The following is a 72,089-nucleotide window of genomic DNA, read 5'->3' on the forward strand; positions in this document are numbered from 1 at the left end:
TAATATCCAGAACTTATACATGTCTGAAACTTCTGTTATTTAGTTATTTGGGTACTGAAGATTGCTAGAATGAAGCTACCAAGCAAGGATGAATCTACCAAGTGAAGATAAGATAAAGCATAGAAGGGCTCCTGGGTGGCTCAGTTGGTTGAGCAACTGCCTTCAGCTCAGGTCATGATCCCGGACTTCTAGGATCGAGTCCCACATGGGGCTCCCAGCTCCTTGGGGAGTGTGCTTCTCCCTCTGACCTTCTCCTCTCTCATGCTCTCTCTCACTCATTCTACCTCAAATAAATAAATAAAATATTTTAAAAAATATATTTAAAAAAAAAAGATAAAGCATAGAAGAGTAAGATGGGACAGACTTCACAATCTTTCTTTCCACTTTGAGTCATTTTCAATATATCAGAAAATGAAATTAAAAGATAAATCTATGTGCTTCATTTCAACTCTAAGCCACCTACTTCTTAACAAGAAAAAAAAAAAAAAAAAAAACAGCATCTTTTTTCCTTAAACCCAACCACCATTACTTTTAAAATCTCAGTACATAAAAAAGAAAAGAATGGATGCCTTCACTGAGGATAGAAAATTAAAGTTACTCTATTTCCAAATCCATTAACTTCTCCAAGAGTCCGTTCTGTTTCTAACATTTATAATGGCTGTTGAATGTATATGCTGAGAAGACAAATGAAGATGAGGAGAGAGATATAATAAAGTAGAAGAGAAAAATTGGCATCTGCCTTCTAATCTGAAGCATGGGATTTTCCTAGAAAATAAATACACCATCAGTCATGTAAATTAATCTACACTATACCAGTCCCCAGTCAGAGAACATGCAACCCTAGATGAGGAGAACTGGAGTAATCACTGTATAACATCAGGCTTATGAGGGACAACATTTGGCAGAAGAGCTTACTTAACGATGTGTTCAGAATGTACAACCAATGTTGCAATAACAAATTCCAAAATGAAGTCTGGCTACCATAAGTGTACCAGTGTTTGAAATTCACTATACAGGAAAAAAAAAAAAAAAAAAAAGGATTCCAGGAGATGGCAGAGGATCCAAAAACTGAAGGATGGCAGCAAAGTGATAAAGGTGGACATGTCAAGGGACAGAATCAAGATTCTAATTTAAAAACATTTCTGGCCAGCCACTTTTCTTTAATTGTATTTGCTCACATATATTTTGCTCCTCCTATTTATTCAGAGCATTGGCATGTGGATGAAAGAACAAATAAAATGTTATCTAAAAGTACTTAAGATATATTATACAAATTTAATTCACACTCTGACAGAATAAATGAGGTGTTTGGGTGTCTTTTGTGTCTCCCCTAACCCTCACATCCTCTCCCAAACCCTTGCTTTTGGTTTCAGTCAGCATTTAAAGACAGGTCAACTATATGGTTCTCTTCCTTTTCTCATCCTCCTGCTCTTTACTCAAGAAGTGTCTGAAAGGGTATTAAAATTTATACTCCTTCCAGAATTATAAACACTGGAATAGATATATCAGCCATTGTTTGAGATAGTGGCTAGAGTGATATATTCTGCTAGGATTAAAGATTAGCATCCAACTCAATCAGCTAGTATCATTCTGGATCCCTCATGACATATTTTGAATATGACCAGTGACTAGTGAACTGTATCTACTTCGGACTAAAAAAGAACTATTAAACACAAAACATCTTAGTCCAGAACTTCCCTATACCCTATTCTGTCCCTAACCCAAGACCATAAAAATTGCCTCTAATATATTATTCCAATACTTGCATAGCTTTACCTCTTAAATTTAGATCCTTGATCCATTTTAAGGTAATTTATTTTGCATGTTTGTATGTTGTGATTGTTTTTGCATATTGATATATTGATATCCAACTTTTCTAGCACAAACTGCTGAAAAGACTCTCCTACAATGAATTACCAACTTTACCAAAGATCAGTTCTGTTCCATTGATCTCTATGTCTGCTTTATGTCAGTACCACTTGGTTTAACTAATGTAGCTTTAAAGTAAATTTTGAAATCAGGGAAGTTAAGTCCTTCAATTTGTTCTACTTTTTAAAATTGTTTTGGCTCTTCTAGGTTCATTTCCATTTAAATTTTCAGGTTAGGTTACCAATATCTTAATTATATTTCAAAGTTTAGAATAGTCTTGGGTTTCTGGAAAAATTACAAAGAGAAAACAGAGCATTCCCTTTTACCTCACGCTCAGTTTCTCTGATATTAACATCTAAAATTATTATGGCACATTTGTCACAATTATGAACCAGGATTGATATATTGTCAACTGAAGTCCATACTTTTCATTTGGATTTCTTCAGTTTTCCCTTCATGTATTTCTTCTATCCTGGGATGTCATACAGGTACTACATTATGTACATTTAGTTGTCTCCTGAATCTCTATTGCTGTGGCAGTTTCTTAGACTTCCCTTGTTGATGGCCTTGACAGTTTTGAGGAGTGCTGATCAGGAATTTTGTAAAATGCCCCTCAACTGCGATTTATCTGACTCGCTTCTCTGGGGATATGGTTTTGGGAAATAAGACCAGTAGGATGAAGTGTTATTTTCATCATGTCGTACTAAAGATACATACTATCAGCATGATATCACTATTGGTGCTAACTTTAATGACCTGGTTGAAGTACTGTTTGTTAGATTTCTTTATTTTAAACTTACATCCCCCCCCCAACCTTCTATATTCTGCTCTTTGGAAGGAAGTTACTAGGTGCAGACTACATTTAAGAAGTAGCAGGGGCACCTGGGTGACTCAGTTGTTCAGCATCTGCCTTCAGCTCGGGTCATGATCCCAGGGTCCTGGGGTCAAGTCCCACATCAGGTTCCCTGCTCAACCAGAAGCCTGCTTCTCCCTCTGCCTGCCACTCCCCCTGTGCACACTCTCTCTCTCTCTCAATCTCTGTCAAATAAATATATTTAAAAAAAGAAGCAGAAGAAGAAGTGATGTATAGGCATACCTCATTTTATTGCACTTCACTTCATTGAGCTTTGCAGATACTGCATTTTTTTACAAATTGGCTTTTGGCACCCCTGATTTGAGCAAGTCTACTGCCATCATTTTTCCTATAGCTTTTGCTCATTTCATGTTTATAGATCACATTTTGGTAATTCTCACCATATTTCAAACTTTTTCATTATTATTTATGGTTATTTGTGATCAGTGATTATGATTTACTGAAAGATCAGATGATAGCATTTTTAGGAATATTTTTATTTTTTTTGATAAAGTATTTTTAATGAAGACATGTACATTGTTTTTTTAGGCACAATGTTATTATACACTTAATAGAATGTAGTACAGTGTAAACATAAAGTCCAGTGCATAAGATATGCACTGGAACCAAAAGCCAAAACCAAAACCAAAAAATTTTTACTTGCTTTACGGCAGTGTTCTAGAACCAAGCCACAATATCTACAAGGTATGCCTGTATCTAGATAAGTTACTTGGAATTTTTCTACATAGGAGATTTATCTCCCCCCATATATATTAATATTAATTTAGTTGATCATTTGTTTATATTATTATGGATTCGTGAATAGTATCTCATATTTTGGAGTTATGATCCATTATTATTTTATTTTATTTTATTGTTCATATTATTCCAGCTTTGGCTTTTAGGAACTCTTCCAGTTCCTTCCTTGTCCTTTTGATACATGTCCATCATTGTGATTTTTGCTTTTGTTTTGAGCACTTCTTACTATTTAGCACTGTAATTTTGTATAAGAAAGTGTATAGGGGGCATCTGGCCGGCTCAGTTGGTAGAACATAAAACTTTTGATCTTGGGGTTTTGAGTTCAAGCCTCATTTTGGGTGGAAAGTCTACTTAAGTAAAAAATGGCTTTCATAAAGTAGTAAAAATGATTAATTAAAATAACGCATGTAGTGAGATCTTGTTTTTTTTTTTCCTAATCCAATATGACAATCTCTGACTTTTTCTTTACATTTCTTTTTCTTTACATTTACCCAGATAATCTGACTTTTGATTAGTGTTTAGTTCATTCATATTTAATGTAATTAGTAATAAAGTTCAGTTTTCATCTGCCATTTTGTTATTTGTTTAAGTCTCAACATTTTGGGTCCCTGTGATCCTTCTTTATCTCCTATTTCTGTTGTAAACTAGTTTTTATTATAACACTTAAATTACTCTACTGTTTTTTACCTATATTTTCAAGCTATTTATAGTGGTTGCCTTATTTTGTAAAATCTAACAACTTCAAATCCGATTCATTGATTCATTCTGCTTCATGTTCTCTCTCTATATATATTGTGGTGCTCCTCAACTTTTTCTATGATTACAAGTTACAATTTTTTTTTAACCTTAAAATTTTTTTTTCTTTTTCTTTCTTTCTTTTTCTTTTTTTTTTCTTTTTTTTTTCTTTTTTTTGGTGGTGATTTCTAGTAAAATTATCTGTTTTTGTTTATCCAACAGTTTATTTTGCATTTTTTTAGGGATTGTTTTGCTGGAAAAAGAATTCTGAGGGACAGTTTTTTTTTTCTTTTAGCACTTTGAACATATCATCCTATTGCCTTCTTGACCTTCCTCGTTTTTAATGGGGAATCATGGTAACATGTCCCCATGTATGATGAGTTGTTTTACACTTGTAGTTTAAGTGATATTTCCTTTGCCTTTGCCTTAGCACTTTAATTTTGATACATAGAAGTTGTGCTCAAACACCTCTATAAGGCTTCCAGCCTCTGCCAATGTAACAGTATATGGGTTGAGAGAGGCATTCAAGGTTGTAATCTGTTCTCCATCTCCCTTGCCTTTTCATTTTGCCAGGATTTCTAGAGTCTGCTTCAGATGAGAAAGCTTAGGAGTGATAGGTTATTTCACTCCTATTCTGATTCTTTTATGTGTAACTTCTCCCCCATAAACTTTTGGCCTTGGTCTGCTGATTGCCACAAACCAGAATACAAACTTGGGCTAACATAGTTACAGATTTGCTCTGTGATTTTAAGCCAAATCTGCCAGTTAAGATGAGCAAACCTACAGGTTTTCACTCTCCACCCATAACTGTGGTTGACACCTCTGGCAGAAGAGCCTATTATCTTTAAGGTAAAGTTAGAGTTCTTCCAGATCGATCTGGGTGTGTGTTGAGGAGAAATAGAAAACTTAGAAGTTCTAGGCAAGAAAATTATTGTCTTCCACCATTCTTACTTGGAGCTCCTGTAATTTTTTAAATAAACATTTCTAAATTTGTTATATGCCTCTAGTCAGTATCCAATGCCTTTAAATGGCTGGGATTTTTAATCATTTTACAAATTTTATCCTAAAAGCTAAATAATAAATACCTTTCATACACTTGCTTATATTTGTTTTCTACAGAAGGGAATCACCTAGCCTTCTGGAACCATTATTGGAAAGCCTATAATTATTAAATTATTGAAAGGGGTTCAGTGAAACTACTGATAAAAATGAAGTGCTATATCTATTCATAGGAGGAAGAAGAAGAAATTCAGGTATTTAAACCCTAAGTTGAAATTGAATATTGTTAGAAACCTGTTGAAGACATATGCTTATTCTCTAAAGACTCATGTTGAAGTATTTATCGTATGTTGAAGACATATGCTTATTCTCTAAAGGCTTATGATTAACACTTACAGATTAATAAAAGGTTGTGGCTTTTCTATAACCCTAATGATAGAATCTGAAGTGTTTTTTTTCCTAAGATTTTATTTATTCATTTGACAGACAGAGATCACAAGTAGGCAGAGAAGCCTGCAGAGAGGAATAGGGGGAAGCAGACTCCCTGCTGAGCAGAGAACCCTATTCAGGGCTTGATCAAAGGACCCTGGGATCATGACCTGAGATGAAGGCAGAGGCTTAATCCACGGAGCCACCCAGGTGCCCCAATAATATCTGAAGTTAAGTTTGTATTTGTTTTATTTTTATTCATTTATTCATTATTATTATTAGTTTTTACAAACATATAATGTATTATTAGCCCCAGGAGTAGAGGTCTGTGAATCACCAGGTTTACACACTTCACAGCACTCACCATAGCACATACCCTCCAAATAACCATAGCCCCACCACCCTCTCCCGACTCTCCTCCCCCCAGCAACCCTCATTTTGTTTTGTGAGATTAAGAGTCTCTTATGGTTTGTCTCCCTCCCAATCCCATCTTGTTTCATTTATTCTTTTCCTACCCACCAAACCCCCCACATTGCATCTCCACTTCCTCATATCAGGGAGATCATATGATAGTTGTCTTTCTCCGATTGACTGATTTCGCTAAACATAATACTCTCTAGTTCCATCCACGTCGTCGAAAATGGTAAGATTTCATTTCTTTTGATGGCTGCATAGTATTCCATTGTATATATATACCACATCTTCTTTATCCATTCATCTGTTGATGGACATCTAGGTTCTTTCCATAGTTTGGCTATTGTGGACATTGCTGCTATAAACATTCGGGTGCACGTGCCCCTTCAGATCACTACATTTGTATCTTTAGGGTAATCTAATATTTTTACCATTGTATGTTACAGACTTCTTGTCCCGGGCTGCTTTCAGGATTTTCTCTTTGTTGCTAAGACTTGTAAATTTTACAATTAGATGACGGGGTGTGGACCTATTCTTACTGATTTTGAGGGGGGTTCTCTGCACCTCCTGAATTTTGATACTTGTTCCCTTTGCCATATTAGGGAAATTCTCTACAATAATTCTCTCCAATATACCTTCTGCTCCCCTCTCTCTTTCTTCTTCTTCTGGAATCCCAATTATTCTATTTGTTTCGTCTTATGGTATCATTTATCTCTTGAATCTCCCCTCGTGGTCCAGTATTTGTTTGTCTCTCTTTTGCTCAGTTTTTTTATTCTGTCATTTGGTCTTCTATATCACTAATTCTCTCTTCTGCTTCATTTATCCTAGCAGTAAGAGCCTCCATTTTTTATTGCACCTCATTAATAACTTTTTTGATTTCAACTTAGTTAGGTTTTAGTTCTTTTATTTTTCCAGAAAGGGCTTTTATTTCTCCAGAGAGGGTTTCTCTAATATCTTCCATGCCTTTTTCGAGCCCTGCCAGAACTCTGAAAATCGTCATTCTGAACTCTAGATCTAGACATATTACCAATGTCCATATTGATTAGGTCCTAGCCTTCGGTACTGCCTCTTGTTCTTTTTTTTTTTTTTTTTTTTTTTGTGGAGAGTTTTTCTGCCTTGTCATTTTGTCCAGATAAGAATATATGAAGGAGCAAATAAAATACTAAAAGGCTGGCAAAGACGTTAGGAAAATGTGCTTTAACTAAATCAGAAGAGACCCCAAATCATGGGGGGGTGGGAGGAGAAAGGGGATAAAAAGAAGTTGAGAAAAAAAATTATAAAAAGAAAACAAATAAAGAAAAAATATAAAAAAGAAAAAAAATATATAGATATCTATCTATCTATATATATTAGACTGGTGACTAGAACAGGGTTACCCACTTAATTTTGGAGTATTTTGGTCTCTTAGAAGAAACTACATCCTAAAATTTTAAAGAATGAAAAATATATATGAGGGTAAACACAATGAAGGGATGGAATATGCCTATAAAGATGGAAAAAAAATTTTAATTTCTAAAAAAGGAGTTGATAAAGTAAGTTGGTTGGGAGAATAAAGAAAAAGAAAGTGGAGAGAATTTGCTTGGGTTGGAGACTAGAACAAGCCCAGAGCTAGATTTAGGGTATATTTTGATCTATTAGAAGAAGTTGTACCCCAAGTTTTTTAGATGAAAAAACCCTATGTGTATACAAAAAATAAAGTTAGATACAATGAAGGATAAACTATGACTATAATAATGAAGGTTCAAAAAAGATTATTATTTTTTTATGAAAGGTATCCTTAAGATAAACTAGTTTAAAAAAAAAAAAAACATTAAAACTGGCGGCTGGGTGGCTCAGTGGGTTAAAGCCTCTGCCTTTGGCTCAGGTCATGATCTCAGGGTCCTGGGATCGAGCCCCGCATCAGGCTCTCTGCTCAGCAGGGAACCTGCTTCCCTCCCTTTCTCTCTCTGCCTATTTGTGATATTTCTCTCTGTCAAATGAACAAATAAAAACTTAAAAAAAAAAACACATTAAAAGAGGAAAGGGTAAAAGTTAAAAAAAATTTAGCAGAAGAAAAAAATTTAAATTAAAATAATGAATTAACTGCAAGACTAAAGAATCATGGGGAGAAAACCAAGAATTACATGCTTTGCTTTCTCCTCCTCTGGAGTTCTGCTGTTCTCCTTGGTAAGTGAACTTGGTCTTGGCTGGATTTCTTGTTGATCTTCTGGGGGAGGGCCCTGTTATAGTGATTCTCAAGTGTCTTTGCCTGAGGCAGATTTGCACCTCCCTTAGCAGGGGCCAGGCTAAGTAATCCACTCGGGTTCACTTTCGGGAGCTTTTGTTCCCTGAATGCTTTCTGTACAGTTCCAGAGGACGGGAATGAAAATGGCAGCCTCCCAATCTCTGGCCCAGAGGAGCCGAGAGCTTGGCACCCCACTCCTCAGTGCACCCTCAGAGAAAAACGCTCAATCACTCCCATCTCCCTGGCCTCCGGCTGTGCTCCGAGCTCACCCACCCCATGACCAAGCATCTCTGTCTCTGGCATGGAGCTCTGCCTGGAGTCTCTGAACACCACAGATCCCTGAGCTCTTCCAGGGGGTATCTCCCCGAATCTTGTGGGGACCCCACTCACAAAGCAGTGACCTGTGCTACGGATTACAGTTCAAGGTAACCCCGAGATGGGAGCTCACTCCTCAGCTCTGTCTCTGTAGCCAGTTTCCCTACTCTAATATCTGTGAGATCTGTGACACTCAGACACCCCCAATCCTTCCGTGACCCCGCGGGACCTGGGGCCACACCGACCCCGTGTGGGCTTCACCCCGGTTTAGCCTCTGAGTGATGTCCCTCAGTGGAGCAGACTTTTAAAAGTCCTGATTTTGTGCTCCTTTGTTCCACCACTTGCTGGGAGCTGGCCCCTCCCCCTGCGATCTATCTTCCCATCACTTTGGATTCACTTCTCTGCGGGTCCTACCTTTCAGAAAGTGGTCAATTTTCTATTTCTAGAATTGTTGCTCTTCTTATCTTCGATCTCCTGTTGGATTTGTAGGTGTTCGCAGTTGTCTGATAAGCTGTCTAGCTGATCTCCTGCTACCTGATGTTGTCTCAGCCTGCTACTTCTCCATCTTGACTCCTCCCCCAAGTTTGTATTTGTTTTAATTTATTAGTTGCAGATAAAGTTATCAAGTTTGAATATAGTTTGTGTATTTGTATAAACTGCTTGGAATTCTCACAAATGAGTGTTCACCCCATGTGTTCTCCACAACCTCCTGGCTTTTAATATGTGCGGCAGTATTGAGTTGTGCTTACAAGGTACCTTTCTTCTCTGGGAGCACTGCCTGGTTTGCTGTAAAGTCCAGAGCCTGGCCATCCATGCTTGTTCCTGTTCTGCTTTAGTACTGTAAGGACCTATTTTATATTTTTATTTTAGCCAGAGGCTTCCATTGAGGTTAAACAATAACTTTGTAGTTTAACCCTTAAACTGTCCCTGCTCCCCTTCTCCCCTTCCCCCAGGGGACTTAAAAACAAGTCCCAGAAATCAACCTCAGGTAACAAAACTCAAATACAAGGGTGGGTCAGGCCAGCTGGAGACATCTGATCAGTGGGGGCACATACTGTCTCCTAGCTACCAAGGTGATGGGTTAGTTTTCATGGCTACTGTGGGGTGAATTGTAATTCAGTTAGCCACCTGTGTGTGGTCAGGCCCAACCACATGGCCTTTGCTCTATAAAAGTTAGTCTGGAAAGCAGGGAGGGGTAGTCCTCTGTAAGGGGCAGCCTCCACCGGTCTGTTTGATGGTCAGTCTGATTCTTGATGCTTGGCATGAAATAAAGCTTTGCTTGACCTTCGCTTTGTATCAGTCTTGCTCCTTTAATCACGGACCCATTATTGGGGTACCCATTTTTGGGGGAACCTAACAAGTACCTTCCTCACTTCACAGTTGAGGAGATGGTGTTGGTGTGGTGTAGGGAAATCACTAGAGATTTAGTCAATAACCTCCCTGCCAGGGCTGGCTCTGTTTTGCAGCTTGTGTGCTCCCCAGAGTCTGCTCACTGAAAGGACACTTAAGGACACTGTTTGGAAAACACAATTAAACCCAGCAATCTGGGCACAGTAAACTTAGGAATCATTTTATATAATAATGATAATATTAATTATCATCATATAATCATCATATATATCATCATATAATAAATTTAAATTGATCATAACATAATTAATATGAAAATGTTAATATGTTATGTGATTGATAAAGAATTTGACTTTCTTAAATGATCGACCTACCAGGTTCTCATTTTTGTGTCACCTGGCACAGCTAGATCTCTATGGATTGGTAGGTACAAGGGAGCAATGCCTGCAAATGTGGACTGAGTGCGCAGGATGTAGATCCACTTGCCACAACTGTCCCATGTCTGCTGGGGGAGATAGCACAGGACTGAGAAGATATACCTGCAAAGGCAGTGGTGGAAAGTTCAGGCTCCCATGCATGAGTGTGCCGCATTCACTGAGCAGGCCTAGATGAAGTTTTAGAATATAAGTGAGGTCCAGAGCCCATGTCCAAGAAAGTATTCTTAAGATGTCTCTGGTGCAAAAAGGTGATTTTATTAAAGCACAGGGACAGGCCCCATGGGCAGAAATAGTTGCTGCCCTGGGGTTGGGGGAGGTAAGGAAAAAGAGGGGTTTTGAAAGAACTTTCATATGCTAAAGACCCACAAGATACAGGGATACCAGAGGCCTTGCCATTGTCAAGGTTGTTTTTCCCTTCTTAGCAAGCGATTAACTTTAAAATAGTTGGAAGATTTCTGGAAGAATGTCACACATGTCCCACCCAGGAATGGGGGATGGGAGGAAAGGTTGCAGTTTCTGCTTTATTCTCAGCTAGGCTTCTGTTCCCTCATCATTTCCCCCAGGAAAAATTTTGACTCTTAAATCTTTAAGGTTGTTGAAGGTGGAAGGTCTCATCTTCTGTAAATTCTTCCTGCTGAATAGTAGAGTTGTCCCTACCTACTCGGGTCAACATTGGTCAGTTGGGGAATGTGTAGGGGAGTTACAAAAGATGGAGGCAGCTAAATCCAATGCTGCTGACAGTAAAGTATCTCTGTGAGTGGCAAGTATCATCTGTCAATGTGAAGTCATTGTAGCAGCGGGTTTCTCAACACCAGGTAGAAACACACTGAAGAAGGCAACACATTAAGCTTAGTAAGGCTATAAGAATGAAAAGTCCAACAAAGAGATCTTTTATCATTGACCATAATCCTCCTTTAAACCAGGAATTTAACCAATTACTGAGAGAGAAAGGATTTTGTAGAGCCCCAATTTGGGTATTCATATCTTTTATTAGTCTGGTGACATTTTTGTGATAATCTGGGATATACACCGTAAGGAGCTCTTTTATATTTTTATTTTAGCCAGAGGCTTCCATTGAGGTTAAACAATAACTTTGTTGTTTAACCCTTAAACTGTCTCTGCTCCCCTTCCCCCAGGGGATTCACTTAAAAACAAGTTCCAGAAACCAGCTCCAGGTAACAAAGCCCAGATACAAGGGTGGGTCAGGCCAGGTGGAGACATCAATCAGTGGGGGGTTGCATACTGTCTCCCTGGCTACCAAGGAGGATGCCCCCCCCACTCCCCCACCAGCCCTTTGGGAGCCTTTTTGGTGCCACTCCTAATCAAGGTGTAATAGGCTGGGTCAAATGTCTACTAGAGTAAATTGTAATTCAATTGGTCACCTAGCATCACTGTGGGGTTTCCTGTGTGTGTTACAATCTCTTTGGTCACCTGTGCATGGCCAGGCCCAACCGCATGGCCTTTGCCCTTAAAAGCTAGACTGTGAAACAGAGAAGGGTTGCCCTCTCTTGTAAGAGGTACATCCCCGAATGTTTGGTTAGATTCTTGATGCTTGGAGTGAAATAAAGCTTTGCTTGACTTTCACTTTATATCAGTCTTGCTCCTTTAATCACCGACCCATTATTGGGGCAAAACATTCTGTTTTGATAATTGCACACGTGCCACCCTGTATTGCTGTTAGGACATCTAAGGCCATTCTATATTGTAGGACTACCTTGTGCAGCTGTTCAACTTCAATATTAAGTAAGGAGATGGGATTTAGTGAATCACTGAGTGCCTTCTTGATGTATTTATTATGGGCTTCTACATGCCAAATGACATTCTCTAGCCCTACAGATGGAGCAAAAATGGATAAGTGATCATACCATTTAAAAACAGATTGTGTCTGGGACACCTGGGTGGCTCAGTCCATTAAGCTGCTGCCTTCAGCTCAGGTCATGATCCCAGGATCCTGGGATCCAGTCGTGCATCAGGCTCCTTGCTCAGCAGGGAGCCTGCTTCTCTCTCCACCTCTGCCTGCCACACTGGTGCTTGTGTGCTCTTTCTCTCTCTTTCTCTCTCACAAATAAATAAATACAATCTTTTAAAAAATAAAAACAGATTTTGTTCATCTCTGCTTTAAATTGGAGAGATTAGCTGAAATAGTGTTGGTTTTAGTAATGTGTCCATGAATCCAGGCAAAACCTAAAGTACAGCAACCTTTCCACCCCAGAGGAAACCAGGGCCACAGGTTAGTTCCAAATATCCAGTGGGCTCCAGTTGGAGCTAGCCATCTGATGCCAGGTCACCTTACCCAATCAGCAGCAAACCAGACAGTAGCCCAGAGTACTATTCTTTGGGAATATGCTTCTAACGATAGCCATCCTAGATGTCGTATGTTATTTGCCCAAGTATCATATATATAATTTCTCTGTTCCCAGCATAAAACTGCTTTTGGCTGAGCTGTCTGATAGTGGATGTGATCCACAAATATGTATCCCAAATTTGATACATCCTCAGTATAGTGATAAGTAGGGTTTTGTAGCTTGGGCCCTGGTTGGTGGGTATTAATTTGTGGGTCTGTCAGTTAAAATTTTAGTAGTTTGAGAGTATGAAAAAGTTTGGTTATGTCCTGGTGAACCTCCATGTCTTAATGACCATGGGCCAGGAAGAAACATTTGATTACTGATAGATTTATCCTGATACATACTATCTCTATATATTATTTCTGAAATATAATCATGTAGAGTGTGCCAATCAGTGCCCTGTAAAGGGAAAACCCACCAGGGTAACCCAGACATACTTGACATAGGCAAATTCCACATATCCAACAACCGTTTGATTTTGTAGTTCAGCATAATGCTGTGTCCACTGTAGAAAGTTAAAGTCAGTTAAGATAGATGAAAGGAAAATAAAGAGAACATATACAATCTTCATTTTCATGTGAAGAGTAGTTTGAGGTCTTCTGTGGATTCACAGGAGTAAGAAGGCACCATTAGTTTGCTCACTGGCTGCCTGTGAAGGAGGTAGTGGTTTTATTCTAGATATATGGTCCCATGAAGACTGTCCTTCTAGTTTTACCGCAGTGGGAGTACATAGTATGACCTGATATGGACCTTTCCATTTTGGATTTAGGTTTTCTGCTGTATCTGACTTCCAATTTTTTAAATAAACCATGTCTCTGGGATTTACATGGGTTGAGTTTTCAGTTATAATTAAATCAGATTTTGGGAGTACATGACTAGTATATTCATTGAGTAACTTATGAATTAAGCCAACTTCCAGTGAGTAATTTAATAAAGCATTATAATCTTCATCTAATAACAGATCTATAGAAAGAAATGTTTTTCTATAAAATAACCCCAAAGGGCTAAGTCCTGGAGGTTGTTTTGAAAAAGTTCTTATCCTGAGAAGTTCTACTCGCAAGAGAGTAACCCAATTTTCCTGGCTTTCTAGACTAAGTTTAACAAGATGGCATTTTAAAGTATGATTAGCCATTTCTACTTTCCTGGAGGATTGTGGATGCCAGGATGAATGCAAGAAATACTTAATTCTTAAGGCTTGGGCTATTTGTTGAGTTATTTGAGTGGTAAAAGAAGGACCATTGTCACTTTGAAGAGATTGAGGAAGGCCAAATATAGGAATAATTTCTCACAACAAAATCTTAGTTACTTCTATGGCTCTTTCAATTTTTCATGGAAAGGCCTCTATCCATCTGGTGAAGTTATCAACATGATGAAGTTCTAGAACCTAGGTGAGGTTCGGTGGGCTGAGGTCCGGAGCCGATGACCAAGAAAGAATTCTTGAGACATCTTTGGTGCAAAATGGTGGTTTATTAAAGCACGGGGACAGGACCCATGGGCAGGATGAGCTAATGCCCTGGGTTGTGAGAGATGGCAGGTTATGTACCTTGAAGTTGGGCTTGGGGGAAGGGGAGGGGAAGGGAGGTTTCTACGGACTTTTCATATGCTAAAGAGGGCCTACAAGGTGCCGGGATACCAGAAGCCTTGCAGCTTGGTCAGTGTTGTCTTTTGGCAAGCCATTCACATTTCTGCTATCAAGCAGAAATCTTTGTTAGTGAGATTTGGGTTTAGAAGAAATTTAACTTTATTTAACTTTATTTAGGGCTTGAGGAACTGAGTTATTTGCCTCTGGAAATTGTGCTATTGATAAGGTAACTTCTTTGTTTGTAGATCTCTAGGACATTGTAAACTAAGGGAGACTCTGTCTTGCAGGATTGTGATCTCTGCAAGTTAGCTATTTATCGTTTATGGCAGTCAGGGGTGCCTGAAGATTGTCACACACATTACCGAGGGGAGCTGGTGGAGAGGGGATGCAAGGTGCCAGCTTTTGCTTTGTCTTCAGCCAGCCTCCTGCTCCCTCATCAAACAAACACTTTTAATTAAATATAAGTTATTTTGCCCAAATGAGTAGCCTGGTGTAGGCCCTATATTACCTTCCATTGACTGTTTTGGGTATAAACACATTTCCCTCATTGTGAACAAGCCAGTCCTGTGTATTTTTAGTGTATCCTCACTTCTGAGCTATGTGAACTTCTTGGTCTGAACAGACCGGAGTTATGGATTCCGTAAGAGTTAAGACTGGTATAAAGCTTAATATCTGTTTATCTTTTGCTGTGCTTTTGGCTGCATGGTCTGCTAAATTGTTTCCTTTAGATTCTAAGGATGTATCCTTTTGATATCCTTTGAGATTAATCACAGATACCTCCTCAGGTGGGTGTACAGTCTCAAGAAGGGTAATGATTTCAGACCCACATTTGATTAGGGATTATGGCTTGATAGCAAGACACTTTCCTTCCAAATAGCTCTATGAGCATGTACTACCAGAAAGGCATATTTGGACTCAGAATAAATGTTAATTTTTAGACCTTTTGCCAATTGAAGAGCACAGGTGAGTGCTATTATTTAGGCTTTTGGGGCAGAATTTTTTATTGGAATGGGTTTTTCCTCAATAGTTTTAATCAGACTAACTATAGCACCTCCAGCCTTTTTTTCTCCTTTATCCATGAAGCTACTTCCATCAGTAAACCAATTATCATCTGCATTTTTAATAAGGGAGTCCTTTAAATCTGGCCTGCTAGAACAAAGGAGATCAATCATCTCTGAACAGTTATGTTCTAGAGGTACAATGGTCAGGTGCAGGCATAAGAGTAGCTGGGTTTAAAGTTTGACAAGTTTTAACTGTTGGGTCGGCGGGCTCCGGGAGTTCAGGAGGAACGATAGAAATGACCTGTGGCTCCGGAGGCTCCCGGAGTGCAGGAGGAGCAATGGAAATGACCCGCCGTCTTCCAGCCCCTTCCCCCCCCCCCCTTAACCCTTGACTCTCCCGCCAAAAGGATGTATGCCCAGGTCATGTCTCCACAGGTAACCCGATACCTATGCAGGAGACAGATAAAAGACACCCCCCCCCCAACTCCCTCCCAGTGCGGCTTCTGCCACTCTGCTTTCCAGAGTCACGGAACCTCGCCCGAGTGTGCCCACCTTCTCCCGGCACAACTTTCCTGGCTCCCCTTCTCCTGAGCACTGAAACTTTGCCAGAAAGTGCCTTTAATAAATCTTGCCTTGCATCCACTTCGCCTGGTGTTGTGTTTATATCGCCTATAAAACCTTACATTAACTATGATTTCAGGTGTATCTAAAAGCATAGCCTGGGGGAGCCTGGGTGGCTCAGTAATTAAGTGTCTGCCTTTGCTCAGGTCATGATCCCAGGTCCTGGGATGGAGCCCTACATCGGGCTCCCTGCTCATCAGGGAGCCTCCTTCTCCCTCTCCCTATGCCATTCTCCCTGCTTGTGTTCCTTCTCTCGCTGAGTCTCTCTCCATCAAATAAATAAATAAAATCTTTTAAAAAATAAAAATAAAAAAATAAAAGCATAGCCTGGTATTTAGTAAGGCAGCCTCTGGTCATCCATTGGAGGCTCTTGGTCTCTAAGATACTCTGGATCTGATGTGAAGTCAGGGACTGTCCCACAGTGAGCTTTTAGGCTTCTTCTACCAGGAGGGTGTGGCAGCCACTTCTTGAAGATGAGCCAGGCACCCTTAGGCTACATTATCAAGTTCAAAATAAAAATAGCCCACAGGTCTTGCTTCATTTCCTAATGTTTGGGTGAGAACTCCCACAGCTTGGCTTTGCTTTTCTACTATGTAGAGTGAAAATGTTTTTCTAAATTTGTTAGTGCCAAAGCTAGAGCTGACAAAAATTTAGGTTTCAATGTTTGAAAGACTGCTGAGTTTTAGTCCAGGGCAAGGTTTCCTCATTGAGGCCTTTAATTGAGTAATACAATGGTCTGGCTAAGGGTACAAATCCAGGAATCCATAGAGGGCAAAAACCTGCCACACCTAGAAAAGTGCAGAGTTGTTTTTTGTAGTTAGAGGCTCAAGATCTAGTACAGCCTTTTTTTCTATCAGTAGACAGAATATGGTGACCTGGGGTCAATTTGTATCCTAAATATTGTACTTTTTGTTGAGATATTTGTCTTTTCAGGGTATACATGATACCCTCTATTTGCCAAAAAATTAAGTAAAATTACAGAATTTTTTATCATAGGTCTCCTTCGTGGGACTGCAGATTAGGATGTGATCTACATATTGGATTATTGTCCCTCAGACAAGGATATGTCACAGAGATCTCTGCTAAATGCAGCTCCAAATAGGTGAGGACTGTTTTTAAATCCCTGTGGCAAGACTGCAGATTAATCGGCCTCTGGGCTTGAAGATGGGGTCCATTCAAAGTCAATAGTGACTACATTTCATCATTTCGTGGGATGCAAAAAAATAAAAGGCATTTTTAAAGTCAAGTACTGTAAACCAGTTGGTGTCACCAGGGACTTAGGTGAGAATGGTGTATGGATTTGGCACTATGGGATGAATAGGTATTACTGCCTCATTTATAGCTCTTAAGTCTTGTACCATCCGATATTCCACACTTGGCTTTTCTACTGGTAAAACTGGGGTGTTAAAAGCAGAATCACAAGGCTTTAAAATACCATGTGTCAGAAACTTATCAATAAGTGGTTGCAACCCAGCTTTGGCCTCAGGTTTTAGAGGGTATTGTTTTTTATGAAGTATATTGGTTGGGTTTTTTAAGGTCACCTTTACTAAGGTTGGGCTGTAAGAGACTGTTCTGGGATATCACAGTCCCAGACCTGTGGAATTACTTCCTTCCACACATTGGAAGAGATAGTAGGGTATGGTTTTAGCTCTCCAGACATTAAAGAGGACAAGCTGTCCCCCTCTATAGTAAGAGCAAATTGGCTACACACAGTTTATACATTAAGACTTGTCTAAGTAATGGAGTGGGACAAGATGGAAGAACTAGAAAAACATGAGTGACCAACTGACTTTTATATTTAGAGGTTAAGGGCATTGTCTGGAAGCATGTTTTAGTTTCCTGTTCTATGCCAATGATTTTAAGGTTAGACAGACAAGTAGGGCCAGAGTGCTGAATGAGGACAGAGTAAGTGGCTCCTGTATCAATAAGAAAATTGATGAACTTACCTCCCACATCCAGGATAACCCCAGGGTTCAGTCATCTTGTCGAAGGGAGACAGACCAGACTCAGGGCCCCATTACACCAGTTCCTCCAGTTTTGGCTCTCAGGCAGGGAAGTGAGTTCCTGTCTTCCTCTCTCTTCCAATGTCCTGTTTCTTTACAGACAGGACATGGCCCTAGTGGAGAGTGTTTGTTTGGACATTCTCTGCTCCAATGTCTGATCTGGCTGCATTTATAACATGTGGATTTATCTAGTTCTGTTACCGACCTTTTCTTTTGCCCCTAGTTAGTCTGGTGCTATGGGGAATCCTCAATAGCAGCAGCCATTATTTGAGCTTGTGTCTTACCCCACAATTTAGTTCTCCAGTCCTTTTCTTGCCTTAAGGACATATCTCTATTATTAAAGACTTCAGTCCACTACTTCTAGTAGGTGCTGGCTGAGAGTTTGAGGGCCTAAAGCTATTTTAGTTAGTTTCCAGTGGATGTCAGGTGCTGACTGGCTTATAAAATGCTTATTTAGTATGGTTACTCCCTCGGGTGAGGCTGGGTCCAAATTTGTATACTTACACAGATGGCTTCTACCAATTGTCCCTGAAATAGAACTGGATTTTTATCAGTTCCTTGTGTAACTTCCTGAAGTTTATCAAAGTTTACAGGTTTAGAAAATCCTTCTTTCATTCTTTCTATTAAACAAGTGATCACATGGTCTCATTTTTTTCTCCCTGGACTATTCTCCTGATAGTTTCAGTGTGGTTCGGTGCTAGGGACAGCAGCACTCCCAAATGGGTAACGTTTCCTATTTCTCCTTGCCAGTTCATCAATGAACTCTTGTGACCCCTCCCAGATTTGTTTCTTTTCCTCAGGGGTACAAAAATGACTTAAAATGATATATATATCCTTCCAGGTCAAATCAAACATAATAGATACTTCTTGAAAGTCCTCAACAAATTGAGAGGTGTTTTCAGAATATCTTCCTAATTGTTTTAACTGAGCCACATCTGCCATGGAGAATGGGACATGGCCACTACTCCATTAGCAACTTCCCTAAGAAGGTGCAACCCATAATTAGATGGAGCTCCTGGAAGATAGGGAGTCCCGCTCCTGGTATGTCCAACTGGCCTGGGAGCAGAGGAGTCTTGGGGTTTATAAGGAGGAGGGATAGCAATAGAGCCAGTGTCCTCTTTGTTTGGACTGGCCTGCTATTTCTCCAACATCCCAGGTATATTAAAAGGAATAGGCATATTTAGACAATCATCACCCAATATATCCAGGGGTGTGTCTGTTAACCTGGTTGGGGGTTACAAGAGGCCCCATAGGTCTGGATCCTGATTTAGGGCCATAAAGGCTTGGATGTCAGTCCATTTGCCTTTGTCCTTGCAAAAGAAGTCTAACTGATTGATTGAGAGCTGAAACTGTATGTCCCATTTATGGGCCACTTCTTCTTAGTGGTACTTAGACCATTCCGTGTTACAGAAGATCATTTTTTTTTCTTTCTTTTCTTTTCTTTCTTAAATCTTAAATCTTGCAGTCCAAATCGATTCCAGTGGGTTAAAAGGTATCCCAAGGTAGAAACCTTGGGAACAGAAGAAGAGGATCCCCTGTTCCTATACAAGTAAAGAAGGTCCATTACCAAAATTCTGCCCCCCCACCCCCGATTCCTGGGTAGTCATATATGTCAGAGGTACCAGGTATCAAAAGTGACCAGAGGCATTCCTCAACAAAAATCGCTATTGATCACCATCCTGCCTTCCTGTGAAGGAATTCCTGCTGTAAAAGGCCCTGGAGGGGGTCCCAGCATCACTCCCTCCCCTTTCCCATCATACCACAAGCTACAGATGGGTGCCTGGTGAATGGACTAAGAAGATACCATTCGGCCCTACACTCTGGAAGTTATTATTGCCCTGTAACTTTTAACCCATGGAAAATACTAGAAAAGTTTTGCAAGGGTGAATTACCCCATTTTGTAGTTTTAAGGTGTTGGTAGAGGACACCGGAAGGAAACAGTAAAGATTGAAATCCGTCATGGTCTAAACCATTATGGTCCTTACAGCCAACTTCCTTAGGAAATGGTCCCCCATTGGGTTTTAATTCAACCGGGTTCCGGGTTCTGGTTTTGGCTGGCTCCCTGTGGAGGCCCCACAGCCAGAATGGCTAGCTGAAGATGTGGAGGGGACCACATTATATCAATCATGAGGAAACTTCACATGGGAGTCTTAAGATTGGCAGACATCCTGGTGACAGGCGGCTGTCACATGCCCAAGACAGATTACTTTGTATAAGAACAGGAATAGAGAGAGGGCATCAAATTTCTGGGTCTTATTACCATTCCAGCCAGGGTACTAACTTTCAGCCAAAAGGCAGACCTTTTCCTCCCTGTACAGTAGCCATGGGCTAGAGGATTACAGCCTGAGCAATCGACATGAAAGTGTTCCAATAAGACCGTACTCCTTGAAAAGCCCTCATGAAATGAGAATAAAGGAAGAGGAGAGCAAAGTCCAAGGTACTCACCAATTTTGGACCAAACCTCAGAGTCCAGATGTAAAGACTCAAAGCCCCACATTTGGGAACCAAATGATGAAGTTTTAAAATATAAGTGAGGTCTAGAGCTGATGGCCAAGAAAGAATCCTTAAGATGTCTCTGGTGCAAAAATGTAATTTTATTAAAGCACGGGGACAGGACCCATGGGCAGAAAGAGTTGCTGACCTGGGGTTGGGCAGGGTGGCTGATTATATACTAGGGTTGGGGGAGGTAAGGAAAAAGGGAGGTTTCAAAAGAACTTTCATTTCGTAAAGAAGACCCACAAGATACCGGGATACCAGAGGCCTTGCCATTGTTAAGTTAAGGTAGTTTTTCCCTTCTTAGCAAGGTATTAACATAAAGATAGTTGGAAGATTCCTAGAAGAATGTCACACATGTCCCACCCAGAAGTGCGGGGTGGGAGGGGAGGTTGCAGGATGTCAGCTGTGAGTGGGAAGACAGACAGGGGGAGGTAGTCTGGGCCTGAAAATTCCAAAATCCTACTAGAGAAACTCCAACAGATGTCCTCCAGGCCATAAAGGGAGAAGCAAGGACCACCTAAGCTCTAGGCTCTACTCCCATTTGTTTGTGCTGTACTGAAGCCCGTGCCCTCTCCACTTCCACTATACTAGAACATGCTATTGTAGCGGCCCTAGCCCTTGAAATTGCTCTTCAGTGTGAATGTGTTTCTGGGCCAATCTTTGGAGACCTGACTTCATTTATCTGCCTTCTCACCAACTTTTGTTGGTGAAATTGCTAAAGTCATGGAAGAAAGTCACACAGGTAGTTGGAGAAGACAAGAAAACAGAAGGAAGTTCTATGGCAGTCTTGCATGGTGCTCATGCCAGCTGCAGCAAGATATCTTGCCTCATCCCTACTCAGAGCAGCACAAATATTGGTTAAGGGATGGTCAGCCAGCCATGGCTGGCTCAGGTGATGATGCTCTACCAATTCCTCTGATCTTGAAACCTTAGACCCTGTGCCAAGTGTCTTCCTTCTGCCCTCAGAAATCTTTTTCCTCATAAGGTCCAGCCCTAGGCTCTGAGTGCTGCATTCACCCATGGAGCTTGCCAGGTAGCTCTCTTGATCCTTAGACCCTCCCTGTTGATGGCATGGAAATGATAATCTGGAGATTATGGATTTCTAGGAGTTTCTGGAGTGACTAAGTGACATTTTTCAATTTAGCAGTCTCAGATTTGGTTTGGTGAAGGAAAATATTGACAATGACAGGGCAAATGAAGTCCATTTCAAATGCAACATATTTCATACCTATACATGATTGAAAACAAAAATTCAGACATATTTTGTCTCATTTTATATTTATGTTTACTTAAAATGATGACCAAGGTTTGTTTCCTTCCAAAGGTCCACACAAGATAGCAAGAGCCTATTTTAACTGGTCAGTTTGATAGGAACCTAAGTGGTGTCTTTCCTCACCCATCACTGAGCTTCCCTCACTCTACCTAGCAACATACAGCCTATTCTTTCCTCCTCTTCAGAAGGAAGACAGGGGCCCACCTTAATGATCAGTCTCTGAAAAACATGTTTTGCTGCCTTTTTTATAGTATAGTGTCTTTTACTTATCACATGGAAACCATGGCTGGCACATGGTTTCCCCCTCATAAGGAAGACAGATTTTCCAAAAGGGAATGGCATTTCCACTTTTGGCAACATTATCTGAGGTGAAATGTTAAATCCCAATTGGGGGAATTTGGAGTGAATTTCTTCCTGAAGGCTCCTCCTTTCTCAGAGTCCTACTTGAGCTGGGTATGCAATGTGGCTGCCCCAGGGCCTGACTGCCACAGGAAGGAGCCCTGCTCCAGAAGACTGTGGGAGGATTAAGTTTGAAACTGCCTGTCATCAAAAAAGAGTTTGTGAGGGAGGGAAGGGGAAATAGTGAAGCATCAGTGTGGGATGCTAAAAGTACTTGAGTGCTGAGCAAGAACTGGTTTGCTGAAGTCGTGGGTCTGGCAAGCACCCCCCACCCCACCAGAGGCTCTAGAGCAAGGACTGAGGTCACAGTTGATGCCAAACTCATAGCAGACATTTACAGTCCCTTCCAGGCAGTAGTGATGTGAGAGAAAGTGCATGGGCTTTGGAATCAAGGCACCAAAACTTCAGTGTCCCATTTCTCATATGCTGGCCATGTGTCTACTTAGTCCTCAAGAATCTGTTCCCTTATATAGCACACAAAGACCGTGATGGTGCCTTTTCTTTTCTCATGCTTTATCAAATGTCATGAGGGAAATCTAAAAGCCTGCTCAGAGGTGAGGTTTATTGATGAAGTTCTAGAACCTAGGTGAGGTTCGGTGGGCCGAGGTCCAGAGCCGATGACCAAGAAAGAATTCTTGAGACATCTTTGGTGCAAAATGGTGGTTTATTAAAGCACAGGGACAGGACCCATGGGCAGGTTAAGCTAATGCCCCGGCTTGTGAGAGATGGCAGGTTATGTACCTTGCAATTGGGGTTGGGGGAAGGGGAGGGGAAGGGAGGTTTCAACAGAGTTTTCATATGCTAAAGACGGCCTACAAGGTGCCAGGATACTGGAGGCCTTGCCCTTTGTGGCTCGATCAATGTTGTCTTTAGGCCAGCCATTAACATCAAGATAGTTGGGAGATTCTTGGTGGGGTGTCACAATCCTGCTATCAATCGTCTTTGTTAGTGAGATTTAGGTTTAGAAGAGATTTAACTATATTTACATTCCCTTCTATCTCAGCCTTCTTCAGTTTCCTTTATGGTGGGGAGGGAGACATTAGGGCTTGAGGAACTAAGTTATTTGCCTCTGGAAATTTGTGCTATTGATAAGGTAACTTCTTTGTTTGTAGATCTCTAGGGCATTTGTAAAGCAAGGGAGACTCCTGTCTTGCAGGATTGCAAGTTAGCTATTTGTTTAACGTTTATGGCAGTCAGGGGTGCCTGAGGAATGTTACACATGTTACCGAGGGGGAGTGTACGGAGGGGGGGTGCAAGGTGCCAGCTTTTGCTTTGTCTTTAGCCAGCCTCCTGCTCCCTCATCATTTATTATTAGATGAAGTTGCTACTAACTCAGTAACAGAGATTCTTAAGTATAGTTTTTGTTCATTTACAACCCTGTGAACATGTTCTTCAATTGTGATAACATTTCCCCCCCAGCTTTATTGAAGTACCTCTTCATGTACAATAAACTCCAGAGGCCCAAGCAGCACCAGGCTTCCCTCAAGAGAATGCATGGGGTCCAAATTGATGTTCATTACTAACAATCCTTGTCTTGACCTCTGGGCGTTACCTGCAGGACTGGCCTTTGGGGAAGTTCAGTCAACATGAGTTAAAAATTTGTCATATCAGGGCGCCTGGGTGGCTCAGTGGGTAAAGCCTTTGTCTTCAGCTCAGGTCATGATCCCAGGGTCCTGGGATGGAGCCCTACATCTGGCTCTCTGATCAGCAGGGAGCCTGCTACCCACCCCATCCCACCCACTGCCTGTCTACTTGTGATCTCTGTCAAATAAATAAATAAAATCTTTAAAAAAAAATTTGTCATACCAGTATTTGTAGGAGCTTTCACTGTGATGACCCTGTGCCAATGCTTAAGCGGTTCTTTAGTCGTTATGGTTCTAATGTATGAACAGCTCTTCCCTAATGTCTTCAAATGTAGCTTCTATTATTATTTAGGTATGGTGAGGCCATTGCAAAGATAGTTTGTTATCCTCATGGATCTCAAGAAGACAGGGCACACCAGGCCACATGGCAAAGCACAGGGTCAGTTAGGAGGCAGAGGGGGCAAGGGAAAAATGTACCAGGAAACTGTACCAGGACAGCCTCTACACCCCAGAGTCTGCTGGAATTCTTCAAACTAGCCAATCCTAAGACTTCTTACCATGTCTTGCCCATTCCTTCCTAAGGAAACCACATGTAAGGTTTTTGCCTATACTTTCCCTTGTACCTCTGTCTTCTGAATGAGCCCAGTGCTTCCCCATATGGTTCTGTGTGGTGTCTCATGCCTCCTATTTCTAGGGATCTGCAACATTAACTTCTTCCTTCATGACAGTCTTTTCTGTGTCTGTGTGTCTTACCCTACTTGATGAAAACAAGTCCCAGGTACATTTTAAAACAGCAAGGAAGTCACTCATGTCAACAAGCAGTGAAGTTCTCACACATGTAGTACCAAAGTTCAAAGAGGTTTCAGGTCATTAACATCATTTGTATGAGCATTAGAAATAGTTCCATAGTAGATCACATGTCAGAAGTAATGACAATAAATTTGTTGGAGACAGAGTGAATTAGGATGCAGCACCATTTGTCAAGTGGTTGAATCACAATCATAGGTTGCATTCAAATGCAAAATTTGGTAAAATCTCAACAAGAGCTTATTGGCTACATGGAACTTACAACAGAGTATTATATATGTTGTTTTTATTATGATGTACAAATTCTGAGCTATCTATATATAACAAACTGTATCTACCTTTCTCATAATAAACTGGTAGATATGTCCACTTATAATAACATATTTGTAAATATATAAAGTAAACATTATAGGTAACAATACATATTTTTTTATAGATTGAGTTCTTTCTGGAGAACTAGTTACGGAACATTTACTTGCATGACAGTATGTAAACACCAGTGGAAGTGCTGCAGACATTTCTAGGCATGTTCCCATTCAGCTTGCCAAGATTCAGCTGCTGGGACCTCAACAATCTCTGAAGCTACAAATTTCATAATGTCTAGTTGGGATCCAATTGCTGGTCAGGAGATCAGTGGAGGGCCCAGCAGTTCTAACTGGAGGAGACATGGCTCCTTGTTTTCCTTTCCAAGAATAGACAGTCCAGGTGAAATGATAAAGGCCTGTGTGTATAAAGCTTCTAGAACTTAATTTTAAAGATTCTAAGATAAGTTCAATAGAAAGGTCAGGCAGGATCTATTACCTGTGTGATATAAAGCTATTTCTGCCAGAGTGGCTTTTGCAGGTCTCAAACATTGAATATACACTCAGATCTCCTTTTAATACTCCTAACCAAAAAGTAATTGCCTCCAGGTTGGGGTGGAGGGTTTGTGATGTGGCTGAAAGTTACAAAAGTGCTCCTGGCCCTGCAATCATTTGCTTTGACTCTGAAGTAAACTCTAATGCAGAAGTGGGTTTAAAGCTCTGAAAGGTCAGAAAATTGAAACCCTGTGACTCGTATCAATCCCTGGGGCTTTTCCTATTCCTTTTCTCAGTGTCCTCAAGTGGCTTCCTTAGCAAGATCTCACATGGCCTTGTGATAACAGCACCTACTTTTCTAGGATATGCCAGCATAGACTAATTGGGAAGGAAAGCTGGCAAGGAAAGAGTAGCTCCTATCAACAATCCACCAAGGAGAAAGCTTGTAATTTCTGTCTCTAAAGGAGGTCACTTCATCAGCTGTCAGAGTGAGCAAGACCAGGGGTGTGAAAAGGCTCATCCTGGAATGGAGCGCTCTGAGATCCTGGCCTAGAAAGGCTGTCTGTGTGTGCTTTCCTCAATGGCAGGATGGAGATAAGATATGTGACACATTTATGTGAAGTTTCCAACCATGAGCCCAGGATCCTCTTTCATGTCCTAGGAAGTGTCTGCTTTTTAATGATCTCTCTAGACATCTGGGGAGCTATTCATAGGGAAAATACCTTTTATCCTCAAATTCTCATGCACCACAGAAGAAGCTGGTGACTTACTTTCCACAATTATTAGATGATAATTTATGTTCTTTTCTGAGTTAGGTAGGAAAAGGTTTCTTAGGGAGAATGGGAGGGTAGTAGATAGAAGATAGATAAATGATAGGTAGATGATAGATGATGATAGACTGATGATAGATAAAATAGTTAATTTGGTTTTCTTATTTATAATCAGGGTTTTTCTATTAGAAGGATCCAATTTTCTACTTAAAAGGTAAATGAATGTTTATATCTTACATATTCATACTAATAAGGAACACATTTTGCTTTTCCTTTTAATCACAATTATAACTTCTCAAATGTGGGAGAGTCTTCTCAGTTCAATTTCCTAAGTATAGCCATTGGAAGTAAGACAATGTATCTTTTTATCTGCCTATGTTTTTCAGCATATTTCCTGTTTCTATAAGAGTAAAAAGTGTAAAAAGCATTTTGTAAATTTTCTACACATACTATAAACTTATTCATCAGGTTCTGAGGATAAGCTTTCAAAGTTCATCACTTGTTTGTTTCTAGAATAATTGAGCTGCAATAAAAGGTACTTCTCAGAATGTACTGGAAACCATTTAAAGACAACTTTGCTATAAAAAATCACAATTACCGGGGTGCCTGGGTGGCTCAGTGAGTTAAAGCCTTTGCCTTCGGCTCAGGTCATGATCCCGGAGTCCTGGGATCGAGCCCCGCATCGGGCTCTCTGCTCAGCGGAAGCCTGCTTCCCCTTCTCTCCGCCTGCCTCTCTGCCTACTTGTGATCTCTGTCTGTCAAATGAATAAAAAAAATCCTCTTCAAAAAAAAAATCACAATTACCTAGAAATATTAATGCCTCAAAATGTTAGTAATTACTTTTTCAGGAACCATAGTCCAAATCGATCATTTACTGACCTGCCCTGACTTTTTCCCCAAGAAGACATACAAATAATCCACAGGTATATGAATAGAGGGACTCAATATCACTAATCATCAGGGAAATGTAAATCAAAACCACAACGACATATCCAACCTGTTAGAATGACTATTATGCCAAAGACAAGAAATAGTAAGTATTTATAGGGATGTGAAAAAAGTGGAATACTTATACACTGTTGGTACAACCATCATGGAAAACAGGATGAAGTTCCTCAAAAAATTAAAAGTGAAACTACCTTATGATCTAGCAGTTCCACTTCTGGATATATATGTGAAGGGGAAAAAAAGTGTCTTGAAGAGATAACTGCAATCCCCTAGTCATTGCAGCATTATTCACAATGGCCAAGAAATGGAAACAATCTAAGTATCTGTAAATGGATGAATGGGTATACATACTTTCATATGTGTGTGCTATGGAGAGCACTGAAGTAGCAGCCTGGTTAATTCAGCATGACTTCCCATATCAGTGCTCACAGCAAGAACTCAATTCACCTAGATGTGTAGTGTTCTATTATGTAGGTGGAGTCAAAAAACCACCCTCCAGTGCAGCAGTTGACAGTAGAGCACTGTGGCAACTGTCTGGGGACAGGGCACTTTCCTGTCCCCAAAAGCACTCCAGTACATGCAGCGTTACATCATCACATGGACAATATGATGTTGTAGGATGGCCTTTCCATTGAGTTCAGCTGTGAACATTTTAAATGAAATTCTATAAGCCTTATAAAATATCAATATTTTGATCAATTAATACATTAATTCAGGCTATATTATCTATTCAAGAGTCCTTTCTCACTCCCATTTTATTCTTATTTGTTCACCTGAATAATTTATAATATTCTTCTTGTTTTCACTCCTCTGATCTCTAGCTGTGGTAACTGTCTGAACAGGGCTGATTAATTATCAGAGAGCTAATATCATTGACAGATTCAGCTTAGAAGCCCCTAACACCCAATCACTGTGCAATTGACTGGAAGATGGGCCCTTCAGTCCCTTTATTTTTTGCAAATTCAGATTGATTTCAGATTTCAGATTGGGGTTCAGATTGAGGCTGGTTGCTTGCTTCCTGGACCTGTCTTGAAAGCATAAGCAGTACTATAGTTGTATGAGTTACGTTACTAACCTAGCTTCATGTTGTTTTTTGTTATATCCTTACTTATGGCTTATGCTCCTCGCAGCCCCATGTATGTTAATCATTATCCCTGCGTTTTCCACTCCCTATTCCTTGTTTGTCCATTGATTATAGTACCTGATAGCGATCAGATGGTAACATCTGTCTTGAAATTATCTGATTCACCCCATCATACCAGATCCTGGATGACACCTCGCTGTTTGAAAGAATACACACCTTTGGGTTGTTTCAAGGCTTCATGAAACCCATGAGACTCTTCTCATGTACTCACCTCCTTCCCCACCCACTACATATATGTAACATTCCTAGGTTCAACAGAGCAAGGCAGCTTTGGGAACAAAGATCAAGGTGCATTGTGGGCATGGGCAAGTTTGAGTCTGTAACAAGTTTTAGTGGCTGGCCCAGATCATATAAGCTGTGCTTGCCTGGCTGGCTAGGAGATGACTCCAAGAGAGGAGGGCTAGCCTAGAGCCTGAGGCTATAGCCTCTTCTGGCTGAATTCTCCCTCTCCCTTGTCTTTAGAATGGGTTCGGCTGTGTAGAATCTTCCCCTTCTAAGGAGATGGTGATAATCCCGGTAAGTGCTAATCGCCCTGAAAAGTGGATCACAAGAGCCCTGGCTAGTAGGGGAAGCTACAGGAAAGGAGGTGGATTGAATGGCTGTCAGACTCAAGTCTTGGATCCCTCCTTCCCACTGTCCCTCCCCTGTCTTGTCTTCCTTCTCAATGAAGCATTTTTTAGGCTTTAGCTCCTTGACTGACCCAGAGCACAGCCCATGTGGTGCTGTGTCTACCTCCCAAGGATGTAGGGAGTAGTGGGGGAGAAGAATAGTGAACAAATGCATGATGTGAAGTGTTGCCACGTCCATGGCACATCTCCGTGCCGGGGGGGTGGGGTGGAGAATGAAGGGGGACTCGAGGAAGAGTTGTCATCTGGGAGAGGCAGTGTGCTCAGTTCACTCTGAAATCATCAGAGAGAATTTAGGGTTGAATAGGCCCCAGCTCAAGTGTTTACTCATGGTGTCTAAGTCATAGACCTGGAAATAAGGCTTAGGGAAATGAGACAGTCTCTTTCATGAAAATATTTATTAAACAATGAATATATTCATCTAATGCTTCAGTTGATAGGAGGTAAAACAAATCTATTACCTACAACACAGAAACTGAACGGCTGCACAAGTCCCAGCTTTCCCACAGAGGACCAAGCTTGCTCAAGCTGCACTGGGGAGGCCAAGGTTCTGCCAGTGTGGAACTGTGGGGTAGGCCCCCTAGGGTCTAGTCAGCCATCTCTCCCTTCCCTAAGGAGCCTTTGTAAGAGTGAGCACAGAAGAAGGACGAGAACATTCAGCACGCGGTGTGCGCTCTGTCCATTTGAGCGCGCAGCAAGAAACTCTTCCAGGTCTGAAAAAAAAAAAAAAAAAATCCAGAGGGTGGGAGAGACACTGTCACATGCTGGTTTTAAGAAACTGAAATAGAGCTGTCTCCACCTGCTCTGATACAGGCCCTATTCTGTCTGAGGTTCCTCACCAGCCTTTGCTGCTGGGGCTCTGCTGCAGGGCTAGAGGGTTTTGAGGTCAGGCCTGAGGCAACAGTTGGCTCACCTGGCATAGGAAGGAAGCCCCACTGTAGGAGGCCCAGTTCAAGGAAGAAGCACCTTCCTGGAGCTTTCCTAGTCCTTTCCTTGCAAACAGAAACAAGGGGATTTCTGTGGGACTTAGAGAGCTGAAAGAGAATTTATATTTTTAGAGTTTAACAAACAACTCTTCAGCCCTTCTCATTTAGCCTACGTGCTGACCAAAGGTGATCTTTCAGAGAATTTCACATCAGGTCATTTAGCAATTAGGGGCAAAGAGGTGTGACTTGAAATACAATAAAATAAAATAGCTTGCATCCCTGTGTTGCAAAGAAGGTCCAACTCTTCTCCAAATGAGTCCTAATACCATCCCCTTGGCTAGGTACCGCTTATTAAACAGGAGAAAGCACCCATTCTGAAAGCAATGGCTACTCTTCCCACAGAGGAAGTTACAAAAATGAACAGCTCCCCAGCAATCTGGGGACTGGTGTCACACCCCAAGGTGCTCACCTTCCTGGCTGTCACAGTGTGGCTTCTCTTAGCCTGAAGAAGTGAGTCTGGCTTTCTGTGTGGGTGGGACCCCACCTCAAAGGTGTTGGGTGGGAGTCCCAGGAGCAGTGGGACCCAGCAGGGGTCTTAGCTAAAATCCCTGCTGAGTGATTATGAGTAATTATGATGTGAAGCTGACCATGTGCAGGCAGGGGTGCCAACTGCACTAAAGCATTCTCACAGGCCAATCTGGGCCTATGTATGGTTGACTGGGCAGGTAAGCATGCAGATGAGGAAGGGCCTAACTACAGGAACTTCTACCCGGACTGCTTGGCAGAGGCCCACCTGGTGTTCTTCCCCTTTCACCCCACCACCAGACCTCAGACAGGCCTGCCTTGTCCTGCCCCCTACAAGCCCTCCAGGAGTTGCTCTCTGAATGTGAGAACCTATGGTGAGCATGACACAGTGGAAGTTAACAGATAATGATGACGAGCAATGGAAACAGGTACCCACTCTTCACCTGTTCACAGGTGGGCTATGGTGGGGCCATCTAAGAGGCTAGATTCAGGATAGGACTGAGGTGTGGCCCACTCTAGGCCTGGGTACCACTTCCCTATACTACCCCACTCTGGGAAAGGGTTGTTCCAGTGTACAAAAACCTCACAAAACAGGAAATCTAACATCTGGACCCAGGGAAGGCTCCAGAAAAGCTGATGCTAAGACAGGTGATCTGCGTGTAAGAAGCTATTCAGGTGAGAAAGGGGTCTGTCCATACTGAGCTTCAGTTTTTACTCTCCCCGGTGGAATGAAGCAGACTGCCTGGTAGAAAAGATTAAGGCCCGTTTTGGCGGTCATTTATTATATATAAGTCAGCTCAGTCAGCAGGGGTCCGCAAAGTGGGGCTATGAGTACCACATGGTGTCCCTCTCAGGAGGCCCCAGGTTACTCACTAAGCTTAGGGAGAAAATATTCTTCCACTCTACATTTAGGAAAATTTAAAACTAAGCCTTACAGTATTTTACTGTACTGATTAGAATCTACTGAATCAATTGTTCTATGACCATTAACTCACTTCATATTGAAAAGGAAACTGCTACCAGTGTATAACTTACTATAAACTAGGATTTTTATTGTATTCTTATCAAAAGGCCTTTTTTAGACTTGGTCAGGCATAGCAAAGATTTTTATCATGTGTTAGTCCTGTGCCTATGTGAAAAAGAAGATATAAGTAAAATCAAGTTTCCACATGCTCTGCATGGCAACTGTCTCACCACCACTGAATGGGGAACATACTCAAGTATTTTTACTGAAGTGGAGTGGGAAATTAAAATGGAAAAAAGTTCAAGACCACCTTGAATGAAGGTAATGTCATATTTTAATGAACGAGTATTCCTAAAACTCTCCAATTTACAGATACCTCTGGGAGCCAGATGACTACCTCTCCTGCCAGGTCACCCAGAGAACCTTACCCATTGGAATGGCACCTATCATGGGAGAATGTCCCTGGAGAGCAGGACAAAGGGTCTCTCTTTCCCATACAGCATGTTGGAGCTGGCTGGGGCCATGATCCTGAAAAGCCATCTCCCTCATAGGTCTATAGGCTGGTTCTGGCCCTATGATTTTTGTTTCAATTTTTTGGGTTGGTTGGTGTCAGAAATATATATATATATATATATATATATATATATATATATATATATATATTTAAATATTTTATTTATTTATTTGACAGAAATACATTTTTTAAAACTGAGTTGGAAGCATGAGGATAGGTCTGAACTGACCCTAACTTGACATTCACATTCCCTGTTTACCCCTGAAGGCACTTAAGTTTGCTACTTCACTGTGTCAGTACTTAGACTCTAAATTTTAGAACACTAAACTGGTTCTTTAGGCTAATGAAATACTTAATTCTTTGGGGCTATATGTGGGAAGAACCACCTTCTTGGTATAATGAGTTTGGGGCCTATTTTGACACTAAGCTTCCTGCTATTTGGACGCTTGTGTTTTTTTGTTTTGTTTTGTTTTGTTTAACCAATTATTGTTAAACTTAATGCTCCTCAATTAGTGGATATTGTTCACAAACCAGAAAACACATTTCAGTAAACTTGCATATAAATGCTAGATTATGAAATAATTTTTTTAAAATTTTTTATTTATTTATGAGAGAGAGAGAGAGAGAGCACAGGCAGACAGAATGGCAGGCAGAGGCAGAGGGAGAAGCAGGCTCCCTGCAGAGCAAGGAGCCCGATGTGGGACTCGATCTCAGGACTCTGGGATCATGACCTGAGCCGAAGGCAGCTGCTTAACCAACTGAGCCACCCAGGCATCCCATGAAATAATTTTTTAAACCTCAGTATGTTGACTGGAACACTGCTGATGAGGATGATAATAAAATAATAATTTATTTTGTGCATCATATGTAACAGGTAAAGTCCTTCTCATCTTAATAAATCAATGGGGTAAATATTCAGCTCTAACTTTGCATTTGCAGAGACTGAAACACAAACAAGTTATTCAACCCTTCATAAGGATCATAAATATTATAACAAGTATCTGGGGGGATTTGAACAAGGATTTTGGAGGGATTTTCCTATGCTTTTTCTATTATGCTACACTGTCTTTTTAAATGCAAAATTAACAAATGTAAATGAAGAAAATAGTAGAGATAATGACAGTTGCCTGCCTCAAGCATACTGTTTTAGAATACTAGAAATGGTTTCTTTTGATTGCAATGTAATAATAGATAATGGCTTATATGGTGTTTCTTCTTTGAATATGTATTTGGAACTAACTGCCAAAGGCCATCCATTCAATATTTATTGAGAATATTATTCACAAAACACTATTTTAGATCATGGAAGAGAAAAATGACAAAAGAGCTCACACCAACAAAGAAGATGATTTGGCATAAATTTTACCCTTCAAGATCTATGTGAGAGTAGAGGGTAGGTTATCCTTCTTTTGCAAGAGAAAACAGAAAAATTAGTGTTCATCTGAATTAGAATGGAAAAATAAATATACCCTTGAAAAGACATTCTATTCAGCATTAAGAAAGCCTGTCATTCTTATACCTGCAGAGCATCAGAGCAAGAAGGGCCCTTGGAGGTTGTTTGGTCTTCAGGTCCCTGGAAGTGCCAGAGGGTCATGATTTTGTAGTGTTTTGTTATCTACTGGTGACTTGCCCATCAACATGTTTCCTTGATTCACATCATGTTATGTTATGGACATTATGTTATGGACATAAATTTCCATTCTATCTCCCATATGTTTTTAAAAATCCTTATAACATCCCATTAAAGGATTTAAAGCAGGGGCGCCTGGGTGGCTCAGTGGGTTAAAGCCTCTGCCTTCTGCTCAGATCATGATCCCATGGTCCTGGGATTGAGCCCCGCATGGGGCTCTCTGCTCAGCAGGGAGCCTGCTTCTCCCCTCTCTCTCTCTGCCTGCCTCTCTGCCTACTTGTGATCTCTCTCTCTCTCTGTCAAATAAATAAATAAAATCTTAAAAAAAAAAGGATTTAAAACAGTTACTTACTGTTTAATTTAGAATATGGCCATATTTTCAATATTCTAAATAACACTATCAAAAATATCTTTAGTTTGTATTGATAATTATTCTTATAGAAAGAGTACAGAAATGGCACAGTAGTTCAGATTTACATCCTGAACCCTTATGTACTGTTGGTGGGAATGTAAGTTGGTGCAGCCTCTATGGAAACAGGTATGGGGATTCTTCAAAAAATTAACAATAGATCTCCATATGATCCACCAATTCCACCTCTGGGCATTTATCCAAAGGAAACAAACATACTAACTCAAAAATGTATATGTACCTCCATGTTCACCACATACTATTTACAATAGCCAAAATATGGAAGCAACCTAAGCAAACATTGATGGATGAATGACAAAGAGCATATATGATATAAATATGTATAAATGTGGGGCGCCTGGGTGGCTCAGTGGGTTAAAGCCTCTGCCTTCGGCTCAGGTCATGATCCCAGGGTCCTGGGATTGAGCCCCACATTGGGGTCTCTGCTCAGCCAGGAGCCTGCTTCCCCCTCTCTCTCTGCCTGCCTCTCTGCCTGCTTGTGATCTCTCTCTCTCTCTGTCAAATAAATAAATAAAATCTAAAAAAAAAAAGTTGTTAAGCGGGTAGATCTTAAAAGTTCTCATCACAAGAAAGAAAACCATAACTATGTGAGGTGATGGATGTTAAGTAGACTTAGTGTGCTGATCATTTCACAACGTACAAAAATATCAAATCATTGTGTTGCACACCTAAAAGTAATACAATGTTATATGCAAATTATATCACAACTAAAAAAAGTATTTGACAAAATTCAGAGATGTCCTCACAATGTCCATAAATGGTAACAATTTTATTCATAGATTAATATGAATCTATGAATATTAATTAATATTCTCACTATTCATAAAATAACATTAATTGTATCAAATATGCTATGGTATGTTTATTTGTAGTATTTTTCAATAATTAAATGTTACAAAGTATTTCTAAATTAGCAATTAGCTTTTTGTGATTAATCTCTTAAGAGAAAAATATCAGACCTTGTTTATTAGCTGTTGGAGTCAACTCCTATAAGCCTCGGTTTCCTTAAATATAAAAAGTATAGTAATACCTATTTCATGGACTTAAGAGACTCAAATAGGATAAAGTGAATAAAGTGCCTGAAATAACTGACAGCCATCATCATTCTCATCATCATCCTTCATGTCATCATCATCTCTGTCAGCAAGCCACCAGTCATCTGCCCTGAGGAAGGATCAGTGGGTCAAACAGTACAAAAGTGTTCCTGTCCTTTGACACCTGACAAATTACTGTGAAATATTATTATTTTGTTTAACTATGATGAGCAGAAGTCACATGTAGAAGCCATTGTCACTGTCCTTGGCAGACAGCATTTGCACCCTTGGATGTTTCCAAGAATAGAAAACAGTAAGGAGATAATCTGAAATCTAGTCCCTGCCCTGTTGCTTCTGAACCCAAAGTGGCCTTGCATAGGAGACTGAAAATGACCACAACTAGCCCCTTCCCACATTATTGCTGGGAGCACCAATGGCATGTAGGAGATAACTTCACCTGTAGGACTACACACGTCCCACTTGCAATTCCAATACCTGTTCCTTAATTTGTGTCCTCCATTCTCTGGGGGCACAAAAGGAGCAGCCAGTGGATCAGGGGCATAAGCCCAGCAAATGAGAGAGAGGAAGAGCTTTGGAAACCTAGTGGGCATGAGAGAAGGAGGACAAGCTGCAACACTTTGCAATACTGTACTATACTTTCTCTCTTCCTACTGGCGCTGCCCACAACTATGCACAGCTGGATGAGAAGGAATGGGGCAGAAAGGGGGTTGATGGGTTGTACATTCATTAAACATCTCTTGACAGCTCATCTTACCCAAGGTTGCAGAAGAGGAAGGGAGGAGCAGGAAGGTGGCTTGGAAGCTGAGCATTCATTAAGTGTGCTCCTCCACTACTGGCCCCACCAGGAAGGCAGGGGCAGGAGGTTGGTTTGGAGGGCTCCACCCCCAGTGGTGGTGCCCCTGCACTGAAGTCCTGACCATGGACAAAGGGGTGGGAAGTGGTGCTGAACATCTATGATTTGGCCAGAGCTGAAGAAGGTGGACAGAGGAACAGAAAAGGGGCTTTAGAAGCTTTGACTGCTCACTGCACAACCAAGGCCCCCATGGCTGATGAAGAGGTTGAAGGTCTGTGCCTTCATTCACTGGAGTCCATGTGGAGCATGCTGAAGAGGAGAGAGGATACAGCATGTGGCGCTGAAATGCTGTGCCTTCTTTACCTGTGCCCCTTGGCCCTGCCCAAGATCAATAGCAGAGTGTTACATTTGTTTTCTGATGCAGAAAATTCACACTCTTCACTGAGTTTTACAGTGAGTGAAATATTTGTGTTGAGTTTGCTCACTGCTCAGAATTCTCACAAATGAGTGTTCATCCCATGTGTTCTCCACACCCTCCTGGCTCTTAATATGCGTGGCAGGCCTGAGTTTTGCTTACAAGGTACCTTCCTTCTCTGGGACTGCGTGGTTGGCTGTAAAGGGCAGAACCAGACCATCCATGCCTATTCCTGTCCTGCTCCAGTACCCTCCTCACTTCACAGTTGAGGAAATGGTGTTGGTGTGGTGTAGGAAAATCGCTAGAGATTTAGTCAGTAACCTCCCTGCCAGGGTTGGCTCTGTTTAGCAACTTGTGTGCTCCCCAGAGTCTGCTCACTGAGAGGACACTTAAGGACACTGTTTGGAAAACACATTTAAACCCAGTACCTGGGCACAGTAAACTTAGGAATCATTTTAAATAATAGTGATAATATGCTATGTGATTCACAATGAATGTGACTTTCCTAAGTGATCAGTCAACCATGTTCTCATTTCTGTGTCACCTGGAACAGCTAGATCTCTATGGATTGGGGGTTACAAAGGAGAAATCCCTGCCAGTGTGGACTGTGTGCACAGGACGTAGGTCCACTTACCACAGCTGTCTGGCGTCTGCTGAGGGAGACAGTGTAGGACTGCGAAGACACACCTGCAAAGGCGGCAGCTGTGGAAGGTCCAGGCTCCATGCATGAGTGCGCCGCATTCACTGAGACAGAAAGGCAGTGTCAGCCCTTCTGGTTTGTGTGCACTACCCATGCCCAACCCCCACCCTGCCTGTCCTCTCCACCCTTGGTGTCCACTCCCAGACATGCCGAGCCCCACAGGGCCTCTGCACCCACTCCCATCCACACCCCACTCCCCTCCCCCACGTGCTACCCTGAAGGCCCCCCTACCCACACCCACTCCCCTCTGCAAGGTCAAGCCCCTCTTCTCCCCTCATCCCCTCCCATGTCCCTGCCCCACTTGCAGGCAGGCTCCTGCACAGGCCCACCTATGCCTCTGATCATGCTCACAATAACGGCCAGTGAAGTGGGCAGGACATATGCAGAAGCTGCCCAGCACGCAGGTGCCACCATTCCTGCAGCAGCTGAGCCTTGGGGGTACACCTGTGGGCGGGAGGCCTGGGTGTTCAAGTCTGCCTGCTTCCTGTCCCTTTGCCTTAGACTACCCCTGAGAGGGCCTCATGAGATTGCCTGGAGAGGCAATAAAATTTTACTCCCTGCCAAGTGTGTTTGCTCAGGTAGACCCTACTTGTTAATTTAAGGATTAAAAACAAACTGCCAGGGGTACTGGAGGGTCAGGAAGCAGCTCAAGGACCCAACGAGAAACCCTGGCCCCTGCAAATAGGATTTTCTCTCTCCTTTCCTTTCAGATGTTAAAGTCAGGGAGTGACTTCCCTGGACAGTGATTAAAAACAGTCCTTCAAGGCAGGGACCACCCACAGTGGGATGACTACAAAAAACCCTCCCAAGCTCTGGTCCCCGACAGGGGGACAAGGCCCCTCCCCCACCCTGCCTCTGAGAGACATGGGGTCTGGAGCCTGAGAGTCTGCAATAAGCCAAGCAAGGGCCTGCTTTTAACCTGGGTTGGAATCTTTGTTTTGAATATATTTAAATCACACTCCTCGAGACCTGAGTAAATGCAATATTGTACCAGTGAAAGAGTAAAACTTGTTTTCACAGCAAAAGAGCACCTCACTAGGACATATTTTTCACTTTATAGTATATCTTCATGTGAAGATGATAAATTGTGGTTTGTTGGGTTTTTCATTTTATCCTTAATCTATTCCAGGTTGTTCTCAGATCCTAAACTGGGAGGACAGTAATGGAGATGACCAGAAAAGTTTTTGGGGGGCAATACCTGAGAAAGCCCTGAAGTAGGTACTTGAATCCTGCGGCCGCCACCCATCCATGCTTCCGTTCCCCTCCCCCAAATTATTCAGGATCCAGTTGAGTGTTTCTTGCTGGAGCTTCTGGGCTGTAGCATTGTTGATTTCTTCTCTGTTAGCTTTATGTTTCTTTTTTTGATAATCTTTTAAAAATATTGAAAATGTGAGACTGATGATGATTAAGAAATAAATATACAATAAAAAGAGACTATAAATAAAATGCTTCTTACTGTTGTCTCCCAAGTGGATGATGTGTAATGCCAAACTGACAAAAAACAGAAGCCTAGAATGTTTAAAGAAAATTATTGGTTTAAATATTAAAAGTAAAAGTAGAAATGTCCATATGCTTAAAATGTAAAGCAATCATAGATAAACATAAATATATACAAGTTTAACATTTAATAAATATTATACCATCATTCTGTAACTTGTAGATGTAACTTAATTAATGTCGTCATGACTTAGATTTTGAGACCAAAAAAGTGTGCATGTCCCTTAATGAGAAAGAACATTTGTGCATATGCTGCAGTTTATTCTGAACACTTTTAAATGCCCCTCTCAGCCCTGAGATCTGAATGATGTGTGTCCTTACCTAACAGGGTGTCTCCAGGTCATTTCCCACTGGCACGTCGTCTGGTGTGAAAGTCTCCTTCTCTCATCAGTACTTTGAAGATCAATTTCCAAAGGAGTGCAGATCAGTTTCCAAGGAATTAGAGTCTTAAGGCGTTTTGTATTTAAATATATCTTTACTCCAGGTCCTGGAATAACTGCATTAGGACATAAGATGAATAAGAAAAGAAGATATAGATCTTTTCTTTCCTTCTGTAGGCTGTGAGAAACAGCAGTGAGATCTCCGGGTTCTGCTGTGGAAGTCCATTAGGCAGTGAGCTGCTGTAACAGGCAGGGCCCATGCTGAGCCTCCAGGACTGTCCCCTCACTGAGACCAGGTGGGGGTGGTGTGGAGGTTGGAGACTTGGGCTGATTCTCTCCTCAGTAGTGTTAACAGTGCTGACAGCCGCAGGGTAGTCAACCCCTGCTGTAAACATTGATGGCTAAGGCAACAAGCCTTTCCCTTGCTGGGAAAAAATAAATAAATAAATAAATAAAATCTCAACATGAGAACAAGTTTTCACAGGAAAATGCAAATTTTATATTGCCTACCCTTGTATGGTTGTGAGGGCCCAACAAGAGAAGGGAGCCATTGTGTGGGACCTAGGCAGCAGGCATGTGTACCTAAAGTACTGACTGGCGAGCAGGAATATAAAAGAAGGCATTTCGTCCTCTGCTTTCTGAGGATGTATGGATCCTTCCACAGAGAGAACTTTTTCTCTGTGCCCAGCACAATGGTGGCTATATCATATACATTACCCATTTAATACAGCATGCCTCTGAGGCAGTGTTTTTATTATCCCCCATGTAAAAGGACAGGCAACAGAGGCTTAGTTTAAGTCCCTGTGGCAGGTGGATCTTCAAACAATATGTAATGTACCGATTTTATGAGAAGAAGCCTACTGTGTGCTCAGGGTATGAAGACCACGGAGTGTACAGGTGACTGCTCCAGTCATTGTCTGATGTTAAGCTCTGGATCCAAGAAGGGAGTGATTGCCAAAATAAGGACTGGGGCCCTTTTATCATCACTGAAGAGGGTAATTTGCAACTCTGGGGCAAATCCTTCTGTAATTTTAATATAAAAATAGCTTTTTAGAAATAACATGCTTCTTCTAAGGATGAAATAGTTTTTGATACTGATTTAATTTTAAAACCTTTAAATGTGAGGTTTATTAAAGAAGCTGTTAAATAAAGCAATAAAGCAAAGGGAATTGGTGAGCCTGCCTGCTGTGGGTCTCCCAAGGACTAGTTCTGTGGCCTGCCAGGACTATGTCAGGACCCAGACCTGGCTGGGCAAACTCTGGGGGGAGAAGGACCCTCACACCTGCAGGGAAACATCTGTAACTACAGTAATAACAAATATACTTTTAGACTTGATGGTTATTACTTGTTAACCACATAGTTTAGTTATCTATAAAAGTATATGACCCTGAATCAATAGAATCTTCTTTGAGCAAAATAGGTTGTACACTAAAATAAAACCATGCTGGGGTACCTGGGTGACTCAGTGGGTTAAGCTTCTGCCTTCGGCTCAGGTCATGATCTTAGGGTCCTGGGATTGATCCCCACATCGGGCTCTCTGCTATGTGGGGAGCCTGCTTCCCCTGCCCCTTCTGCCTGCCTGTCTACTTGTGATCTCTATCAAATAAATAAATAAAATCTTTTAAAAAAATAAAATAAAATAAAACCATGCATAATCTAAAGGACTATATTTTTTTTAATAAGAACTTTTAAAACTTCAGTTTATGTGATGTTATCAAATGAACCTAAAACTTTCTGATGACATTAATGTTCTAAGAGTAGTATACAAAATCGAATTTCTCCCCATCGTGTCTTGTATTATATTTTGTATTATGGACACTTTTGAATGTATACAAGATCCAGGATAATGATTCACTGGACTGGTGTTCATAGATTAAGTATCAACCTTTGCCAATCTTAGGTATTCTGCACCCAGCTCCATTTTTCTTTTGGAGTCTTTGAAAGCAAATCTCAGAAATCATGATAGTTTCTATGTCAAATAAGGTTCTGAAAATATGCATTTTAAAGGAATCTGTAGGAAAAACAAAGGAAATGTCTTGCCGGCAAGACAGGATTGAGAGTCCAGGCAGAGGGATGGAATGTCCCATCTCTGGCTGTTTGCTTAAGACAGCTCCAGGGAGGGAAAGGGCTGATGGCCTAGCTGGGAGAAAGCTGCTATTTTTCAGCTTTCTGTCCCTTGCTCTCATTTAACCACAGGTATTGTAAAAAGGAGTTTTGCATTTCTTGGCAGAGGAGCCTAGGTTTACTTGGGAACAAGGTCCAGCTGGAAGGGGCTGCCTGAGAATGGCTGGAAGCCTGGTGAGGGGCAGCAGATCCCTGGCTCTGGGGAAGGTTCTTTCTTGTTATCAGTTGTAAACAGATAAGATTGGAGCCAACCCATCCACCAGACCTCCAGTAGAACTTCTGACTCCCTTTGAGCTAACACAAAGTGTGTGGGAATCAGAACACCCTGTCCCAGGATTGAAGACCACCCCACCCTCTGTGTCTAGGTGGAACCTTGCAGCCCACTGAGAACAAATCTCTTGCTGCATGGCACCACTTCTGAATGAATGTCTGTGACCAATAAAGTCAACAATACAAGCTCAGAGCTACATTAAAATCATCACTGAAGAAAGCAGGCTAGACATTGTCAAGATGGGTCATCTATTAAGAAAGAAAATTTGGGATACCATCTTTGGGGTGATCCGTGGTCACGTTTTGAGGGCAGCTGACCCACAGCCTGTGTGTCCTGAACCACCTCTCATGGAAGCCTGAGCCGGCCATGTAGCTTTTTCCCTTTGTCTCATAACCATGTCCACCAACAAGAATGCTAATTCACCAGCTGCCTGCCCTAAGAACAAGGGGAAAGCCAGTACAGAAATGAGGCGACATGGAATAGAAGTTAATGTGGAGCTGAGGAAAGCTAAGAAGGATGACCAGATGCTGAAAAGGAGAAATGTAAGCTCATTTCCCCATGATGCTACCTCTCCACTGCAGGAAAACCACAACAACCAGCACACTATAAATTGATGTGTTGATGACATTGTCAGAGGCATAAATAGCAACAATTTGGAAAGCCAGTTCCAGGATACTCAAGCTGCTAGGAAACTGCTTTCTAGGGAAAAGCAGCCCCCCATAGACAATATAATCCAGGTGGATTTGAATCCAAAATTTGTGTCCTTCTTGGGCAGAACTGATTGTAGTCCCATTCTGTTTGAATCTGTTTGGGCTCTCACTAACATTGCTTCCTGTACATCAGAACAGACCAAGGCTGTGGTAGATGGAGGTGCTATCCCAGCATTCATTTCTCAGCATCTTCCCATGCCTACATCAATGAACAAGCTGTATGGGCTCTAGGAAATATTGCAGGTGATGGTTCAGTTTTTAAAGACTTGGTTATTAAGTATGGTGCAGTTGATCTGCTTTTGGCTCTCCTTGCAGTTCCTGGTGTCATCGTTAGCATGTGATTAATTATGTAACCTTACTTGGACACTTACTTGGACAAACCTTTGTCACAACAAGAATCCTGCACCCCCCGTTAGATGCTGTTGAGCAGATTCTTCCTACCTTCGTTTGTCTCCTGCATCACGATGATCAAGAAGTCTTGGCAGATACCTGCTAGGCCATTTCCTACTTTACTGATGGTCCAAAAGAATGGATTGAAATGGTTGTGAAAACAGGAGTTGTGCCCCAGCTTGTGAAGCTTCTAGGAGTTACTGAATTGCCCATTGTGACTCCTGTGCTAAGAACCATAGGAAATATTGTCACTGGACAGATGAACAGACTTAGGTTCTAATGGATGCAGGAGCACTTGCTGTTTTTCTCAGCCTGCTAATGAACCCCAAAACTAATATTCAGAAGGAAGCCACATGGACAATGTCAAACATCACACCTGGCCGCCAGGACCAGATACAGCAAATTGTGAATCATGGATTAGTCCCATTACTCATTGGTGTTCTCTCTAAGGCAGACTTTAAGACACAAAAGGAAGCTGTCTGGGCTATGACCAACTATACAAGTGGTGGAACAGTTGAACAGATTGTATACCTCATTCATTGTGGCGTAATAGAACCATTGATGAACGTTTTAACTGAAAAGGATACCAAAATTATTCTGGATGCCATTTCAAATATCTTTCAGGCTGCTGAGAAACTAGGTGAAATGGAGAAACAGTATAATGATTGAAGAATGTGGAGATTTGGACAAAATTGAGGCTCTACAAAACCATGAAAATGAGTCTGTGTACAAAGCTTCATTAAACTTGATTGAGAAGTATTTCTCTGTAGAGGAAGAGGAAGATCAGAATGTTGTGCCAGAAACTACCTCTGAAGGGTATATGTTCCAGGTTCACAATAGAATTCCGGGGACCTTTAATTTTAAGATTGTACAGCTGAGGCAGAAAGTTGTTTGTTGTGTACTCCGTTTGGTAGAAATTTGTCTTATTGTGTCTCTACTAAGAACTCTTTTTAAATGTGTTTTGTTATTGTAGCACTTTTTACAACAAAGCTCTACTTGACCATTTCCAAACTGTATGAACTATATGAAGCTCCTTCTCTCAGTGGGTTTCTTATTTCTATGTGGAATCTCCTATCTTGCACTGTCCTGTAAATTAAGATTAAATTCCACCCTTTTCTTTTAAAAGGAAGAAAGATAGATTTGGTTAAATATACTGAAAAATATCCTAGCCAAAAAAAAGACAGCAGATACACAGACGTACTGAGCTGATGAGTGGCTGAAGCGAGAACTGCCGACATCACTTGTTGGTTTTAAATTATAGAGTGATTGGGCAGACTCACACCATAGTCACTATTTTGAGTATAACCTGCCTCAGAGATTGAAGTAAATTCTCTTTCTTGCACTGACAGAGCTGAACTTGATTGGGCATTTGGAAGCAGTCACCAAAAGGAAGTAGAAGACCCATACAATGATCTATGAGCAAAATTTCTCTGCTACTCCTAGATACCCATTCTCCTGCTGACTGCACAGCTTTGGCAACAGAGTTCACTCTGCAGATGAGAATGGTCATTAGGAGGGAGCACTGGCAGGTCACTTGGCTCAGAAGTCTCCCAGAGGAGCAAGGTCTGGTAAGCAAAGCCAGTGGGCATCACCATTGCAAAGGCTGCTGATGGTTGCACAAACCAACATAGAGAAACTCAGAGAAAACTCTGCAGGCCAAGGTCTGAGATACCACATGGGAAAGGGGAGCCTTGGTTTGCTCTCTCATTCCCCAAAACACTTCCTGCCTCCCTGGAGGCAGGCCCTTGAGGATGGGCCAGGTGATGGGCAGTACATCTTTCTTCTGAAGATGTACCCAGCCTTTTGAATTTCCTGGGTAACCTTCCTTTCTCTTTTTGTTTACTCTGCTGATGATACTCTGTGGGAGCAATTAGTAGCCACCACTTGGGGAAAGAAATGTCAGAGGCTGACATTCACAGGTGGTGATGGGGAAGGGCAGGAAATGAGAGACAGGGAGGAAGCAAAGGCCCCATCTCATGAAAAGAGATGAGAGCTGACCAGCAAATGTGTGACCCAGAGGAGGAGCATATTAGAGAGAAACACAATTTTCTCACCTGCTCCTCAGAACCATAACACTGGGGTAGCAAACTTCTGTTTCTTATGATTTACCTAATAGAGACAAGAGAGAAAAGGCACAATGAGATGAGGACACAGACTACGGACCACAGAGGACCTGAGTCCACCAAGTTCTCAAATAGGATGTGAGGAATATCCAGAGGGACCACCATGCACAGCTCTAGGGAACATGAGTCACACACATAAAAGGTGAACCAAGCCCCTGGTATATAGAGTCTAAAGAACTCTCAATCTTTAGAATGTTCTAGAGCAGCATGGAGCAATAAACTTGATAATACACCCCCCCCAAGTCTGTGGATGTTTTTCCAAAGGCTGCTAAAGTTTGTCTTAGAAGGGAACAGAAATTAGAACACATGGTAAGGAGATACTGAATAATAGAGAAAATAGAAAGGTTATGGATGTCAAGCTCAAGTAGGAGAAGGATGGTATCTGAGGTGGGGGGGCAGTGACCTGACTCAGAAACCCAAGAGGGGGTATATAGAGGGTGGGATACATAATTAAGTGTAACTGAGGCACAGTGAATCTCCTAGACCTGTGATTTCTAAGTGGGATATGCCTGATGCCCAAGAGAGAGACAGAGCTAGAGATCCAGACCTAGTAGCCTCTTGGTAACTACCTGGTAATGAAGCCAAGGGGGCACATACGAAAGGAATTGGGGGGCCCATCTTAGGGCTTTGGCCTAAAAGTAAACTCAGGACCATATGAGCAGCTTTCATTATGGCAAAGCAGATAGTAGTGAAACTGATGTGTGAGTTTAGAATCCAATGAGGCTCCCTAGTGAAATAACCCAAGTCAGAGATGAAAGGTTTCCAGGATAACTTTTTTAGTTATACCACATTTTTCCGCCCAAACTTCTCTCCACTTCAAATTCTTCTTCAACTTTGCATGCCACTCTGGTTGTAATGGATCCAAAAGATCTGACACATTTTTGGATTTTTCTAAAAACTGAACTTTATATGCTGAAATAAACTGCCAGGGTTCTATTCAAATCCATTTAATCAAGACAGTACTACTGGGACAGTAAGATATAATCGGCTGGCAGAACATGTGGGGTAGATACACAGTGGAACACCTGTCATGGTGAATTCACATAGCTTACCTCTCCACACAGGGACGTACTGGTCTATAGCTTACAGGGCAGGGATGGGGATAGAGGAGACAATGATTTGCAAGTATGTAGGTTGGATATGACTTGCAAAGATGATCTTTATTGTTGTCCATTGTTTTTAGTTTTCTTTTAAAAGAGATTTCTTGTCCATAATGAAGAGTCTGTTCAAGAAGCTTTCCATGAAGAATTCAACTGCATTTATTAGAATGAATTTACTGAAGTAGTTCTATTCTCATCCTTTTGCTTCTTAATGTACTTTATGAGCCTCTAGTCCCTAAGAAATACTTAACATCAATGCAAACCTCTAAATGGACAATCATAGGATCACAAAAATAATGTCAGCAACCATATATAAAAGCAGAGAAAATCAAAAGATAACAAAATGAATACAAACAATAAAGTATATTGAAAAAAGAGAATTAATTTTTTTAAGTAAACTTTATTTGGGGGGGGTAGGCTCCATGCCTAAAGCAGGATTTGAACTCACAACTCTAAGATCAAAACCTGAGGTGAGATCAAAATTCAGACAGTTAACCAACTGAGCCACTCGGGTCCCCCACCCTTTTTCTTAGGTATTAAGTAAACTCTCTATCGCTCTCTCTCTATTTTTTTTTTAAAGGAAACTCTACACCTACCATGGGGCTGAACTCAGGACCCCAAGATCAAGGGTCACATGCTCTAAAGACTGAGCCAACCAAGCCCCCTTAATAGTACTACTTTTATTGAGTAGTTAAACCAAGAGGAAAAATGCAAATCCTGGGGCGCCTGGGTGGCTCAGTGGGTTAAGCCGCTGCCTTCGGCTCAGGTCATGGTCTCGGGGTCCTGGGATCGAGCCCCACATCAGGCTCTCTGCTCCGCAGGGAGCCTGCTTCCGCCTCACTCTCTGCCTGCTCCTCTGCCTACTTGTGATCTCTCTCTCTCTCTCTGTGTCAAATAAATAAATAAAATATTTAAAAAAAATGCAAATCCTATAATCCATATGAGAAGGGAGGTGGCTTTTATTGTATATAATGAGTCTAATCCAACTTCTCAATATATTTGAGAAATTCTCAATATATTCTAATCCAATAGCTCAATATATTTGGTGCCAACAGTGATAAGACTCCATATCCTCTAAATCCTTGGGTCACACATAGTGCAACACAGCTTTCCCTTACTTGTATTTCCATAAACCGGGTCACCACCCAGCACATACAAGCACTGCCCTCATGTTCAGAAGTACAAGGTCCCAAGTTCACATTGGGCAATGGCAGTCTAACCAATCCAAATCCCTTTAGTGGATTTTCTTGAACAACAATAAGGCAAAACTCTAAATATGCAAGGTATCACTATTAAGATAAAGGTAGCTGCTGGTACTGCAGCTGCTGTTTCCACAGACTCGTGAGGCTGTTTTCTGCATTTACTTTTGCACCTGCATTTACTTTTGCAGCCAATATACTGGGAAGAGGTGGGACATCAGTGTCCCATGTCTTCCAGGAAGACAGGATGATACTGTAAAAGGGAGATAGATGGAAGGACTGTCTGCCTGCACTATTGTCACAGCGCCGCTATGGACTTACTGATTGAGCACCGTGCTTTGCCCTCTGTGTATGTAATTCTGGGTAAGGACACAAAATTATTGTCCATACATGACACTGTCTCATTGCATACTACAATGAAGGACCTTTTATTTGAAGTCTAAAAAGAGGCCCAACTAACTACTATTTAAGTGTAACTTTAGAACGTATTAAAAGCTTATTTTTCTCCAGGATGTGTTCCATTCCCCTGAAGACAAAAGGACTATTTTCAGGCCCCTGCAACTCTGGCATAACAGACAATACCACTTCCAGTGAAAAGGTGGTTTTATGAAAACACAGGGACAGGACACGCAGAAAGAGCTGCACTGGGGTCATGAGGAGTGGCCCATTATATACTTTTGGGTTGGGAGGGAGTTAGGGATAGGGCAAGTCTCTAAGGAATTTTGGAAGTAAGTTTTCCAAGGCCTTTGGGGGACTACATATTGTTGGGAAAAGGTCATTTATTACCATCTAATAAAACCTTAGTAATGAGACCCTTTAGATGTATATGGGTAGGCCATATGCTTGGGAGGTGATTATCAGCACATATCTTGGGGAATTTAGAGATAAAAGAAGTTTCCAAAGGAATTCTTATATGTTAAAGTCAACCTATAGGATCTGGGAGGTGGGGGTGGTTTGGGGCTAGAGTTGCCTTTCACCCGTAGCAAAGTATTAACATCAAGGCAGTTGAGTCCCTAGAGGAAAGTTACTCTGCCTGTTTCAAGGACTTATCAGTGGGTGTAGATAGTACGGAAATTGAATAATTTTTCTTCTGCCTTTGTTTCCCACATCAGAACTGGCCCCCTATGCTGTTTTGCTTTTAGATATCATAGGGTCTCTCAGGGCTGGCAGGAGCTGTGAAGGACAGTGGTGTGCTCTCTAATAGAGGCTGCTTCCAAACACGTGGGAGACTCCTCTCACAGGCTGAGAGGTAGAGTTTTTGACCCTATGAGATTTGTACTCCAGGAGAGCTCCTAGTTCCCTCCATCCCAGATGTCATAGAGGAATCCATCCTTCATGCAGCATTTACAAGTGCCTCTTTGGTGACAGCCCAGCTCTGGCTGCATGGCAAGCAAACCCCAGGTCCTTCAACCATAAAGCTTCCAGTGGAGGCCTGAGGATGTTGAGTTGGGGCACAATGGGTAATTTCTCCCTACCACGGGGCCCTAGCAATCCAATGGAAAGGGACTTGAGGTGAATATGAATGGATGAAGACCACCGAGAATGAGAAATATATGACTTCAGCCTGAGAGGTCACCAGCTTCATCTGGCGCTCACCTGCTTGCAGGGTGACACAGAGCAGGTGGGCGGCCTTGGGCCTGGATTTTGGTGGCACAGTCCCCATCTCACTTCCCGAGAATCATACTGAGGCAGAACTGCAAATCCTTATTTGGACTTGGTGCCTAGTCAGGTCAAGTGTTCTTCCAGAACCAGGGAACTGAGAGGAGTCTTCTTGGAAGAATCACCTTCCAGACAACTAACACTGCTCTGGCAATATATTCCAGTATCTTCCAGCTGTGTCTTTGGCAAAAACATGTTCATTTCTATATGTTTGAGTGCCCTACTGTTTTGATTACTAGAGTTTTCTAGTAGAGCTTGAAGTCAGGGAATGTGATACCTCCATGGAGCCTGCAGTTTTCAGCTGGCCATGGTCAGTACCCATTTGGACCCACTGTGGATGGGGTCCTGGGCTTGACCAGCAATAAAGTCTCCCCAGTGTGTCTTACTAGAAGATGCCTTACCCAGCCTGTCCAGCTCTGCCCTGGAATGATTTGTTTCTCCGTTTCTCCGTTTCTCTTCTACCTTCAATGGAAAACTGTGTAATTAGAGTTTGGAATGATGTAGATGACCTTGAGCCCACAGAAGCCTGCTCCAGTGACCAGCCCCTCCCGTTTCTTGCCCTGTTGATGCACATGTGTGCATGTGTAGTTAACCCCCCCTCAGCCATGCTTGGGCAGGCCTCTTGAGATCAGGCTGCTCCCTAACCACTTGTATACCTTTCAGGATAGAGGGAGTCAACCCCCAAATTTTTCTGGAGCAGCTTTGAAATGGTGAGAGTCTGCTTGCTAGGGTCCAAGACTTAATCAGCACTCAGTATTCCTAGGTCTCCCATTGGGCTCAGGCTACTTTTATCAGTTGCTGGGTCCATCCTGGCAAGGTGGTGCAGATACTTGTGGTTCTACCCCTAGGGAAAAAGTTGAGCATTTGTGTAGCTTAGTGCTTGGAATTTGGCATATGTCAACTACCCCCTCAAGATCAGGATGATTTTTGGTGTGTTGCCCCCACTACTCTGGAGACAATGCAGGTGACCAGGGATCAGCCGTGGCTCCAGGAGCCTGCAGTATCCTAAAGGCCTCAGGTCAGCTGAAACGAGAGTGCTCTGCATACTCCAGCTTGGTGCAGAGTAGCCCAGGATGTGGAAGAGGACATTCATGGACACAGTCCTCCTGAATGGAGGGCTGGAGGTTCCTTGACTGCCTTGCCTGTGTGGGCCCTGAAGGCTTGGGGAGGGGGTATCACCTAATAGAAGATACCTGGGAACTCTTTCTGCTAGAGAACCAAGGGGTCCTTCAGGCAGCAGGACCCAGTAGGGACTGATGGGCTTCAGTTTGTCACTGCTGCCTCAGGGTGATCTTAAGTGTGTGCACCCCCTCCATGATGGAGACAATGAAGTGATTGGAACCAGGCTTCCATCTCTTTGGGCCTGCAGGGCCCCAGCTACCCAAGTCCAATGATGAAGATGAGCTGTCCATGTCTGGGCCATGAAGGTCATGGTAGCCAGGGACTTAGAACAAGGCAGGAGTCAGGAGACACTGGGATACAGGAGCAGGATCTTGGGGGAACAAGGCATCTGTATAATCCCAAACCCTTATCTACATAAATGTGCATATTTCTCCTGAAGGCAGAAAGAGAGCACACTGCCCTGCCTTGTTAAGTCAGAGCCAGTAAGTTGGCTATTGTAAGCTCCAATAAGAGACACTCAGTGCCCTGGTTGTTGGAAGCCTGGGACGCCATGGGTGGCAAGTCCAAAGGGAACAGACTGTCACCAACAGGCATCTACCATGTCAGGGTGAATGTACAGGTGCTTGGGTGTGGGCTCTAGCTCCATAGGCTTGCAAGTCCCTGTAAGGCCCTGGTTGGCCAAATGGGTGCTCCCTGCCTACATGCAGGCCAAGAAGTGTAGTGTAGGCAGTGATCTGGAACAGGCCAAGGGCCCCAGAACTGGGCTTTTAGGGGATAACATTAGCCTACCCAAAGGGCAGCATTCCCCCTGAAGGTAGGGTTCAAGTTTACTCACCAACCCCCCTTTAGAGGATCCTGAGGGTGGTTTAGGGGACCATCTAATAAGAAACACCAGGTAGCCCTGGTTGCAAGAGCAGGGACTCTTCCTGAATGATGGAAAAGTAGGTTTTAGGGGGCTTAGAAGACAAGGCCATCAAGCTGCTGTCAGGAATGAATGAGTCAACGAAGTATAAAAAGCATGGTATCCAACTGAACTGGAAGAAGGCCCTCTCCCACACATGGAAGAAATGCTTTTTAAAATATCTGGAGAAGTCCAGAAAGCAGAACATTTGAAGGCAGAAGGCTCTAGCAGACCATGAGCTAAGAAATGTGAAGGAAGTTTTAATGTGGACAAGTCAGTCAAGGAGAGCCTCCACAAGGAAGATTTTATAGAATTTAAGTGGGTAGAGGGGCCTGGAGGAAAACAGAGTTGGAGGTGGGCTCCTGTCTGAGGAAGCTGGCAGCTCACTTGCCTAGGCTGGAGAGCCACACTAAAGGCTCTGACAGTGTGGTGCTGAGCCTGCAATTCTAGTCAAGCCCTGACCTGGACGCTCAGCTCTCCTGAGAAGACTGCTTGAGGAGCCAACAGAGAGCTGACCCCGAGCTGAGTTGTCACTGAGAGGAGTGGGCTGGAGTAGGGCAGGAAATGTTCACAGAGCTCTTTTGTCCATTAGTGAAATACTGAGCCCTGGGTCTAGAGCTGGTTTGGAAGGAAGCTGTTCGGTTAGTTCCCTTCCCCTCCACCCAACCCCCTGCTCTTCCTCTCCTCTGGCACCTGTCACACTTCAGCTTTCTTCTGGACCCCTGGGAGGTTGGGCCTTCCCAGCTGGGTCAGCCAGTGGCTGGTAGGGGCTGAAGACTCCATTGGGCAACTGTCCCACTCTGCCTCCCTCATGTGGACAGCCCAGCAAGGATGGCTGAGCCTTCCCATATCTGCCTGGATCTGTCCAGTGTTCTTAGGAGGATGAGGGGTTGGCATGGGATCTTAGCTTAATAGAGGCTGTGCTGGGTTAGAAGAGCCCTCAAAGGTGAGTAGCGCCTTCTATTACAGATGAAGAAATTGACCTCCATGGAGTGACCCGAACAAGGCTATGCAGTGAGTTAGTGATGCAGCAGGAACTGGGCCCAGACATCCTGGTTCCTGGTAAAGGGCAATTCACATTGCACCTCCCAGAGTCTGAGGAGCAATCCTCAGAGTAGATGGCTTTCTACATTCCTCAACATTACTCTTTATAACCCTGTTCCCAGAATTAGAGCTATGCCCTCTAGGAACTTAGACTTAGAAGACAACTAATTTTTTAAAGATTATTTATTTATTTATTTATTTGAGAGAGACAGAGAGAGATTGATATATTTATTTGAGAAAGACTGAGAAAGAGAGAGAGCACGATGGGAGGGGCAGAGGGAGAGAATCTTCAACCCTGCTCCTGCTAGCAACAGAACACTACAAGGGGCTTGATTTCAGGACCCATGAGCTCTTCACCTGACCTGAAACAAAGACTCAGATGCCCACCTGACTGGACTACCCAGGCACCCCAGAAGATAAGTATTTTTCTGTTGTTTCTTATTAAGCCACACCTGTCCCTGTCCTATAAAACTCCACCAGCTCCCCATCACCCAGGGGAGAAAGTTGAGCTGCTTAGCGCAGCACACATAGCCCTCTGGGAGTGGGCCTACTCTGCCCTGTCAGCCACCTCCAGGTCCTCAGCTGGGGGCATATGGGGCCAACCTGCCCCATTCAACTTTGGGCATTTGTCTTTTTGCTCTTATCCCAGGGTGCCCTTCCCCACTACAGAGTGAGATCCTGCCACCATTCATGCCTTAGTCCATCCAGGAGCCTGCTCTGTCCTTCCCAATGGAAACCAATCTCTTCCTTCCAGAAAATTGCTCCCACACCACTCTGACTCTCAGCATTTCCTCTCCTGGAGCATAGACATTTGCATATTTTGCCTTTGCCTTCTTGTCCTTCTTGGGGGGAAGTTCTTGCTCATGTTCATGTCCTCCCGAGCACACAGCCTGGGGCTTGAAATATGGAAGACCTCACATTTGCTGAAGGATATGTCCTTACTGGCACCCCAGCCCCTCGACCCAGGAAGCATGTGTGGAGAACCCATACCATGTGTGGGCACCATCCCTTAACCCCTGCTTTCCTCCAACCATAATCCCCCTTGCATCAGGTAAGATGGTCTCCCTCCTCTACTGCTCCTTCTGTCCAGTCTTCATGAAGACTTTCTTCTCTGCTCCAGCCCTCATGACCACTCTGCCCTCTGAAAGCCCAAGGCTGCCCTATGTATTACACCTTGACCACAAGTGCATCTTGCCTTGCATTACTGCAATGGTACAGAGAATAATTGCTAGGAGTTCAGACTGGCTGTGTGACCTTAGGCAATTTACTTAACCTCTCTGGGGCTCACTTTATCAATAAAATAGGATAGTAACAGGACCTACCTTGAGCATTATGACAGTACATATAATTTTGAAAGAGCTCAGTAAATAAGAGGTATTATAATTAGTTATCTTTTTATTCATTCACACCACAAGTATCAGTAGAGCACCTGCTGTGTGCCATACACTAATGCCACATGCTTTGGGAACTTAGTGAGTGAGTCACAATACATGGAGAACACATAATCTTCTATGCTAAATTCCTAATCACATATTGAACTCTTGGGGGATAAGGACAGGGCAGGGCACAATGCCAAACACACAAGTATTTAATAAATGCTGGCTGGATGCATGCTTGGGTGAATAAGTGAATCACTTATGACTAAGTGAACTGTTCAGGGACAGCCCAGGAACACAAGAATGGAAACCTGGGGTGCACACCCTGCTGGGGTCAGCCTTCCACTGTTTGAGCCAATGAATGGAAGAAGTGCAGACCACAGCCAGCAGCTGTCCTGGGTGTCTTCTCTCCTCACCACTGGTAGGGCTAATCTCTGGTTCCAGGCCACCTGGGCAAGCCCCTGGGCACGTCTCCTGTGTTCTCCCACAGCGCCCTCTGCTGTCATTGTCAAAGCACTTCTCACTCTGCACAGAACGGGGCACACAAACTTCCTGTGCAGGTAGTGGGAGTCAAGGGCTGAAGTTTGCTGGCCCAAGAACAGCAACAACACCAACAGGAAGGTAACCGGTGGCAACTGACAGGGGGGCTTCGGGGTTGGAGACACTAGGGAGTGGTGGAGACCTTGGTGATTGGCATCATTCTTAACCAGAGGGGACAGCCCCAACTCAGCCTCAGGCAAGGGCAGCCAGTAGGAAAACGGACTCGCTGTTGCTGGCCCTATCCATGGTCCTGGAACTCTGAATTCTTTGTGAAAACATCTGCTTCTAACATGTGTCAACTAATCTTAAAGATAAACAAAAGCCTTAACAGTGAAGCCAAGCCAAGCCAAACAGGACTGCAGGCAGGTGGTATGTAACCTCTGCTGGGCCCTGCAGTTCTTCACCTTCTTGCCCATATCCACTACCTTGCCCTGGCAGGCAGGATCATTCACCTCTGCTGTCCTAGGTTGGAGCAAGAGACTCCCTCCTTAGGTTTTGTAGGAAAGGAGCATTTGTTGAGTGCATGAGTGCATGCACTAATGAAGGAGGGAGTGCATGACTAAATGAAGGAAGGAGTGAGTGTGAAATGAGTGCTCGTCTGTTGTCCAGCGACTTTCTGCAGAGCTATTGACTGTGATCCTGTAGCATCCAATCAGAATGAAAGTGAGACAGGAAGCAGGATCAGCAGTTGGCAAGACAGAGAGGATAGATAGGCTTTGAAATACAAGGGACTCCCCACTCAGGGGTCCTGTATTCCCAATGGGTTCTTTGATATGAGAAGGCCACAGTAGGCCCCATGACCTCAGGCCCACCCAGACTTGAGAGAGGGCTGGGCTGAACAGTGGAGGTCCTGACACAGGCATCCTATTTTGGGTTCCCACAGTTGGGGCTCCCATCCCACCCAAACTCCTCAATGCTCCCCAATGCCAGAGGCTGAGATGCAGGTAGTGGGAAGTAAGTCTTCCCCTTGGGGAGACTCATAGCCTCCTACTAGGGCTTGATGAAGGGAGGGATATTCTTCTACCCTCAAGGTCTTAGCAGCACTAAGAATAAAAATTATGTGAGACAAATTAAGACAATTATTGGAGGCTCAATAATACAACTGAGACTCAAAGAAGGGACCAAGACAGGAAGCTTTTACACATTTTAGACAAAGTGACAATAAATGTGTGAGACATTGAAAGGATGAAGAACACTTAACTTTTGGAGCTTTGATTAGTAAGGAATTCTAAATGGAGTTTGGGCTGGAGGAGTGAATTGGTAAAAAGTAACAAGGGTTGTTTCTAAAGGCTTTTTGGCTCTAAAATCCCCACCTCTGGTGATAAGGCATCTCTTTACCTCCTGCTTCAGGGAGGGTACTTTTCCATGCGAGATGTATTTCCTGCTTTCAGGGGGATGGAGAAAGGTCTAAGTGTCCTTGCATAGGCTGTGTCTTAAGTAACTTTGACTGAAAATCAGTATGCCAGGGGAACCTGGCTGGCTCAGTCAGTGAAGTTTGGGACCCTTGATCTTGAAGTTATTTGTTCAAGACGCAGGTAGCATTTAGAGATTGCTGAAAAATAAAATAATAAATAAATAAATAAATAAATAATCAGCATACCAAAATGGCACATTTGGGGGCAGCCTGTCCTTGGCCTTAACAATGAGTTGAGGAGATTTCTCAGTTTGGACAGTAGCTGGGAGGTTGCCCCTGGGAAAAAAGGATGTGGTTTCCTTAGCTGAGTTAAAGCCAGTGGGGAAACAGGGGAGCAGGCATTCTCCTGTGTCTCTCTCCTGTCTCTGTACTTCTTCCCCCATGCCCAGGACCAAGACTGGGGTTGTCTCTGCCCCTCTAGGCAGACATCCTGCTGTTGGTCCCCAAGGAAATTCACCCCTTCCAAGCTGATTTGTAAAGGAGTTGTGGTGATACTAGGCACACAGTGGGACCTCTGCAGGCTCTGCTTCTTTTCACCTGTGGGACCCTGGGTGAAATGTCATGGCAGAGGGAAAGCAAAGAACTGGGTTCCAGCCCTAACTCTGCCAGACTTGTTGGGTGGGCTTTGGTGGAAGTTATTCATTCCACTGTCCAGGACTCCTTTACCTTAGCCCCTCTGATTGTTTGCCTTCCTCTCAATTTTCATCTTATTTTATTTTTCCTTTCCTTCCCCTGTGTTCATCTGCTATATCTGTTTTCATCTTCGCAAGTGAGGAGGCTAAACTTGCTGGCCATGAGTCATTTCTAGGCCTGCCTCCAGGCTTTGTTGAATCTGGAGGAGGTTTGGGATTCCCTCAATACCACAGGCCTCAGGCCTGCAGGGCCCTGTCTGCTTCCTTCCCCAATACCCTCCATTTGCCTGTAAATCCCTCAGTCAAAAAGGTCAGGCTCCCTCTTCCCACAGGGCAGATGACTCCTGGGACAGAGCTCATTCCTGGCCACACAGTCTGCTGCCTCATCCTACACACCTCCCTCCCTCCCTCTTCCCCATCCTCCTTCCCTCCATCTCAGCCCAGGACTTCCAGATGTTCTTCCATGGAGATTTCTTGATTTGGACTCCTGACCATATGCCTCCTGATACCCTTGCCCTCACACTGCTCAGTCTATGTCTCTGGTGTATTAGGATGGCCATGGGTAAATCAGACCACTTCCCTGTACCTTCGGGCTAATGCACACCAAAGCTGACTACCCCCTAGCTTGCTCATGGCCTTCATGCACCAGCATCTTGTGTTCTCTGAGACAGACTGCTTGGGACACCTTGGACTCTGCCTCTGCCTCTATAATGAGGCCCCTCTGGTAGGCCTGCTCCCTAGATCCCCACCTGCACTCCTCCCAAGTTAGAATGTCTTCTACCCCCCATTTTAACTGTGGTCTTTGCTCAAACTCTCCTGACTTCTGGGAAATATCACCTTCTAGATAGAAAAATCCAGTGTTCCCCTTCCTGTTCCCTGGTTTCTAGTTTTCCAATCCCTCCTCTCCTATCTCTCTCAGAACTTGGTGTTTGTCCTTATTATGCTCCTGAGGACCCAGATCCTTCCAGAAATTCCTGGCCAGTATCTCAGTATCTCCCTGTTGGTTTTCCTCTGTCTGTCAGGTCAGGAATCTCTTTGTAACATTCAGTCCTTTATAGAACATAAGGGGCTTTCAAACACATCACATTGTTTCTGTTCTAATTTCTAGCCTTTGGGTCCCACTCTTTCACTAGATACTTAACTCTTTTGAGAGAGGGGATTCTCCTGTTCACTCAGCCTTGGGTGATAAGCTTTGCATAGAGACATCCGATAAACATTTACAGAGGAATATGTGACTGCCTTGGTCTTGATGGGACCATGCTTAGAAGGTTGCTTCCTGTAATTAAGAGGCTGTGCAGTGCAAGAGTGCAGAGAAGGAAATAAAGGGATGTGGAGAGACCCCTGTGGGTGAGTACCAGAGAGCATGCTGCCCTCTTGTGGCCTACCAGGTGCAGGACAGCCGGAGACATTCCTGGGATCCCAATTCTCACAATTTTTGCTCTCAACAAGATCCTTTCACACTTAAAACGTTGTTGAAGATATCAAAGAGCTTTTCATTACATGGGTTACATGTATTAATGTCTACAATATTAGAAATGTTAAGGTTTAAAAAAGTTATTAATTCACTTAAAGTACTATTAGCAAACTCAACACAGGTTTGTTTGTTTAATTTAAATTTTAGCTAGAGATCATACAGTGCAAAATAAGTTTCTGGAGTAGACTTCGGTGATTCATCATGTACATACAAACCCAGTGCTCATGACACCAAGTGTCCTCTTTAATACACATCACCAATGTAGCCTAACCCCCATCCACCTCCCTCCATCAAACCCCAATTTGTCTCTATCCTTAAGAGTCTCTTCTGGCTTGTTTCCATCTCTTATTTTTTTTTCTTTCCCCCCTTCCCATATGGTCATCTGTGTCATTTCTTAAATTCAACATACATCTTCCATTAACACATGTTTAAAATGAAAAATAGCTATATATTTTTTAAAAACTAGTAATGAGTGATTTTTTCACATTTTTGCACACTTTTTTTTTAACCTTTATATCTCAGTTTTGTTTAAATTCAAGTTAGCTAACTTATAGTGTATTGTTAATCTGGAGGTAGAATTTAGTGATTCATCAGTTGCATATAACACCCAGGGCTCATGACACCGAAAGCCCTCCTTAATGCCCATCAGCCAATTACCCCATCCTCCCACCCACTTCCCTTCCAGCAATCCTCAGTTTGTTCTCGGTAGTTAAGAGTCTCTTATGGTTTGTCTCCCTCTCTGTTTTTAGCCTATTTTATTTTTCCTTCCCTTCCCCCATGCTCATCAGTTTTGTATCTTAAATTCCACATAGGAGTGAAATCTTATGCTATTTGTCTTACTCTGAATGACTTATTTCACTTAACATAATACCCTCCAGTTTCATCCACACTGTTACAAGGGGCAAGATTTCCTTCTTTCTAAAGGGTGAGTAATATTTCATTGTGTATATATCAAGGTTTCTTGATCCATTCATCAGTCGATGAACATCATGGCTCTTTCCATAGTTTGGCTATTGTGGACATTGCTATAGTAACATTGGGGTGCATGTGCCCATTCTAATCCTTTGGATAGTAGTGCAATTGCTGGGTCATAGGGTAGTTCTATTTTTAACTTTCTAAGGAACCACCATACTATTCCCAGAGTGACTGCACTAGATTACATTCTCACCAGCAATGTAAGAGGGTTCCCTTTTCACTGTATCCTTCCTAACATAAGTTGTTTCCTGAGTTATTCATTTAACAATCTGACTTATGTGAGGTGGTCTCTCATTATAGTTTTGATTTGTATTACTCTGGTGAAGACTGATGTTGAGCATTTTTTACATGTGTCTGTTAGCCATTTATGTGTTCTTTGCAGATTTGTCTGTTCATGTCTTCTGGCAATTTCTGGGCTAGGTTTTTTGGGATTTGGGTGTTGAGTTTGATGAACTCTTCTAAGATTTTGGAGACTAGACCTTTATTTGATAGGTCAGTTGCAAATGTCTTCTCCCATTCTGTAGGCTACCTTTTAGTTTTGTTGATAGTTTCATTTGCTGTGCAAAAACCTTTTTTTTCCTGATGAAGTCCCAATGGTTAATATTTGGTTTTGTTTTCCTTGTCTCTGGAGACATGTCTAGGAAGAAGTCATTGTGGCCAAAGTCAAAGAGGCTTTTGCTTGTGTTCTCCTCTAGGATTTTGATGGATTCCTTCCTCACATTTAGGTCTTTTTTTTTTTTTTTTAAGATATTATTTATTTATTTGACAGACAGAGATTACAAGTAGGCAGAGAGGCAGGCAGAGAGAGCGAAGGAAGCAGGCTCTCGAGGAGCAGAGAGCCCGATGTGGGGCTCGATCCCAGGACTCTGGGATCATGACCTGAGCTGAAGGTAGAGGCTTTAACCCGCTGAGCCACCCAGGAGCCCACATTCAGGTCTTTTATGCATTTTGAGTTTGTTTTTGTGTATGGTGTAAGAAAGTGGTCCAGGTTCATTCTTCTGCCCATGGCTGTCCAATTGCCCCAACACCATTTGTTGAAGACACTGTCATTTTCTATTGGTTATTTGTTCCCCCTTTGTCAAAGATCAGTGACCATAGAATTGAAGGTCCATTCCTGGGTCCTCTATTCTGCTCCATGGATCTAGGTATCTGGTTTTGTGTGAGTACCATACTGTCTTGGTGATTACAGCTTTGAAACATAGCTTGAAGTCTGGAATTGGTTTTGGTTCCCTTTGTCAACATTCTGTTGTCCTTTGGGGGTCTTTTTCGCTTCTACACAAATTTTAGAATAGTTTGCTCCAGCTCTCTGAAAAATGTTGATGGTATTTTGATAGAGATTGCATTGAATGTGTACATTTCTTTGGGTAGCATAGATATGTTAATAATATTTTTTCTTCCAATCTGTGAGCATGGAATGTTTTCCCATTTCTTTGTATCTTCCTCATCTTCTTTCATTAAGTGTTCTATAGTTTTCAGAGTACAGATCCTTTACATATTTGGTCAGGGTCAATCCTAGGTGTCATTTTGTGTGTGTGTGTGTGTGTGTGTGTGTGTGTGTGTAATTGTTAATGGAATCAATTCCTTGATTTCTCTTTCTTATGCCTCATTGTTAGTGTACAGGAATGCAACTGACTTCTGTGCATTTGTTTTATATCCTGAGACTTTGCTAAATTGCTGTATCAGTTCTAGCAATTTTTCAGTGGAGTTTTTTATGTTTTCTACATAGACTATCTTGTCATCTGCAAAAGATATTTGTTGCCACTTTGGGTGTCTTTTATTTGTTTTTGTTCTCTGATTGCTGAAGGTAGGATTTCCAGTGGTATGTTGAACAACAGTGGTGAGAGTACAGATCATCCCTGTCGTGTTACTGACCTTAGGGGAAGAGCTCTCAGTTTTTTCTGATGGGGATGATATTTGTTGTGGTCTTTCATGATATTTAGGTGTTTTCTTCTTTCCCTACATGGCAGATGGTTTTACCAAGAAAGGATACTGTATTTTGTCAAATGCTTTTTCTGCATCTGTTGAGAGGATCATGTGGTTCTTGTCCTCTCTTTTATTAATGCGGTGTATCACATTGGTTGATTTATAAATGGGGAACCAACCATGCATCCCAGAAATAAATCCCCCTTGGCTGTGGTGAATAATCCCTTAAATGTACTGTTGGATCCTGTTAGCTATTATCTTGGGGAGCAGGTTTGCATCCATGTTCATCAGGGATATTAGCCTGAAATTCTTCTTTATGGTGGGGTCTTTGGTTTGCAGATCAAGGTAATGCTGACTTCATAGAATGAGTCTGGAACTTTTCCTTTCATTTCTATTCTTTGGAACAGTTTCAGAAGAATAGATATTAATTCTTCTTTAAATGTTTGCTAGAATTTTCCTGGAAAGCCATCAGGCACAAGACTAGTTTGTTGGGAGGTTTTTTATTCCATTTCTTTGCTGGTTATGGGTCTGTTTTAGTTTTCTATTTCTTCCTGTTTCAGTTTGGTAGTTTATAGACTTCTAGAAATGCAGCCATTTCTTCCAGATTGCCCAATTTCTTGGTATTTAATTGCGCATAATATTCTCTTGTTTGTTCTATGTTGGTTGACAGCTCTCCTTTTTCACTTATCATTTTATTTACTTGGGTCCTTCTCTTTTCTTTTTGGTAAGTCTGGCTAAGGTTTCATCCATCTTACTAATTCTTTGAAAGAACCAGCTCTGAGTTTCATTGATCTGTTCTATCTTTTGTTTAATTTCTATATCATTGATTTCCACTCTAATCTTTATTATCTCTCTTCACCTGCTGGACTTAGGTTTTACTTGCTGTTCTTTCTTCGGCACCTTTAGGTTTAAGGTTAGGTCATATATTGGAGAATATAACTTGTTTCTTGAGAAAGGCCTGTATCGCCATATACTTCCTTATTAGGACTGCCTTTGCTGTATCCCAAAGGCTTGAAATTGTCCTGCTTTCATTTTCACTTGCTTCCACAAATTTTTAATTCTTTAAAAATTTCCTCGTTCTCCATTCATTCTTCAATAAGCTGCTCTTTAACTTCCACATATTTGTGGTCCTTCCACATTTTTTCTTGTGGTTAACTTCAAGATTCATGGCACCATTGTCTAAAAATACGTATAGTATGATATTAATCTTTTTTGTGCTGATGAGACCTAATTTCTCGGCCAGTATGTGATCTATTCTAGAGAATGTTCCATGTGCACTCCAAAAGTATGTGTTTTCAGAAGCAATGCTCTGAATATCACTGTGAAGTCCATCTGGTCCAGCATGTCATTCAAAACCCTTCTTTCTTTGTTGATCTTCTGCTTAGATGATATGTCCATTGCTGTGAGTGGGTTGTTGAAGTTCTTTACAATTATTGTATTATTATCAATGAATTTTTTCAATTTTGTTATTCATTGATGTATATATTTGACTGCTTCCAAGTTAGGGGTATAAATACAATTATTTGATCTTTTGGTTGGATAGACTCTTTTAATTATGATACAGTGTGTCCTTCTTTATCTCTTATAAAGGCTTTGGTTTAAAATCTAGTTTGTCTGGTATATAAGGATGGCTCCTCCAGCTTTGTTTTCATGCCCATTAGCATAGTAAATTATTCTCCATACCTTCAATTTCAATTTCAATGTGTCTTTGGCTCTACAGTGAGTCTTTCATAAGCAGCATTTTGATAGGTCTTGTTTTTCTTTTAATGCATGCTAATACCCTATGTCTTTTGATTAGAGCATTGAGTCCTTTACATTCAGAGTAATTATTGAAAGATATGAATTCAGTGCCATTGTATTACCTGCAAAGTTGCTGTTTCTGTAGATTGTCTCTGTTCCTTTCTGGATTTTTGTTACCTTTGGGCTCTCTCTCCACTCAAAGAATCCCCAAAAATGTTTCTTTCAGAGTTGGGTTAATGTTCACAATCCTTAAGCTTTTGTTTGTCCTGGAAAACTCTTTATCTCTCTTTCTACTCTGAATGACAGGCTCCCTGGATTAAGAATTCTTGGCTGCATAATTTTCCCATTTAAGACATTGAATAAATCATGTAGTTCTTTCTGGCCTGCCAAGCCTCTGTGGACAGGTGTGCTGCTAGCCTTATGTATCTACCCGTGTAGGTTAAGACCCTCTTGTTCCGAGCAGCTTTCAGGATTTTCTCTTACCATTAAAATTTGAAAGCTTGACTGTTTTATGTCAAGATGCTGACATATTTTTATTGATTTTGAGAGGGGTTTTCTGTGCCTCTTGGACTTGAGTACATGTTTCCTTTCCCCAGGTAGGGAAGTCCTCAGCTCCAATTTTTGAAATAAACCTTCTCCCCCTCTGTCCCTCTCCTTATCTTCTGGGACCTTTATTTTCTGCATATTATTTCACTTTATGGAAATGTTGATTTCTCAAAATCTTCCTTCATGATCCAATAGTTTTCTTTCTCTCTTTTTCAGCTTCCTTATTTTCCATTATTTTATCTTCTATATCACTGACTTTCTCTTCTGCCTCATTCACCATCCTTTTAATAATCTTCATTTGGTACTGAATCTCTGTAAAGCATTTTAAATTTGGGCCTGTCTAGATTTTCGTTCTTTTATTTCTACAGTGAGAGATTCTCTAGTGTCTTCTATGCCATTTTTTTAGAAAGATACCTAGTATCTTTCAAATCATTGTTTTAAATTCTAGTTCAGATATTGACTTATATCCACATGATTCAATCCCTGGTAGTGAGTACTACCTCCATTTCTTTCTTTTGGGGTGAATTTCTCCATCACGTCATTGTGTCCAGAAAAGAAAAGAGGAAAGAAAAAATAAAATACAAAGAAAGGAATACACACACACACACACACACACACGTATATATAATAAAAATTATTTTAAAAAGATGGAAAAATAAGAAAAAAAAACCTAAAAAAATAAAAGGCTAAAAAAATTACAAAGAATGCTACTTAGTGTTTTCCTTAAGAGCTGAAGCTTTGCAGCCCTCTATGATTAGGAAACTTAACAGGAGTGAGTTGTTTGTGGTGGTCTCTTGGGGAACAGGATGTTGCACTGATTCTCAGGTGTACTTCAGCTAGTGCAAATGCACCTCTTCTAAGCAGAGGCAGGCCTTCATGTAAGTAGCTCTGGAATCTAGTATATGGTGCTGTTTTACTCCCTGAAGGCTTGCAACACCAATGGGTGGGATGAATATGACTGTACCCTGCTCTCTACACAGGTGCTGAATATTTGCCCCCCAGCTCTTCACTGAGCCCTCACAGAAAAGCAATCCATCAGTCTTATTTCCTCAGTTTCTGTCAGAACTCTCTGTTCACCCTGCCAGTGACAAAGCGTTTTTATCTCAGGTACACAACTGAATTCTAACTCTAATTTCTATGGATTCCTGTGGCACAGACACACACTGTACCTCCTGGGTGTCTGAGATCTTGCCATGCTTCTGTTTTTTGCTGGACCCCTCCCAGGAAAGAGATCACCAACCATGTACTGATTCAAAGTTTGGGGCTAAATAGAGCAGAAAGCCAGACTCATGGTTTTCACCCAACTTTCCTCAACTGATGTCTGGGAACTCTGAAGCATTCAGGTCCCACCTGTTCTTCTGACCTCCACGATTCTGCAATCATGCTGTCACACCTTGGATTCCACCCATCTTGAATACCTTTAAGCCAGAGACATTGCCCAAAATAGTAGACTCATAAATGTTTTAGTTGTGCATTTCTTTGTTGATAAAATCCTACAGTAGCCTCCTTAAGGCAGATGCCTCCCCCTCTGCTGTATCTTCAGCTATATCACCCACACAACTTACTCCCACCCATGCCTCTTGAGCTCTAAAGCTGCCACAGGCACCACAGTGGTAGCTAAAGGTAGTTCTTGAGGTGGTTCAGGATCTTGTTCTGGGGCTGGTGATGTAGCTCCAAGAAGAGAAAGTATCATAGCCATGATTGACTTCTCATGTCCCTTCTAAATAAAGGAAACTTTTCTCACCACTCAATGTTGTCTGAGTCCACAAAGCAATCCCTGGGAGGTCTCCCCTGATGGCAGGCCATAGGGATAGGGACCTGAGTGTACTCATTACTCCTGGCCAAACCACAGTCAATAGAGACATGCTTTATGTGGCCCAAGCAATTCTCAAGCAAAGCCACCTCCTGTCTTCCTCATCACAGCATCTCTCTGATTCTCCTTCTCACTTTGCCCTTCCCCCCTGCTTTTACTCTTTTCTCTCTATCAATATATAAAATCCTAAATAAAATTTTGAGCACTTAGACCTTCTAGACCTGGCTGGAAACACCCTCTTGTGTGTATTTCTTTGTCATGTATCCCTTTGTGCTGATGGCTGCAGAGGTGCCTGAGCTCTCAGCCAGTGAGAATGCCCATGGTGGGGGGACTCTGGCTTCCTGAAAGACTGCATGAAGGAGTTCAGTCTCCAATGTGAAGAGTCATTAAGCACTGTCATGTGGCAAAATCTATGGTGACTTGCTGCCAAAACTTTGGAGAGTTATTTGATAATTCAACATAATGTAATATACCTACAAAATGTTGAAATCACCAAGCTAACTTCAATCATTATCAGCCTAGAATCTTTAAAAATGACCAAAGAGGAACCTGACTTCCTCAGTCAGTAGGACAGGTGGCACTTGATCTCAAGGTCATGAATTAGAGTCCCATATCAAATATAGAGTTTACTAACAAAGAAAAGAAAAGGAAAGGAAAGAAAAAGAAAAGAAAAGAAAGGAAAAGAAATATGAAATGAAATGAAATGAAATGAAATGAGATGAGATGAAATAATGAACTTAAAAATGGCCAAAATCAATTGGGCTCTAGCAATTGAGCTGGTTGGTGATGGAATGGATCCTTTCACCTTTTTATTCAGCCAATGTGCCCTGATCACTCAGATGGTGCCAGTATTTATCAGCCAACCAGGTTCTCCCTCTAGGAGCTCAGGGCATAGAGGGGAAGATGGGCAAACATAAAACAAAAACATGAATGAAAATAGCTATTGCTCCATAGGAAAAGAGCAAGGGACTACAACTGGGTCCTGAGCTCCACCAGGTGAGGGGCCAGACAAGGCTGTGCTGAGGTGACATTGAGATTTCCTGTGGCAGGAAAAAGAATCAGCCATGCACAAATCTGAGTATATTTAGCTTGGCAGAGGGCACCAGGGTGCAGAGGGTTGGAGGAAGAACTTGATATTGCCAGAGTAGAGGTTAGAAAGGAGGCCAGGGTGGCTGGAGGAAGCTGAGGAGAACAGAGAGGAAGGTGAGGAGGGGCAGGGCCCGCTGCAGGTCGACAGTGTCAGTACCTTGCTCCTAGTGATATGTGACTACAATTTCCCCACACTCAGTGGCTTAATCCACAAACACTGTCTCACAGTATCAGCAGATCAGGAATCCAGAAGTGCTCAGCTGGGGGCTCCTGCCAAAGCCTCTCAGCAGGTTGGAGCTGTTGACAACAGCGAGGCAGGACCTGCTTCATTTAGAACTTGAGCTCACTTAGGGGTGTTGGCAGGTTTCAGTCCATCTCGAAGACCTGAGTTCCCTGTCTATTGTTGTTCCTCAGTACTAGGTCTATGTTATGGTTCAACATAGGGACTTGTTCCCCAGTGTGGGGATCTGAGAGAGAACAGAGGTCAGAGTCAGCATGGGGCTGGGCACAGAGCTTTTATAACCAAATCTCAGAAGGGACTTTGGGTCACGTTGCCATGTTCGGTGGAATGGAATTGAATCAACAAGTCCAGACCACACTCCAGAGGATGGTGTTACACAAAGATGTGTAAATAGGATACAGGATTTCAGGGAACCACTTAGAGGAGAAGGAGAAGACCCCTGTAGGGTCAGTACCTTGGCCAGAATCACAGACTGGTAAGAAGACTGAACCAGGCATGAACCCAGCTCTTTGAGTGTTCTCCAAGTTGAGGCCTTGGATACACCTAGCCTTTCACTGAGGGGTCTGGAAAAAGTTGTGTTGAAGTAAGTGGTATAGACATGGAGAGAGTATGGGGGTGAGGGTAAATGTTGATATCTTAGACAGGAAGAATTCCAGTAATTTCTTGTCTCAGGGGGAGCCCAGATCATGGCAACCCACTGAGTGGACCCCTATTCACATCACTGGAAAGGAGGTAATGGCTCACAGGACAGGCAGTCTCTAGGGTTAAGGGTGGATTCTGACCTTCAAGGGCCAAGGCTCCAATCCCTTCTTCAGGGTTTGCTTTGAAAATTAGAAAGCCTAAGGTCTTGGGAAGCTATTGCCCATCCCTCCATAGGTGGGGCTGTCATCTTCTGGGACCCAGAACGTGAGCACTGATGAACATATGTGTCCACACATGAGTGAGGGTACACGTACACATACACACCCACACCCACACACACACACACCAGTAGGGACTGTGATGTGGGATCTGACCAGTAGCAGACTTAGAGAAGGTGAGAAGAGGAAGAAAATGTAGTTGGAGTTATTTCCTACTTGCAACACCCCTCCTCCAATTTCATAGGTGTTAACCACATACACGTCTGGACATCTGGAGGAAGTACAGGCTAGAATAATCTGTATTGTACAGACAAGACACAGAACATCTTTAACAGTCACAGTGGCATATCCAGGGTCAAAAACAGGTAAGAGTGGAGAGTTGTGTCTGAAGCCAGGTGTGTTCCCAAGCTGGGGCCCTGGCTGCACCCAGACCTTTCCTGGGGGCCCGTGGAGAAGGGTGTGTTGGTGTCACTGTGTATGGATGCCTTGCATGCAGAAAGGGCATGAGCAACCAGCATCCCAGAACACTGTGTATGTGTCAGTCCAGGAGTGGACTCAGGTATGTGATCCCAGGCAGTGAAGTCACTTCTTTGACCACAGACCTCAACAGAAATTGAAGCCCCGGCAACCAGGTACCCACATTCTAGTGTAGTCCAGTATCAGTGTTACTTGGCTGGAGACATGATATTTGATACTGAAGGATGTTCTCTTGCTGTTTGCCTACTTCCTGGAGCTCTGGATTCCAGAAACCCCAGGGGAATGGCTTTTTTACATGCTGCAGATATTGACTCAAACCTCGCCCTCAATGCCTTAGGGAATTTGGCAGGAGGTGCCATAAGGTAATACAGAGCAGCCTAGGTCAGGTCAAGCCACCTCTCTGAGCCATCCCAGGGCAGCCCCGTCCCCTCCTCTTGAGTTCCAAGGAAAGAGAGATATGTGGGGAGATCCCACCCCTGAGCTGAAGGATGTTGCAGGACAGTGGATGCCCTGGTGATCCCTTCATGTTCACACCAATGTCATGGTAGGCAGGGTGGAAAGAGGATTCCTGATGTGCCTCTTTCCTGTGTAAGAGCACATCAAAAGCCCTGAAGCTGTGTCATGTTTTTCTTCTTGGTGGAGGTGGGTGCTTACTGGGGTGTGGTATATCTGAAATGGTCCCTTGGGTCTGAGGACCAGCAAATTCAGTCAGATAGGGCTCTGAGGCCTCCTGCCTGGCTGCCAGGCACTGTCTTAATAGAGCTCCACACAGGCGATGGGGCAGGAGCTGAATGATGAGATCTTCTGCTCTACCTTCTTCAAGGACAGGAAGGTGCTCTACACTGCCAGCAGAGTCCACTGCTAGATTAGGGTGAATGCAGGTGCTGGGGAGACCTAACCTCCAGGGCCCTGAGTGACAAAAAGGGTCCCATGTCTCAGAAGACATACTGCTACTGCCCTGGGCTCCCACTTAGAGTCCTGCCCCCACATGAATCTACATCCCCACCTCCTCCCCAAACTTGCCCTCATGGCCCTGCCTCTGCCTTGGTCAGATGTAGAGTCATTGTCACATATTTGTAGGAATACCAGAAAAGAGAATTTAAACTATGTCTCATCCCAGTCATCTAGAATCCTTCTGCACTGTCCTATGCATTTTCCTAACTAGTGCTCCCAGGTGTCCCCATTGGCCTGACAGCCCTTCCCCACCTTCTGCAAGTCTTGCACATGATCATGGTGAGTTGGGAGACTTTTACCCAAAGGGACATGGGGCTCATGGTACTATGTCTCTTGCTCTGCTCTTTGATTGTAAAGGAACACATTGCAGGGGCCCCTCCAGGGTAAGAAGCAGGGACCTCATTGTGTTGCACAACATCCCAGAAGGACAGTCATTACCACAGCCATTGAGCCCTTCACTGATGGAGGACTTTGATGTGATTCCCTTCTGTTGCCAACTCACAGTGCTGCACTTAAACATATTGTATGCCCTAATATTCTGAACCATCCCACCTAAGAAAAGGTCTCTGTGTTTTCATCTCAAGAATAGGATATGTTGTCAGAAATCACAGGATCAATGCTGTTCATGCAGGGAGGTGCTATCAATACTCAGCTCACAATCTGATCTAAGATACTAACATGTCAGACATCACATACTTCTCTTCCTTGTATGGATGCCAAGAACATTTTTCTTTTTTTTATTAAAGACTTGTTGATTGAGGGGGGAGGAGTCAAGATGGCGGAGAAGTAGCAGGCTGAGACTACTTCAGGTAGCAGGAGATCAGCTAGATAGCTTATCTAACGATTGCAAACACCTACAAATCCAACGGGAGATCGAAGAGAAGAAGAACAGCAATTCTAGAAACAGAAAATCAACCACTTTCTGAAAGGTAGGACTGGCGGAGAAGTGAATCCAAAGCGACGGGAAGATAGACCGCGGGGGGAGGGGCCGGCTCCCGGCAAGCGGCGGAGCAACGGAGCACAAAATCGGGACTTTTAAAAGTCTGTTCCGCTGAGGGACATCGCTCCAGAGGCTTAACTGGGGTAAAGCGCACGCGGGGTCAGCGTGGCCTCAGGTCCCGCAGGGTCACAGAAGGATCGGGGGTGTCTGAGTGTCGCAGAGCTTACAGGTATTAGAACTGGGAAGCCGGCTACAGAGACAGAGCCGAGGAGTGAGCTCTAAACTCGGGTTTACCTTGAACCGGTCTCAGGCTCGGTCAGCTCAGAGCGCGGCCGGAGGCCAGGGTGAAGGGAGCAATTGGGCGCTGTTCTCTGAGGGCGCACTGAGGAGTGGGCCCCGGACTCTCGGCTCCTCCCGGCCGGAGAATGGGCGGCCGCCATCTTCGTTCCCGTCCTCCAGACTCTACGGAAAGCGCACAGGGAACAAAAGCTCCCAAAAGCAAACCCGAGCGGATTACTCACCCTGGTAAGGGCGGTGCAACTCCGCCTGGGGCAAAGACACTTGAGAATCACTACAACAGGCCCCTCCCCCAGAAGATCAACAAGAAACCCAGCCAGGACCAAGTTCACCTACCAAGGAGTGCAGTTTCAACACCAAGGAGAGCAGCGGAATTCCAGAGGAGGAGAAAGCAAAGCACGGAACTCATGGCTTTCTCCCCATGATTCTTTAGCCTTGCAGTTAATTTAATTTTTTTTTCTTTTTCAATTTTTTTTCTCTTCTTCTGCTAAATTTTTTTAACTTTTACCCTTTTCTTTTTTAACGTTTTTTAACTAGTTCATCTAATATATATATATTTTTTTTTCCTTTTTATATTTTTTCATTATTGGTTTTCTTTTTTTATTTGTTTCTTTTTTCTTTTTCTTTTTTTTCTTTTCTTTTTTTCTTTCTGAACCTCTTTATATCCCCTTCCCCACCCCTCACGATTTGGGATCTCTTCTGATTTGGCTAAAACATATTTTCCTGGGTTTGTTGCCACCCTTTTAGTATTTTACTTGTTCCTTCATATACTCTTATCTGGACAAAATGACAAGGAGGAAAAATTCACCACAAAAAAAAGAACAAGAGGCAGTACCAAAGGCTAAGGACCTAATCAATACAGACATTGGTAATATGTCAGATCTAGAGTTCAGAATGACGATTCTCAAGGTTCTAGCCGGGCTCGAAAAAGGCATGGAAGATATTAGAGAAACCCTCTCGGGAGATATAAAAGCCCTTTCTGGAGAAATAAAAGAACTAAAATCAAATCAAGTTGAAATAAAAAAAGCTATTAATGAGGTGCAATCAAAAATGGAGGCTCTCACTGCTAGGATAAATGAGGCAGAAGAAAGAATTAGTGATATAGAAGACCAAATGACAGAAAATAAAGAAGCTGAGCAAAAGAGGGACAAACAGCTACTGGACCACGAGGGCAGAATTTGAGAGATAATTGACACCATAAGACAAAACAACATTAGAATAATTGGGATTCCAGAAGAAGAAGAAAGAGAGAGGGGAGCAGAAGGTATATTGGAGAGAATTATTGGAGAGAATTTCCCCAATATGGCAAAGGGAACAAGCATCAAAATCCAGGAGGTGCAGAGAACCCCCCTCAAAATCAATAAGAATAGGTCCACACCCCGTCACCTAATAGTCAAATTTACAAGTCTTAGTGACAAAGAGAAAATCCTGAAAGCAGCCCGGGAAAAGAAGTCTGTAACATACAATGGTAAAAATATTAGATTGGCAGCAGACTTATCCACAGAGACCTGGCAGGCCAGAAAGAGCTGGCATAATATATTCAGAGTACTAAACGAGAAAAACATGCAGCCAAGAATACTATATCCAGCTAGGCTATCATTGAAAATAGAAGGAGAGATTAAAAGCTTCCAGGACAAACAAAAACTGAAAGAATTTGCAAACACCAAACCAGCTCTACAGGAAATATTGAAAGGGGTCCTCTAAGCAAAGAGAGACCCTAAAAGTAGTAGATCAGAAAGAAACAGAGACAATATACAGTAACAGTCACTTACAGGCAATACAATGGCATTGAATTCATTTCTCTAAATAGTTACCCTGAATGTTAATGGGCTAAATACCCCAATCAAAAAACACAGGGTATCAGAATGGATAAAAAAACAAAACCCATCAATATGCTGCCTACAAGAAACTCATTTTAGACCCGAAGACACCTCCAGATTTAAAGTGAGGGGGTGGAAAACAATTTACCATGCTAATGGACATCAAAAGAAAGCTGGGGAGACAATCCTTATATCAGATCAATTAGATTTTAAGCCAAAGACTATAATAAGAGATGAGGAAGGACACTATATCATACTCAAAGGATCTGTCCAACAAGAAGACCTAACAATTTTAAATATCTAGGCCCCTAACGTGGGATCAGCCAACTATATAAACCAATTAATAACAAAATCAAAGAAACACATCAACAATAATACAATAATAGTAGGGGACTTTAACACTCCCCTCACTGAAATGGACAGATCATCCAAGCAAAAGATCAACAAGAAAAAAAGGCCTTAAATGACACACTGGACCAGATGGACATCACAGATATGTTCAGAACATTCCATGCCAAAGCAACAGAATATACATTCTTCTCTAGTGCACATGGAACATTCTCCAGAATAGACCACATCCTGGGTCATAAATCAGGTCTCAACCGGTATCAAAAGATTGGGATCATTCCCTGCATATTTTCAGACCACAATGCTCTGAAGCTAGAACTCAATCACAAGAGGAAATTTGGAAAGAACCCAAATACATGGAGACTAAACAGCATCCTTCTAAAAAATGAATGGGTCAACCAGGAAATTAAAGAAGAATTGAAAAAATTCATGGAAACAAATGATAATGAAAACACAACGGTTCAAAATCTGTGGGACACATGAAAGGCAGTCCTGAGAGGAAGATATATAGCGGTACAAGCCTTTCTCAAGAAACAAGAAAGGTCTCAAATACACAACCTAATGCTACACCTAAAGGAGCTGGAGAAAGAACAATAAAGAAAGCCTAAACCCGGCAGGAGAAGAGAAATCATAAAGATCAGAGCAGAAATCAATGAAATAGAAACTAAAAAACCAATAGAATAAATCAATGAAACTAGGAGCTGGTTCTTTGAAAGAATTAATAAGATTGATAATCCCCTGGCCAGACTTATCAAAAAGAAAAGAGAAAGGACCCAAATAAATAAAATCATGAATGAAAGAGGAGAGATCACAACCAACACCAAAGAAATACAGACAATTATAAGAACATACGATGAACAACTCTACGCCAACAAATTCGACAATCTGGAAGAAATGGGTACATTTCTAGAGACATATAAACTACCACAAATGAAGCAGGAAGAAATAGAAAACCTGAACAGACACATAACCAATAAGGAGATTGAAGCAGTCATCAAAAATCTCCAAACAAACAAAAGTCCAGGGCCAGACGGCTTCCCAGGGGAATTCTACCAAACATTTAAAGAAGAATTAATTCCTATTCTCCTGAAACGGTTCCAAAAAATAAAAATGGAAGGAAAACTTCCAAACTCATTTTATGAAGCCAGCATCACCTTGATCCCAAAACCAGACAAGGACCCCATCAAAAAAGAGAATTACAGATGAATATCCTTGATGAACACAGATGCGAAAATTCTCACCAAAATACTGGCCAATAGGATCCAACAGCACATTAAAAGGATTATTCAACACGACCAAGTGGAATTTATTCCAGGGCTGCAAGGTTGGTTCAACATCCGCAAATCAATCAATGTGATACAATACATTAATAAAAGAAA

General features: G+C 42.4%; 1 protein-coding gene and 1 pseudogene across 1 annotated transcript; one reads left to right on the forward strand and one right to left on the reverse strand.

Moving 5' to 3' along the window:
• Window positions 1–29,370: 29,370 nt before the first annotated feature.
• LOC116858794 (cryptic protein-like) lies at window positions 29,371–38,572 on the reverse strand. Its single transcript, XM_032843695.1, has 6 exons — window positions 38,550–38,572; window positions 38,188–38,240; window positions 38,087–38,100; window positions 37,061–37,233; window positions 36,666–36,775; window positions 29,371–29,492 (listed from the first exon to the last, which is right to left on the reverse strand). The coding sequence occupies exons 1-6, from the start codon at window positions 38,570–38,572 to the stop codon at window positions 29,371–29,373; spliced, it is 495 nt and encodes a 164-aa protein (XP_032699586.1).
• A 2,826-nt stretch (window positions 38,573–41,398) lies between these two features.
• Window positions 41,399–43,076, forward strand: LOC116858795 (annotated as a pseudogene).
• The last annotated feature ends 29,013 nt before the right edge of the window (window positions 43,077–72,089 follow it).

The sequence above is a fragment of the Lontra canadensis genome, unplaced genomic scaffold, assembly GCF_010015895.1.
Source record: "Lontra canadensis isolate GAN:19392208 unplaced genomic scaffold, GSC_riverotter_1.0 scaffold142, whole genome shotgun sequence".
Taxonomy (NCBI): domain Eukaryota; kingdom Metazoa; phylum Chordata; class Mammalia; order Carnivora; family Mustelidae; genus Lontra; species Lontra canadensis.

Excerpts from the sequence above, each read along its gene's own strand:
- LOC116858794 (XM_032843695.1), bottom strand. The coding sequence starts at position 38,572 with ATGACCTGGAGACACCCTGTTAG. Across the intron at positions 38,241-38,549 it reads ACCTGGAGACACCCTGTTAG|GCTTCTGTTTTTTGTCAGTT; the intron begins GTAAGGACACAC and ends TAAACATTCTAG. Across the intron at positions 36,776-37,060 it reads GAGCATGATCAGAGGCATAG|TGAATGCGGCGCACTCATGC; the intron begins GTGGGCCTGTGC and ends TTTCTGTCTCAG.